General features: G+C 35.0%; 2 protein-coding genes and 1 non-coding gene across 7 annotated transcripts; 2 read left to right on the top strand and 1 right to left on the bottom strand.

Annotated features, from left to right (window-relative positions):
* The first annotated feature begins 28135 nt into the window (after window positions 1–28135).
* Window positions 28136–36963, top strand: LOC131625149 (BTB/POZ domain-containing protein At1g04390-like). 5 transcript variants are annotated; one of them, XM_058896046.1, is made up of 9 exons: window positions 28136–28401; window positions 28514–28652; window positions 29785–30286; window positions 30402–30535; window positions 30616–31064; window positions 31249–32385; window positions 32826–32978; window positions 33523–34008; window positions 36322–36963. In XM_058896046.1, exons 1-8 carry the CDS (start codon window positions 28289–28291, stop codon window positions 33965–33967), a joined length of 3072 nt encoding a protein of 1023 aa, XP_058752029.1. In that variant the 5' UTR covers window positions 28136–28288; the 3' UTR covers window positions 33968–34008; window positions 36322–36963. The 5 variants fall into 5 exon arrangements, with proteins under 5 accessions (XP_058752029.1, XP_058752030.1, XP_058752028.1 ...); XM_058896047.1 differs by lacking the exon at window positions 36322–36963 and adding an exon at window positions 35465–36279; XM_058896045.1 differs by lacking the exon at window positions 36322–36963 and having other exon boundaries at window positions 33523–34312.
* A 12588-nt stretch (window positions 36964–49551) lies between these two features.
* Window positions 49552–56935, bottom strand: LOC131625148 (protein PAT1 homolog). Its single transcript, XM_058896044.1, has 5 exons — window positions 56652–56935; window positions 55953–56095; window positions 55542–55598; window positions 53506–53569; window positions 49552–52173 (listed from the first exon to the last, which is right to left on the bottom strand). The coding sequence occupies exons 1-5, from the start codon at window positions 56725–56727 to the stop codon at window positions 50054–50056; spliced, it is 2460 nt and encodes an 819-aa protein (XP_058752027.1). The 5' UTR covers window positions 56728–56935; the 3' UTR covers window positions 49552–50053.
* A 12767-nt stretch (window positions 56936–69702) lies between these two features.
* Window positions 69703–69775, top strand: TRNAK-UUU (transfer RNA lysine (anticodon UUU)). The gene has a single exon. It is a non-coding gene; the product is annotated as a tRNA-Lys (tRNA).
* Window positions 69776–72089: the final 2314 nt, after the last annotated feature.

The following is a 72089-nucleotide window of genomic DNA, read 5'->3' as shown; positions in this document are numbered from 1 at the left end:
TTAGCCATAAACCTTTACCTTAGATTCAAAGCCAATAGGAAAGGGTTGAGGGTGCCTAACACCTTCCCTCGACCTGATTATAATAACTTACCCTGAATCTCATAACTGCGTAGGGTTTCCTATTCGCCCTTCAGAATAGGTGGCGACTCTAAAACCTTTAATTTTTAGGGCAGGTTGCTACAGCTGGCGACTCTGCTGGGGACAAATCATCAATGGTGAATTATTATGCTCCTAAGGCTTGAGAGGGTTTAGGTTTGGCAAATTATTTAGGTTTGTGGCGAGCGATTAGGGTTTGGCAATTTGCCATTTTTAGGGTTTGGGGGAAGGTTTATTTTTTTTAATAATAAATATTTAATTCTTTATTTATTTATTTATTTATTGTTTTCATTAAATATTTATTTGTCATATCTGTATAAAATGCTTAATTGTTATAATTTGCATTGTTGGGTTTTATCTGTGATTGTTGTTAAACCTAAGCGTGGGAATTATGATAATGACTAGAGGGGAATTACATCGCCTACGAGTCTTATTATAATTCCACTCAGAGTGGGTTAAATATTTGGAAAGGTCTGATACGAGGCTCGACCTTGTTGAGGGCTGGACTGTGTATTTAGCTGATCTCTCTAGGAACCTACCTCTAAAACTCGAACCTCATGGATAAAATGAGTTGTTCTAAAATCCAAAGAGACAAAAAGTCTCGGCGGCTACGAACGACCCCATGAGACCTTCTAGAACATACCAATGGGAAGGGTAGGCACCCTAAGCCGTTACGTCGAACCTATGAACCTAGGGCTTATGTGCTTACGTGCTTATTATGTATGCAATTTATATACTGCGAATGCCCTGCGTTTAATTTTTGCAAGTATACCTACGCGTTCCCTGGCCTGCAGGGACCCTGTAACACCAGAGGCCGAAGAAGGCGAGGGGTGGTTGCACCGCATGGAACACCTGAGGCCAATGGGGGCTAGGGTGGTCGCCACATCGGAATGAGAGGGATCTGGAGGCTGTGCAGGGATGAGACTGCATGGTTGAAAGATGTCTTATAAGGATTGATAGGTACTACCTATACCAACAAGATGCATCTTCTTTTCGGGAGCCCGTTCAATAAGAACTCCACAGTTAAGCGTGCTTGACTAGGAGTAGTACTAGGATGGGTGACCTTCTGGGAAGTTTCCCAGAAAGTGTGCGAGTGAGGTCAAAGCATGCTGAAAAGACCTATGTTGGTTTGTGGGGTCAGTCGATCATCCCGAAAGCAGTCTGGGGCGTTACAAATGGTATCAGAGCCATACCTCTCCCAGTACGATGTGGTTCGAGGATGAACCATGCGGAAGCTGGTGGGCATGTAACACCCGAGGCCGAAGAAGGCGAGGGGTGGTTGCACCGCATGGAACACCTGAGGCCAATGGGGGCTAGGGTGGTCGCCACATCGGAATGAGAGGGATCTGGAGGCTGTGCAGGGATGAGACTGCATGGTTGAAAGATGTCTTATAAGGATTGATAGGTACTACCTATACCAACAAGATGCATCTTCTTTTCGGGAGCCCGTTCAATAAGAACTCCACAGTTAAGCGTGCTTGACTTGGAGTAGTACTAGGATGGGTGACCTTCTGGGAAGTTTCCCAGAAAGCGTGCGAGTGAGGTCAAAGCATGCTGAAAAGACCTATGTTGGTTTGTGGGGTCAGTCGATCATCCCGAAAGCAGTCTGGGGCGTTACAGACCCCATTTCTAAGACCATGTCCTTCCCACGAAGGACACTTCCATTTATGCACGTTGATTGGCCTCTCGATGGCCATGCGATCTAGTGACTGTCTTGAACGGTCACCCTGTGCTTACATCTACGCGCTCCCTAGCCTGTTGGGACTTTCCTTTTACATCTTTGTGTTTTACAACTACGAGTCCTTCCCACGAAGGATATCTTCGTTTACGCACGTCAATTGGCCTCTCGATGGCCATGCGATTCAGTGACTGTCTAGAACGGTCACCCCGTGCTTACTCCTACGCACTCCCTAGCCTGTAGGGATTTTCTTTTACATCCATGTGTTTTCACAACGACGCGTCCTCCCCCGAAGGACAACTTCATTAGCATGCGTTTGATTGGCCTCTCGATGGCTATGAGATCTAGTGACTGTCCTGAACGGTCACTCCATGCTTGTTTCCGTGCATCCTTTAACTTTTAGGGTTTGGATTCCCATCTATACATCTTTCATCCCTAGCCTATAGGGATTTCACCTCATCCGATATTGTCCTTATATAGGTTGTGTTCCGCATAGACAACCTTCCCACCAAGGACAACTTCATTGGTACACGTTGATTGGCCTCTCGATGGCCATGAGACTTGGTGACTATCTTGAACGGTCACCAGCCGCTACCTTCTGCATATTCCCTAATCTAAAGGATTTCCATTGGCGTGTCGTAAACATCTATCTCGCAAGAATTTCAATAGGGTCTAATGTCGCCTCTAAGGCTATCCCTAGGATTACATGTCACCCGTCTGCATTGCATACACGGAGTTATAATACAAGGAGTCTCGCATACCCATGCATTTGCATTTTCATGCATTCACACATTTACATTTGCATCTTCGCCCGTACCCACACTTATCGCGCTAGCCGGTTTCCCGAAACTCCCGAAGAAAAACAAAAGGATCACAATCTATGGAGAAAGGAGAATAAAATACGAACTTGGTCACACAAGGAGAAAAAGGATGCCTTTCGTCATGCTACATGTCCATGCCTTGTCGTAACAGGATCATAAATTCAACAAAGGTTATCATCGAGCAAGGATTAGTTCAACAAAAGAGTTCCCTCATAGATGCACTCAAGGGGTATCTAGTCATAAAGGGGTTCGTCTTAGAACATATCAAATCTACAAGGATGCTCTACGATAACCTGGGGGCAAGGATTAGTCCAATTGGGGCAAAATCCTGAACAAAAATGCATAACTAAGATGAAGAAAAGGCGACGTATGTTAACTCCACACCAAGGGGCAAAAGGGTCATAGGCTATCTTTATCAATCTACAAACCCTAAAGGTTGCAATGGTGTGATACTATCCTTAGGAAAAGCAAAAGAGGTTCAGTCAAGGGAAACTCATGAAGTTCCTGTACGACGAACACCCATTGCTAACAATTTACTCCCAACAAGTTTGACATGTCCAAGGAGAACTCGAGGTTACCCTTCACTTTTACAAGTACATCAAAGAAGGAGTAAAACAAGGTCGATGGATCTACAAAAGAGGTTGTCCCTAGGATCAATAGGTGTTTACCATGCTCAGAATTTCAACCCCTACGATCGCTAAGTGTCACTCAGGATAAAAGTTGTATCTTCGGATTAGCAATTCTAATGGGATGACCATGCAGGTTTTGGAATCAATTCATTCGCTTCATTCGCGCACTTCTATTTTCAATCTCAGATTTAGGATTGTTAACAAACTTAAGGGAGAATGAAGAACACAAATAACTAAGTCCAGCTAAACATATGCTTTCAAGGTAAGACCGAGCCGAGGATGTACAGGCATTGTTTCAATTCCCAAACAGTGGTGGTATAAGGATGTTAATCCCTCGTCACCCCCTCGAGCCAGGAGTTGGAGTTTGTTTATACTTTTTCAATTAAACCTTGATTTCAACCAGGGGCAGGGTAGATTTCGATTAATTCAATGGCGTATTTTGGTTGTCAAGAGAATCAATCAATCCAAGCAAGGATTCAAGCAAAGGTTCAAGCATAAGATTCAAGCACATCTTCTTCCTCAACATATCATTCAAGATCGAGGAAGTATCAAAGTCGAAGCTTACAAATCAAAGTCGACATGGCAGTCACAAATTTCATATCCAAGGATCAAATCTCAAAAGAAGTATTCGAAAAAAAAAGGAGAAAAAGCGCCCGCTAAGTCAAAATGGAAAATTCCATAAAAAGAAAACAAAAAGACTTAGGCAAAAATTAGGGCATCCCGATGGATCAAACTCAAAGGATTTGGTTCATGCAAAATAAGGGATAAAAACAAAGGCGAATCACAAAGGATAATCATGTGACTGCTAAATCATCAAAGCTTCACATCAATGCTTGGATCTTCACAACATTTTCATTAATGCTTGGACCTCTACTAAGGCTTCTGCTCAACATCAAAACTGAAACGATTCTCTGACATACAAAGCACATTCATTGGATTAAGCGAATTTTTAGGATCTGGAGAACATCAAGGAGAAAGGGGTGGGATAAATAAAATCTTTGAGCCTTATATCCATTGTTTCTTAAAACATGAACCAGGCCAAGTTACAACACTTAAAAGTCCTAATTGAGGCAAGCTTAACTACGAAAGCATATTAAGCAGGATTTTGTTATACTGACTCCTATGTTTGTTAAAACTATTTCTAACCATTACGCTTTTTCAAGCATTCATTTCTAAAAACATCCAGTCCTAATTCATAACGGACTTCGATTTCAAAACTTTCATACGCATCGCATTGGGGTTACTTCTCAAAGGGTACAACATCATCTACGAACATACACTTAGCACTCAAGGAGATCTCGAAATTGGTTAATCAAAGGCGATCATTTCGAATAAAGACTCTGGAATGGGGGGAACCACATCTAGGGGGTTCCCCTTAACAGGGGCAAAAACTCAAGGATTGCAGGGGCATACGAGCGAAAATCCTATTAACTGGGGGCATTCTTCCTAAGGTTCAATCGACTTGGGGCACATCTCGAAGCAACAGCAAACAGGGGCATGTCAAACATGGGAAGAATTCAAATACAAAGGATAGCACACTATGGATAACCCTCCATATCCTGGGGATCAAAGGCATACCCCTTCAATCTAAAAAGTCGAAGCATACGACAAAGCCAAACTGGGGCAAGGCGCACAGCAAAAGGAAAAGGGCGTTCTCACACTTTACAAACATTTGAGAAATCTTTTCTCCTAACTACGATTTTCAAAATGCAAAAAAAACAGGGATTGGGAAGTCGCGCTAGCATCACATCCCACCTTATCAAACAAACCTACAACATTAGCAAGCTATATACGCTTTGGTTATCAACAACCTATCATTGGAGCATTATGCAAATACATACAAGTCATACATTACATACAATGGCTGATACGTTACACCACACCTTTTTAGGTAGTCTTCTTTAAGACAAATCCTATCATCATTTTCAATAACCTTTTTAGGTAGTCTTCGTTAAGACATTCTTTCCTAAGAACCTCTTTAGGTAGTCTTCTTTAAGACATTCTAAGAACATTTCTAGGTAGTCTTCTTTAAGACAATCACCGTCATTTCTAAGAACCTTTTCAGGTAGTCTTCTTCAAGACATTTCTTTTTCTAAGTACCTTTTCAGGTAGTCTTCTTCAAGACATTCCTTTTTCTAAGTACCTTTTGAGGTAGTCTTATTCAAGACATTCTTTTCTAAGTACCTTTTCAGGTAGTCTTTTTCAAACAATTTGGCATCCTTTTCAGGAATCCCTTCAGGTAGTCTTCTTCAAGACATTCCTTTTTAGGTAGTCCCTTTTAAGACATCTTTCAGCCTTTCCAGGTGGTCTCCTTTAAAGACAAATTTCTATACTTTCTAAGAACCTTTTTAGGTAGACCTTCTTAAAGACATCTTGCAGCCTTTTCAGGGAGTCTTTTCTAAAGACATTCATCATATCCTTGCTAAAAACCTTTTCAGGTAGTCTTATAGAAGACATTATTTCGTTCCACTCATTACATCAATCATCATATGCATAAGCATTGTCCAATACATCAAAACATCCAAGTCAAAACTCTGGTGTTAAAGCTATACTATCCACCTGCTTCCCGGTAACCCTACCGATGAGAGTAACCGTACTGTTGGTGTACTTCTAATCACCTGATTAATGTTTTCCGGTAACCTTACCGATGACAGTAACCGTACTGTTGGTGTACTTCCAATCACCTGATTGATGTTTTCCGGTAACCTTACCGATGCCAGTAACCTTACTGAGATATTCTTTCCAATCACCTGATCGATGTTTTCCGGTAACCTTACCGATGCCAGTAACCTTACTGAGGTGTTCTTTCCAATCACCTGATTGATGTTTTCCGGTAACCTTACCGATGCCAGTAACCTTACTGAGATGTTCTTTCCAATCACCTGATTGATGTTTTCCGGTAACCTTACCGATGCCAGTAACCTTATTGAGATGTTCTTTCCAATCACCTGATTGATGTTTTCCGGTAACCTTACCGATGCCAGTAACCTTACTGAGATGTTCTTTCCAATCACCTGGTCGATGTTTTCCGGTAACCTTACCGATGCCAGTAACCTTACTGAGGTGTTCTTTCCAATCACCTGATTGATGTTTTTCGGTAACCTTACTGATGCCAGTAACCTTACTGAGATGTTCTTTCCAATCACCTGATTGATGTTTTCCGGTAACCTTACCGATGCCAGTAACCTTACTGAGATGTTCTTTCCAATCACCTGATTGATGTTTTCCGGTAACCTTACCGATGCCAGTAACCTTACTGAGATATTCTTTCCAATCACCTGATTGATGTTTCCCGGTGAAATTTGTCCGAGCCAGGGCAAATGATCCAAATGGTGTAGGGGAAATTTGTCCGAACCAGGGCAGATGATCTAAATGGTGCAGGTGAGCTTGTCAGAACTATGACAAGTAATCCTAATGATGCAGGTGAGTTTGCGATAACCCTCGCAAATGATCCTAATGGTGCAGGTGAGTTTGCAATAACCCTCGCAAATGATCCAAATGGTGCAGGTGAAGTTTGCGATAACCCTCGCAAATGACCCTATTGGTGTAGGAACCTTTCCAGGCAGTCTTCTTTAAGACATATTCCATCCTTTCGAGGAGCTTTTCCAGGCAAACAGGGTTTTATAAAGAATTGTACAACAAGGATCTACAAAAGGGTTTCTCAATTGGGTTTCTTATCACGTTAGTCCCTCGGCAGTGATATCTTTCAAAACATCATCAACAACAATCAAAGGTGTTATCTTTCTTTTCAGAATTACTAACATACTTCAATTAACATAACTAACAATCATGCATCATTCAACTAACATACCTCATTCATACATAGAGCATACACATACATGGCTCTCATTTATTTTGGGAAGCTCACTGCATCATACATCACATGCATCATAACATTGCATAAAACTCAGGTTGCCTTTTTAGGCCGTACTACAATCAAAGCAAGTGGTTCCTTTTGAAAGCATCTGCTTCACATCCTGAGAAATGGTATTTACCTTGGATGGCATCTATAAGCCCATCTTCCACGGAATTTTTTCCAACAAACGCAAATTTCAGGGCATTTCAGTGTTCAATCATCTTCTACCTTTAGATCACGATAGGCAGACGTGCCTATCTGATTCTTCAGGTTCAAGAACATTGAACAGGGGCAGCTGTCATACCCCGAAATTTGCCCATCTCATTTCATTTGAAGGGTACAAGAGATTATAGGTCCTCCAAAAGGTCATCTTTTTTCAAAAGCCCATAAACGTGAGCATGGAAACTCCAATGGAGATGAAACTAAGAGGAGTGTTTCGAGGACTCTTTTAGCTTTCCAAAAAGTCCAAGAACACCTAAAAACGTTGAAAATTGAGCAAGTTATGAATGGTGTAAGTCACTTGATTTTTGAGAAAAATCCATGGGGACCAAATTGAGCAAACTAGGAAATTTGGACTATTGGGCCTAAGTTTTGATGACTAAATGTGTGTATGGCCCCATATGGGCCCTCTAAGTTCACTCATATTTTGTCATGATTTTATTTCCAATTTATTAATTTATTTTTGATTTTTATTCATAAAATTCAAAGATTAATTATATAAAATATGAAATAAACTAGTCAAAGTGCATGGGCTTGGACTTAGGTTGTGTTTGAGGTCCCAACTATGCTGCAAGAAACGTAAAATTGAATCTCTAGCCAATCTTGATAAAATAGGAAAATTTAGGTGTGATTTGCAAAGGAAATCTCCCATGTTAATTTCAAATATTCATGAGAATTTTGTTAACCTAAAAGGAGGCCATACATATATAAGGATTGGAGGTACAGGAAGGGGGATTTTTGGTTTGGGGGGCGGAGAAACAGGCCATAACCGGATCTACTCAAAAATCGAAGCCATCCTTGGAGCTATAGATCGATTTGAACCAAACCAAACATTTAGATCGATTCCCTGGAGTTCTCTGAACGTAAACGAATCACCAGCATCAATCTGAACATATTCATACGTACCTGGATATTCATGGTTTCGCTTCAAAACAATTTTGAATCGAGTTCCATCATATACGCGTCATAAATCAAGTTGTGATACATATTTGTGTTTATAATTATGTTTACAATCTCCCTATGCCATTTGATTGGATTTTTGTTGCAGGTTTCGTGAATTACCATTTCTAGGGTTTATAAGCTCCGATTTGGGGGTTGCTAATTGGAAACCAAATTGGCACGAATCGGTTGCGTTTTCATATTCAGGGGATAAGATTTGGTATATCTGGATAATTCGTTGGGATTTATTTGCATTTTGTGATGAATTTGGCATTTGCAGGTCTATAGCAACATACAAAAACCGTTGCTAAAAGCCTATGCTATTTCCAGAAATTCACGAGGAAGAAGAAGTAGTACTGGGCGCGTCCTTTTCTTTTTTTTCAAATTCTGGATTTATTTTACTTTTAATATATATGCATGGCGTTACATTAACAACACAGGTTAGCTGGCGCGTTGGCAGGAGTTACTTGTGGTAGGCGAAGCGTTCCAGGTTCGATCCCCACCAGGGACGTTTTTTTAATCAAATATCAAGTATTGCTTTCAGGTCCTTTATGCATGCCCCCATAGCCATAGAATGCACCCTCGGCATCTGGCCGTTGGATCTCCAGCAAGTAAGGTCTCACGCACCTGGATCGAAGGTCTACCATGAACACTCAAGAACATGCTGCACAGGATCATGGCCCAGGTTTTTTCATATATTTTTATTTTCTAGTTTTATTATTTAGGTTAAATGTAAATTATGTTTAATTTATTTAATTTAGGATTTGAATAATATAATCAGGGTTAAAATTAGGATTAGGATTATTGAGGTTCATCCCGATTATTCGACTTAATTAATTTAATTACTTATTAACTATTAAATTATAAAAACCCTAGGAAAGTTTATCCAAGGTGTTAGGGTTTGCCCAATCCCATTACCGTTTGGCAAAACAATAATTCTTACTAATTCTCTCCTCGACCCGACTAAATCTATTAGTCGCATTAGACGAGAGATAAAAATATAAAATTTAAATAATTCTTTACTAATTCTCTCCTCGACCCGAGTAAATCTATTGGTCGCATTAGACGAGAGATAAAAAATACATAAAATTCAAAACACATTTAATTTGCTGCCCTCGATGATCAATCTATCGATCTGAGCAATCAGCAATGCCCTTAACCTGTTAGCTATACTGACCAAATCCATTGGTCACCGCATCTAACGGTGTCATATCAAATCAGGGTTGTACGCCCAAACAAACATTCAAAACACACTAAACCACGACACTTCGGATTTTTATCCTAGGCAATTCGAATACATTCAAATCAAATTCAAAGGCGTACAATCATGTGCCCGAACTACGTTGACTCTGATTCTCCCTAAGGAGATACGTAGGCACTTGGATAACCAAGGCGAGTCCCCCTCCCTAAAATCTCAATTTTCCCCTATTCAATTCCTTAGCTATTAAACCTCTAAATTTTAGCCATAAACTTTTACCTTAGATTCAAAGCCAATAGGAAAGGGTTGAGGGTGCCTAACACCTTCCCTCGACCTGATTATAATAACTTACCCTGAATCTCATAACTGCGTAGGGTTTCCTATTCGCCCTTCAGAATAGGTGGCGACTCTAAAACCTTTAATTTTTAGGGCAGGTTGCTACAGTATGCAATGTGAATATGGTATGTGAACATGGGTTTAGACTTGTTTTGGTTGTGATGTGAATTGCATTGGAACTGTTTGTAAGTTGCAGGCCTGTTTGTGCATTTCTGCCCACAACTTGTTATGGCTCTCTTAAATGAAAATGGATAGAAATGCATAGTGGTAATGGCTCTATGGCGGTGCAAATGAAGGTGTTTCCGGCTGCTGAAGGTGTTTTCTTTGGGTTTCTAACTAGGTATGGCTCTGTGGCGGCGTAAATGAAGGCTTTCTTTGATTCTACGGGGATTTTGTGGCAGGGGCAGAAGCTTCCAGGAAAACCGGTTGGGTTTTTTTTTAGTACTGGCACTCAAGGCGGCGGTCAAGAAACCACTGCGTAAGTGTTTCTTCTATAGAATTGGTTTGTTATGTCAATTAACTTGATTTCAATGTGTTTGTTATAATGATGCAATGAAGGTTTGTCAATTTGAATTTTGATGCTTCAATTTTGAATAGTGCAAAGGTGTGACACTTTTGAATTTGATTTTACTTCGATGATAGTTAACCCACTTTTACAGATGAAAGATTGGTTTTGATGTGTAAGATATTGAATGAATAGATAATGATGATAATGATGGAAATTGAAAGTGCATTGTGGAATTGGCGGGACATTTGTAATGAACATAGACTTTAAGGGTATGGGTCAGGTGAGGGCAAATTTTGAGAAAGTTGTTCCATTCTTGCCTTTGTTGTTGTGTTTTGTGTTTGTTTAAGACAATTTGATTAAGATTAGAAAGGTGTCGTGTAATTTGGGTCAGGTTATAAAGTCACTGAAAATGGGGTCCACTTTGAGTATTAATCTTGTGTTGGTCAGAGACGGTGTACAAGTACAAACTTGTGTTTTACATTATTGTTGAGTTTGTGTGTTTTGCACTGTTGGGTGATGTTTTTATTATTGTTGAGTTTTTTTAATTATGTGTATGACTTTGTTTGGTTAGTTTTTTACTCGCACGTTTCTTTTTGTTTGGTTAGTTTTTTACTCACACGTTTCTTTTTGTTTGGTTAAATAATTCGAAGAAGACTTGTTAGACCCACATTAAATGTTTGATTATTTTATATATCTTGAATTGGTTTTTATTGTACAATACATAATTAATATTTCTTCTATGATACAGGAAAACAAGAAGCGGTTATTTTGCCTAGCTAAATGATTGTATCTGTAGGTTCAGCGCTTTTGGTTCGTGAAGTATGGTTGCTACTTGGTGCTGTTTTGTTGTCGTTTCTTGTTTTTTAGGTGTTTTATTTAGAGAATATGACTTTTTGTTTTGGGATTTGGATTAAAGTACTCTTAGATGGAATGCATGCATCTATAAATTTGGCTATGCAAATGCCCTCTTTTTTTTAAGTACACCAAATACCCTCTATATATGTTATGATATTCGTAAACAAGAGGATTTGGTTTAAAATGTTATTTGGTATTGATGGATCATAATATGTATGCAATGAGTAACTTAAAGCATTATTTGGTATTGAATTGAATGTAGCTTTTTGATATTTGCACACCAATAGAATGACTTTGTGCACACAAAAAAAAAAAGAAGTGTACCATATATTAGCGCTTTCTTTGAAAGTGCTATCAAACATGAGTCATATATTAGCGCTTTCTTTGAAAGTGCTATCAAACATGAGTCATATATTAGCGCTTTCTGTAAAAGTGCTATCAAACATGAGTCATATATTAGAGTTTTGTTTGAAAGCGCTATCAAACATGTGTCCTTTAATAGCACTTAATTTGAAAGTGCTGTCAAAATCAAATCAAAACACACGCAAAATGCATACTTCAATAGCGCTTTAGAAAAAACACTATTAAAAACTGGTACTTTAATAGCGTTTTTAAAGTGCTATTAAACAAAAAATGTTTACAATAGCGGCGCGGTTAATAGCGCTTTTAAGCGCTATCAAAAATTAAAAAAAGTGCTATTAAATAGCTTATTTGGCGTAGTGTATTCACATCATTCAACACATCTCATATTGTCACATCTCATCATATATGTCAACAATATATCATCCATCAAACAAACAAAATATTCACATCATACTCATATCATCACATGAAATATCTCATAAGCTCCATCACACAATCAAACAAATCATCATACGAATCATGTTTAAAACATAGCATGTATTGTCACATCTCATCACATATATGTACAATACATCATTCATCAAGCAATAAAATCATGATTCAAAATTAATTGAAGGTTACACTTTATTTCATCATTTAAACACATAGGTTATCTCATAAGGTTCATCATACTCGAAATGGCACTAAAAACGGACATACGGTTTGAAAGTTATGACCTTCGGAAAATTGTAAAAAAAAAAATTGAATGTTGTGAGTCGACTCACAACTTTTACAGGTCGACGCATAGAAATTTCTGTCCCCCTCGGGTTTGCTCAGGTCGACTCATGCTGTCTTTTGGGAACCTATAGGTCGACGCATGAGTTTCATAGGTCGACGCATGCTGCGTTTATGCAGAATTTTTCTGCGATTTTTGTCATCTTTCCTCTCCCAATTTCAATCTAATCGCACCACGACAGTTCCCACATCAAAATATCATCAATTAACATAACATACTACAATCATAACACATTTTAGAGGTCATCTAACACCAAAACCATTCATCAATTCATCAATTCAACAAAAACAACCTAAATCTCCCAAAACCCCAAAACCTAAACATACAATCCAATTGACCTAAATAATATTCCTAATCAGTATTATCATCTAAAATACGATAAGAGATGCTAACCAGAGCAACAAGTTTAGGTCGACTCTTACATTTTTTAGTCATATGACCCGACTTTCCACAATTAAAACAAATGAACATCGAAGCGTCATTTCTTTGAGGTGGTGGCTGCTGCCTAGCAATCAGAGCAGATTGGGCCATAGAGGGTTCCCATTCTTAATTCGGTTTACAACATCACAGTTCTGGTTCTTTAATGATTTTCCAGTAAGCTTCAGAACCACATCGAATTTCTCTTTGTTGTTTGAAACAACTAAAACTTCATCTTTTGTTTTGTAGCAAAGTATAACTTTTAAACACTTTCAAACTAGGGGCAGTTTATCAATAATTAAAGAAATTTGAATTACTCATCTAAACAGATACTTTTAGTAACTATTTCATGCGAAATCTTCTCAATTTTGTAGCAATTGTGTTTCCCCAGATCTTTCATCTACCATCTGATACTTTAAGTAGCGGCTTACAACATACTTCTTTGTTCCAGCTTCTTAAATATCATATTTTCTTTGTAGGGCTTGTAATGCCCCATATTTTCCATTTATTAATTTAATTAGAATTTAAATTAATTATTTGAGTCCCCCCTTACCTTAGCCAAATTTCTTGAAAGCCCTCTTCCTCTTTCCATGCTCTTCCACGTTCTCTGCTTTCTCCTCTTTTGCTTCTCTTCTCCTCTTCTATTTTTCCCAATTTCCTTCTTTTTCCTTATTTCCTTGTTTTTATGAAAAGAAAAAATATAACCTTGGTAAAAGGCCTACACTTAGCACCCCCTCTTTACTAACACCATACTTGGCCCAATAGCTCTATTTCTCAATTTAATCCAATTAAATCCATTAAAATGCCAATAATAAATGAGTTAACCTGACTAATGAGCAACTCATTGCTATGATCATTAAAGTCAACATGGTTGGTGGATAGACACTAGCGTGTCTCGTCATGTCTGTTATGATCGTGTTATGTTCAAAACACATACGAATACTGAAGAAAATGAAGTGTTGTTAGGAGATGCTCACACCACTAATGTTGTTGGAATTGGAGATATGTAGCTGAATTTCACTTCCGGGAAGACTTTAATCTTGAAGGACATCATGCATGTTCTTGAAATTAGGAAGAATCTTGTATCTAGTTTTCTTTTAAATAAGACAAGGTTTAGTCAGTCTATTGGGGAAGATTTTTACACCATCACAAAGAATGATATTTTTGTGAATGAAATTGATATGTTTAAGATTTTGTAAAGAGTTTGAAAATGAGTTGGTAAGAAGATTAAGAGACTTCGTAGTGATAGGGAAATTGTATTATTCTAGTTTACTTAATGAATTTTATAAACAACATAGAATTGTATATGAAACGACTGCACCATACTCTCCTAAAATGAATGGTAAAGCATAAATAAATTAAAGAATAGAACTCTTATTGAACATGTTGTTGCAATTTGTTCAATTATGGTGCGACACCTCACTAGTGGAGGGAAATTTGTTGACTATTTGCTATGTCCTTAATATAGTTCTCAGGTCAAAGAATAAGATCTCTCCTTATGAGATATTAAATAGAAGACAATGGAACTTGTCTTATTTAAGAACTTGGGGCTATCTGGCTTATATCATAATTCTGGATCCGAAGCGAGTTAAACTCGCAAGTAGAGCCTATGAATGTGTATTCATTGGGTATGCAGCAAACAATAAGGCATATAGGTTTTATGACCTAAATGTTAAAGTGATCATAGAATCGAATGATGTTGAATCCTATGAAGTCAAATTTCCTTTCAAATTGAGAAATAGTGGGGGCACTGAATTGAATCACATTCCTGTGATAAGAAATACTGAAAGCAACAACTAAGTAGAAACAGAATTTCGACAAAGTAAAAGAGTAAGAGTTACTAAAGACTCTGGGCCTGATTATATGGCTTATAATTTAGAAGAAGATCCAATAAATCTTCAAGAAGCCTTGTCACCCTTGAATGCATATTTGTGGCAAAAAGCTATTAATGATGAGATAGATTATCTGGAATCTAACATGACTTGGCACTTAGTAAACTTGCCTCCTGGTTGAAAACTAATCGGTTGTAAATGGGTTTTGAAAAAGAAACTAAAACCTGATGGAAAAGTTGATAAATACAAGACACTCTGTGTAGCCAAAGGTTTTAGTCAAAGAAAAAATATAGATTTCTTATATACCTTTTCTCCAGTCACTAAAATTACATCTGTTAGGGTACTTATTTCAATTGCTGCTATGTAGAACTTAATAGTACACCAAATGGATGTTAAAATAGTTTTTTTTTAACAGTGACTTAGAAGAAAAAATATATATGGCTCAACTGGAAGGGTTTGTAATTCATGGGCAAGAAAACAAGGTCTGTAAGTTAGATAAGTCTTTGTATGGTCTAAAACAAACTCCAAAGCAATGGCATGAGAAGTTTAATAACTAATAATATTGAATGGTTACACAGTGAATGAAAGTGAAGAATGCGTTTTTTTACAAATTTGAGAACTCCATTTGCACTATCATATGTCTCTATATAGACGATCTACTCATATTTGGATCACGCGTAGACTGAGTCGTATGTAGACGATTTACTAGTAGACTGAGTAATGAGCATTGACAAGCTATTGAGCGAGGCATGAGGTACCTTAAAAAGACTGTGAATCTCAGTTTGAATTATGAGATATTTCCTGTTGTACTTGAAGGATACAATGGTGTAGATTGGAATATCTTATCAGATGATTCCAAAGCAACTAATGGCTATATGCTCAATGTGGAGGAGTTATATCTTGGAAATTAAAGAAACAGACTATCTTGTCTCAGTCCATGATGGAGTATAAAATGATAGCATTAGCGATTGCTAGTGAAGAAGCAAGTTGGTTAAGATGATTGCTAGCTCAAATCCCTTTATGTGAAAACCTATACCAGTTGTATTGATACATTGCGATAGTATCGCGGCTATTGCAAAAATTGAGAACCATTTTTATAATGGTAAAAGACGTCAAATTTGAAGAAAGCACATCACTGTTAGATATTGTATCTCTAAAGGAGTTGTAAGAGTGGATCATGTACACAATCTTAGAAACGTTTGACGTTACTTCTAAAATCACTTTTTTAAATTTAAGTGGGGGATTGTTGGAAATTTCCGTGTTTCAATATGATGAATTTAAAAAATTCCTCAAGACCCACATTGTTAGGAAATAAACTTGTGGTTGTGTGTCAATTGAATACATTGCTTAGAATACATTCTTTGGCTAGCTTACATCTCTATATAAGGAGTGCACATGTTTCACTCCAAAACACACCAAAAAAGTTTTTGTTGAGTTTTTCCATCTTCTCCCCCTTTCTTTCTCCTCGTTGAATTTTTCAAGTATTTTCTTGAATTCTCTTTAGAGAATTATGTTAGTTTCTCCTCGTTTGAGTTGAGAAATTATGAAGTATAATTTTTGGATCCTCTTTGGAGAACTATTTGAATTTCTCTTGTTTGAGAAATTATTTTTAGTGGTCAAATGACCATTATTTAATTCTTTTTGGAGAATAATTTGAATTTCTCATTGTTATTACGATTAGCATATATACCAGAAACTATGAGTGATTTTTATACTATATTTGACTGATCTTTGTGCCATCAGAGGATGTATTTCTAGAACGATTATCTATTGTGCAAGTAGTAATCATACAATATAAAATTGGGTTGTTTTATCCTGGAGGCATCGTGGTCGAGTGACTGGTTTACGTTATTTTTTACAGTGCAAAATTTATACTACACATTGTTTGAGCAAGAAAAATCTTCTTATTGATGCGACATCTTTTAGGAAAACACCTTGTAACACCCTATCTGGAATCTTTAATGTATAAAATCAAGATACACACTATTTATAATAAGAAAATGCCTATCATTGCTGATAGTTATAAATTTGGGTGTTAGAGTGTTTTCAGGTACCACGAGCATTGGCATCGCCAGTAAGAACATTCATCATTGTTTCAACATATTACTCAACGTCAGAATGGTGAATCCCCAAAGAACCAATCAAAATCCAACACTCCTCGTCGATCCATGGTTAGAAAAAGTTTTAAAGCATCATAATGAATGATTATAGGGAATCGAAATAATCGAATCGAGCCACCTCTCACTACCTAAACTTAGAAGAGAATCGGTTCGAGTCAATGACAGAATAATGACAAGCTACAATGAAGATCATATGGAATCAGCCCAACACTATCGACCACAAGGCCATAGAAGGTGTGGAGGAAGTTTTCTAAATCTATCATTCGAGGCATTGTCATCGTCGTTGCCACACCTCACCTTCATCTTCGTTTGGTGCTTTCGAAGGGGACATATGCATCCCTATCAAAAATACATTTAGCATAATAATAAACGAGTGTCTTATACACAGAGAATTACAAAATATGTTGGGAATGGGAATGTACAATGGGATAACTGAACTAGAGGAATATGTACAAGTCCTCCTAAACTTCAGGGGAGCAAGAGGCTCTGAAAAATAAAAACTATTAGTTCTCACTTTGAAGGCCAAAATCATGGTTTGATTTAAATATTTGAAAAATGAATCCATCAACTCATGGGGAGAACTTCACATATGATTTACCACTAATTTTATAACATCTCGAAAACATTCAAAATCGGATTAAAGTTTGGCCACAATTAGACATGAAAAGGTGAATTTCTGTGGTCTTCCATTTAGTGATATAACAGGAAGGTCTATATGGTTAAAAGAGACGAAATTGAAATGAAAAAAATGTATGTTAAGTATCAGACTCTAATTAAGATCTAAGTTTGCATAAAGCATTGGGATCATGGCCATGAAAACCTTTAACACCCAGCTAGAAAGAGTAGAAAAATACATACAACATGAAGAGAAACTGGCCAATAGCAAGGAAATCTACAAATGAAGTTCCAAAAAGGACGAGACAAGTAAATGAGTAGTTGAATAACTAAGACACACTACAAAGTAGAGGAATGGAGGAAATAAGGATACTTGGTCAGGCAGAGAAAACATATGTTTGTCCCCTTTAAAGTACTGAAACTACATATCTTTAAATAGTTCAAGAGAACGCATTCTACAGGAATGCATCAATGCTGAGTTTTGGGGAAAAAATAGAAACTCTAAAACAAATATGGAAGTTCCACAGTACCAATAAATGCTAGTATTGTCGCTTCCAAAAAAGACTTACCAACTCTCATATCGTCATATGGGAAGAATCTAAAGCATTGTTCACATTGGTAAGAGTGGTTTCTATGTTGAACAACACCTTTCATATTGATGTCAGGGAGGTATCCCTATTTCTTATCCCTGGAATCAACATCTTAAGTTTCTCAGCCAACAAGTAAGGATACTTAAATGCTCGCACTTTGTCGCCCATTTCCCTCAAGATGTTAGCCGACCCTGCAAGCTCATAGAGAAGTCGATCTTTCTCGATAATAAGAACGCCAAGTCGCACCTTGAGCATTTCTCTTTCCTTTCGGAGACTCGGGGAAAATAAGCACTCGTGGAGAGGAAAAACTCACCCCTCATATTTGTTGCACAATATCTTGTTCTTTTTTGGAGAAAGCACCCCCAGTCATATGAGGGGCCCATCTCGGCGAAGGTATTACCCAAGCCACCTTTACCAATGAAAGTGAAAATCCTATCTAATGTCTTCTGATCCACCCATGACGGCGAGTCTTCATTTTTGGACTCCAGGTCGGTTTGGTGGGCAGATCAGTCTGTTTTTGCTTCACTACTGACAAATAAAAAAAGAAGGATCATGAGTATAAGAACGCGATTGAGACTATAACCACCATATTACTTTATTGTTAATTGGGTCAAAGTCAAAAGCACGACGAAGTGCTCCGATGTAAGTTTGGACTTTTTGTTCCCTCTAAAAATCACCTACATACTCTGGATTTGTTAAAGACAAAGCTAGAAAAAAGGAAAGCCCCAAGAAAATAACCCCCAATAATCCTAACAAATGACAAGTAAACGCAATACAAAAAGAGTAAAGATTGTTACATTTGATAATCATAACTTCGGGAACACGAAGATTCAAGTTGTTTGGCCATCGAAAGGGTCATCGGAGTAGACATATAAAAACTTAGGGGAATAGCCAGTAAAGTATGGGATCGAACACAATAGGGGAAACACAAAATTCATCTAGATCAGATGAGCAAGAGAATCAAAAGGATATCAAATTCTCTCTTTCGACCATTATATATTAGTAGCTAACGACCCCACTACCAGCGTTCGAAGATCGAGGGAAATGCACTATAACCACCAACTGACCCAATTTGGCCTCGATCCTCTCATAATATTCGAATACTCTAAGAAGATCACCTTTGCCTCAAAATCTAGGGTCACGTGTAAAGGTTTAACTGCAAAACATTGTCGCTACAAGATACACATTTAATGTGTAACGCCCGTATAATTTTAATATTAATTTAATCAAGGATATTGAATTAATAATTAGAATTATTAAGGATTTTGTGAAAAATAATAAATAAATAATGGTTTATGGCATTTGGGCCATGTGAGAAATAGTAGAAGGGGGGTGTGAGATAAGAAGGCCCTTTACTAATATTATTATTGTTATTTTTCATAAAATAATTGGAATTGGGAAGAAAGAAAGAACGTGAAAGAACAGAAGTCTGAGGAACGAGGAACGTGAAGGAGAACGGTAGAGGGAGAGACCAAGAATCAAGAAATTGTCTAAGGTAAGGGGGGACTTATCTGATTATCATCTATTATCGGGTTAGGGGTTGATAATACTGAATAGATGTGGAATTCGGGTCGATTGAGTCATATGATAGGTTTAGGGATTGAGTCAAATTGTATGATGTTTTGATCTCTATGTGTGAATCTATGATGTCTGTGTTGTTATAGTCTCAATTGATGCGTAATTGATGCATTGTGAGACGTAATTTGTGTTGTTATGGGCAATCTATGTATCTATGTTCGCACTGGTATGTATTGGGTGTGTTTGGAATGCATAGAATGCTGTTTTCTGCAGGTTGGGGTTTCTGAAATTACCGGTTTGCGCCGCGTGCGTAGGGTGGCGCCGCGAACAGGTGGGCAGAATGCCAGGAAGTTGTGATACGCTCAGGTCGCGCCGCGTACCTGTGTTCGCGCCGCGAAGGCGTAACTTTTTTCTCGTTTCGCGCCGCATGTGGATGTTTGCGCCGCGAACAGCTTGGCAGAGAGCCAATGAATTCTGGGACGCTCAGTGCGCGCCGCGAACGGGTGATGGCGCCGCGTGCTGTTGGTGTTTTGAGATGTTTTTAAAAGTTCAAAGATGCATAACTTTTTAACCGTTGGTCCGTTTGATGCGCCGTTTTGAGCTAAACGAACCTTGTAGGATAATCTACGTGATGATGATTGATTGGTTTTTAGAATGATGAAAATACATGTATGCTATTCTTGTTGAGTATGATGATTGAGGCAAATACGTGTATGTTTTGTGTATGATGATTATGGAGTTGTAATTGAATGATGTTAATATATATGAACATACTTGAATGATGATGATGATGTTGATGATTGATGATGATGATAGTAGAAGTATGTTATATATGTTGCATTCATTCATGTTCATTGATGATACTGTATCCATAAGGGTGTGTTGGATCAGTGAAGGGCATGATTCCCATCGTGTGGAATCTGTGCTGGCAGGGCCGTATCTTGGACGATGTTGGATCGGTCATGGGTTATCCCCATTCGATGATGATTGGTATCACATGCATAGTGTCAGTTCATTCATGTGCATAATTTATAACATGATTGGATGTATTCCAGTGTTGTAAATGTTGAATGATGTGTTTGATTGTTGGTTAACTTGTTTTGAATAGCTGTTTATGAAACAATTGGGTGAATGATGCAACTATGACGTGTTATTGCTTTATAACCTTATAACATTTGTTAATTATGATGAGACTCACCCTTACATGTTGTCATTTTCAGATTGAGGATAGCGGCTGTTCGACTCGGTGAGGATTAGCTCATGAGTCAGTGTTAGTTAGCGTCAGGTGTCATGCTCTGGTAGTCGTAACACTGGGAACGTTTGTTTGGAGTTTTGATTGTAACTCTGTATTTTAAATTGTTTTGGTTGAAGTCTGATACATTAGCGACATAATGTTGACTTGATGAAGTATTTCCGCTGCGTAGAACATGAATTTGATTAATGAGTTATGATTTTCAGGTGTTTTCAGTAATGCATGACTTATACTGACGTGTGTTTTCATTAATTATGAATTGTGATGCCTCTCTACGTGTTACTCTGATTTTAAAAATATAGTTATTTGCCGCGGGTTATTAGAGGGGTGTTACAATAGTGGTATCAGAGCATAGTCGGTCGTTATGACCAGAGTCTTAGTGTCAGTTTTACTTTCTTGTGTATGCGACTAGTAAGAGTTAACTGTCGATACTTCCGTTCTGATTAAATTGGTTGTGATTTAAGCAGAACAATGGCTGGCAGAGGAGGAAGAAACGATGATGCTATCGCTGAGGCTCTGGGCATGATTGCGGGTGTGCTGGGAGGAAATGCCAATGGAGCTGCGATCGGTGCTGACAGGCAGCTGAACAGTTTTCAGAGGAACAATCCTCCATTGTTCAAGGGCACGCATGATCCTGAAGGTGCTCAGAAGTGGCTTAAGGAAATCGAGAGAATCTTCAGAGTCATCGATTGTGCTGAGGATCTAAAGGTGAGGTAAGGTACTCACATGTTGTCTGAAGAGGCTGACGACTGGTGGCTTACTACCAGGACTGAACTGGAAGCTGATGGTGTGGCTATCTCTTGGGTTGTGTTCAAGAGAGAGTTTTTGAGAAGGTACTTTCCTGAAGACGTAAGGGGTCGAAAGGAAATTGAATTTCTGGAACTAGTTCAAGGTAGCATGACAGTACCAGAGTACGCTTCAAAGTTTGTTGAGTTGGCAAAGTACTACGTCCACTACAACAATGATGAAGCTAGTGAATTCTCGAAGTGCGTCAAGTTCGAGAACGGTCTCCGTGATGAGATTAAGCAGGGTATCAGATATCAGAGAATCCGAAGATTTGTAGACTTGGTGGACTGTAGTAGGATCTTCGAGGAAGATAATCTCAAGCTGAAGTCATCTCACTCTCGCGAGTTAGTTGATAGGAAGGGGAAGAAGCCTATGGATAAGGGTAAGCCATATGGTAGAGGTAATCCAAAGACTGGTGGTTGGAAGAAACCTAGTGGGGGAGACTCCAGTGCTTTCGTCAGGTGCTATAACTGTGGTGAGGTCGGGCACCGTAGGAATGAGTGCAAGCTGAATCAGAAGAAGTGCTTCAAGTGTGAAGAGGTGGGGCATGTTGCCGCTGATTGTAAGAAGAAGATTGTGACTTGTTACAATTGTGGCGAGGAGGGTCACATTAGCCCACAGTGTCCTAAACCGAAGAAGAACCAAGCTGGAGGGAAGGTCTTTGCTTTATCTGGATCGGAAACCACTCCGGAGGATAGACTAATTAAAGGTACGTGTTTTATTCATGGCACACCTTTAGTTGCGATTATTGATACTGGAGCAACTCATTCTTTTATTTCCTTGGATTGTGCTGAGAGGTTGAATTTGGAAATATCTGAAATAAATGGAAGTATGGTTATTGATACTCCTGCGTCGGGTTCAGTAACTACTTCATCTGCATGCTTGAATTGTCCGGTTGATATTTTTGGTAGGGAATTCGGGATGGACTTAGTGTGCCTTCCGTTGAAACAACTTGATGTAATCCTGGGAATGAACTGGTTAGAATTTAATCGTGTTCACATCAATTGTTTTTCGAAGACAGTAATCTTTCCTGAAGAAGTTCATTCTGATGATCTGGAGATGACGGCTAGACAAGTGGGTGAAGCTATAAAGGATGGTGCAACAGTGTTAATGTTGTTCACATTGATGAATGTGAAAGAAAAGGTGGCGAGTGGCGAATTACCTGTGGTGTGTGAATTTCCAGAAGTTTTTCCCGAAGATGTGAACGAATTACCACCGGAAAGAGAAGTGGAGTTTTCTATTGATTTAATTTCGGGAACTAGTCCAGTGTCGATGGCACCGTACCGTATGTCGCCGTCTGAGTTGGCCGAACTGAAGAAGCAGTTAGAAGAATTGCTGGAGAAGAAATTTATTCGTCCTAGTGTTTCTCCGTGGGGTGCGCCTGTGTTACTAGTAAAGAAGAAAGAGGGTTCGATGAGGCTGTGTGTAGATTACAGACAATTGAACAAGGTTACTATCAAGAATCGGTATCCATTGCCGAGGATTGATGGTTTGATAGATCAGTTGGTTGGAGCGCGAGTATTTAGTAAAATTGATCTGAGGTCTGGGTATCACCAGATACGTGTGAAAGACGATGATATTCAGAAGACCGCTTTCAGGACAAGGTATGGACATTACGAGTATTCGGTAATGCCGTTTGGAGTTACTAATGCACCTGGTGTATTTATGGAGTATATGAATAGGATATTCCATCCTTATCTCAATAAGTTCGTGGTGGTATTTATAGATGATATCCTAATATATTCCAAGAGTAAGGAAGAACATGCCGAACACCTCAGAACTGTGTTAGGACTGTTGAAAGAGAAGCAACTTTTTGCCAAACTGTCGAAGTGTGAATTCTGGTTAGAAGAAGTCAGTTTTCTTGGACATGTGATTTCTAAGAATGGTATTGCTGTTGATCCTACAAAGATAGAAGCTGTGTCTCAATGGGAAGCTCCGAAGTCAGTATCAGCGATTCGTAGTTTTCTTGGTCTTGCAGGTTACTACAGAAAGTTTATTGAAGGATTTGCAAAGTTAGCATTGCCATTGACTAAACTAACCAGAAAGGGACAAGCTTTTATTTGGGATGCAAAATGTGAAGAGGGATTCCAAGAGCTGAAGAGGAGGTTGACTAGTGCCCCTATCTTGATTTTGCCGAATCCGACAGAATCATTTGTGGTTTATTGTGATGCATCGCTGATGGGCTTAGGTGGTGTATTGATGCAAAATCATCAGGTAGTCGCTTATGCGTCGAGACAACTTAAAGTGCATGAGAGGAATTATCCGACTCATGATTTGGAGCTGGCAGCTGTAGTCTTTGTTTTAAAGTTGTGGCGACATTATTTGTATGGTTCGAGATTTGAGGTATTCAGTGATCATAAGAGCCTGAAGTATCTCTTTGACCAGAAAGAGTTGAATATGAGGCAGAGAAGATGGTTAGAATTCCTGAAAGATTATGATTTTGGTTTGAACTACCATCCGGGTAAGGCAAACGTTGTTGCTGATGCATTGAGTAGGAAAACCTTGCATATGTCTATGCTAATGGTGAAGGAATTGGATTTGATTGAACAATTCAGAGACTTGAGTTTGGTATGTGAAGGTACTCCTACTAGTGTTAAATTGGGTATGTTGAAGCTGACTAGTGGCATTCTTGAAGAGATCAGAGAGGGTCAGAAGGATGATGTTGAGTTAATAGGTAAGTTGACTTTGATTAATCAAGGCAAAGGTGGTGAATTTAGAATTGATGAAAATGGTATAATGAGGTTTGGTGACCGAGTTTGTGTCCCTGATATTACTGAACTCCAGAAACGTATTCTAGAGGAAGGACACCGTAGTGGAATTGAGTATTCATCCTGGTGCTACCAAGATGTATCATGATTTGAAAAAGTTGTTTTGGTGGCCGAGAATGAAGAAAGAAATTGCCGAGTTTGTGTACTCTTGTTTAATTTGCCAGAAGTCAAAGATTGAGCATCAGAAACCGTCTGGGTTTATGCAACCGATGTTTATTCCTGAGTGGAAGTGGGATAGCATATCAATGGATTTTGTGTCGGGTTTGCCGAGGAGTGTCAAGAATTGTGAAGCTATCTGAGTCGTGGTGGACAGGTTGACAAAGTCTGCACATTTTATACCGGTGAGAATGGATTATCCGATGGAGAAGCTAGCTCAGTTGTATATCGAGAAGATAGATAGTCTTCATGGTATTCCTTCAAGTATCGTGTCAGACAGAGATCCGAGGTTTACGTCTAAGTTCTGGGAAGGTTTGCAGAAGGCTTTAGGTACTAAACTGAGGTTGAGTTCTGCTTATCATCCGCAGACGGATGGACAGACTGAGAGAACAATTCAGTCGTTAGAAGACTTGTTACGGGCTTGTGTATTAGAAAAAGAAGGTGCTTGGGATAGTTATCTACCTTTGATTGAATTTACCTACAACAACAGCTATCATTCGAGTATAGGTATGGCTCCGTTTGAGGCTTTGTATGGTAGGAGGTGTAGAACTCCGTTGTGTTGGTACGAAGCTGGTGAGAGTGATGTGATTAGTCCGGAAATGATACAAGAGACCACAGAGAAGATTAAGATGATTCAGGAGAAGATGAGAGCTTCTCAGAGTCGTCAGAAAAGTTACTACGATAAAAGAAGGAAGACACTTGAGTTCCAAGAGGGAGATCATGTGTTTATGAGAGTTACTCCTATGACAGGAATTGGTCGGGCATTGAAGTCAAGGAAGTTGACTCCGCGTTTTATTGGACCGTTCCAAATTTCTAAAAAGGTGGGAGAATTGGCATATCGTATCGCTTTGCCGCCGAGGCTTGCAAACTTGCACGATGTGTTCCATGTGTCTCAGTTGAGGAAATACATTTCAGATCCGTCCCATGTGATCCAAGTAGATGATGTACAGGTAAAAGACAACTTAACGGTTGAAACATTGCCTGTGAGGATTGAAGATAGAAGACTGAAACAATTGCGTGGCAAGGAAATAGCGTTAGTCAGGGTAGCTTGGGGAGGACCAGCTGAAGGAAATGTTACCTGGGAGCTAGAGAGCCAGATGAAGGACTCGTATCCAGAGCTCTTTACCTGAGGTATGTTTTCGAGGACGAAAACTCTTTTAGTGGGGGAGAGTTGTAACGCCCGTATAATTTTAATATTAATTTAATCAAGGATATTGAATTAATAATTAGAATTATTAAGGATTTTGTGAAAAATAATAAATAAATAATGGTTTATGGCATTTGGGCCATGTGAGAAATAGTAGAAGGGGGGGTGTGAGATAAGAAGGCCCTTTACTAATATTATTATTGTTATTTTTCATAAAATAATTGGAATTGGGAAGAAAGAAAGAACGTGAAAGAACAGAAGTCTGAGGAACGAGGAACGTGAAGGAGAACGGTAGAGGGAGAGACCAAGAATCAAGAAATTGTCTAAGGTAAGGGGGACTTATATGATTATCATCTATTATCGGGCTAGGGGTTGATAATACTGAATAGATGTGGAATTCGGGTCGATTGAGTCATATGATAGGTTTAGGGATTGAGTCAAATTGTATGATGTTTTGATCTCTATGTGTGAATCTATGATGTCTGTGTTGTTATAGTCTCAATTGATGCGTAATTGATGCATTGTGAGACGTAATTTGTGTTGTTTTGGGCAATCTATGTATCTATGTTCGCACTGGTATGTATTGGGTGTGTTTGGAATGCATAGAATGTTGTTTTCTGCAGGTTGGGGTTTCTGAAATTACCGGTTTGCGCCGCGTGCGTAGGGTGGCGCCGCGAACAGGTGGGCAGAATGCCAGGAAGTTGTGATACGCTCAGGTCGCGCCGCGTACCTGTGTTCGCGCCGCGAAGGCGTAACTTTTTTCTCGTTTCGCGCCGCGTGTGGATGTTTGCGCCGCGAACAGCTTGGCAGAGAGCCAATGAATTCTGGGACGCTCAGTGCGCGCCGCGAACGGGTGATGGCGCCGCGTGCTGTTGGTGTTTTGAGATGTTTTTAAAAGTTCAAAGATGCATAACTTTTTAACCGTTGGTCCGTTTGATGCGCCGTTTTGAGCTAAACGAACCTTGTAGGATAATCTACGTGATGATGAGTGATTGGTTTTTAGAATGATGAAAATACATTTATGCTATTCTTGTTGAGTATGATGATTGAGGCAAATACGTGTATGTTTTGTGTATGATGATTATGGAGTTGTAATTGAATAATGTTAATATATATGAACATACTTGAATGATGATGATGATGTTGATGATTGATGATGATGATAGTAGAAGTATGTTATATATGTTGCATTCATTCATGTTCATTGATGATACTGTATCCATAAGGGTGTGTTGGATCAGTGAAGGGCATGATTCCCATCGTGTGGAAACTGTGCTGGCAGGGCCGTATCTTGGACGATGTTGGATCGGTCATGGGTTATCCCCATTCGATGATGATTGGTACCACATGCATAGTGTCAGTTCATTCATGTGCATAATTTATAACATGATTGGATGTATTCCAGTGTTGTAAATGTTGAATGATGTGTTTGATTGTTGGTTAACTTGTTTTGAATAGCTGTTTATGAAACAATTGGGTGAATGATGCAACTATGACGTGTTATTGCTTTATAACCTTATAACATTTGTTAATTATGATGAGGCTCACCCTTACATGTTGTCATTTTCAGATTGAGGATAGCGGCTGTTCGACTCGGTGAGGATTAGCTCATGAGTCAGTGTTAGTTAGCGTCAGGTGTCATGCTCTGGTAGTTGTAACACTGGGAACGTTTGTTTGGAGTTTTGATTGTAACTCTGTATTTTAAATTGTTTTGGTTGAAGTCTGATACATTAGCGACATAATGTTGACTTGATGAAGTATTTCCGCTGCGTAGAACATGAATTTGATTAATGAGTTATGATTTTCAGGTGTTTTCAGTAATGCATGACTTATACTGACGTGTGTTTTCATTAATTATGAATTGTGATGCCTCTCTACGTGTTACTCTGATTTTAAAAATATAGTTATTTGCCGCGGGTTATTAGAGGGGTGTTACATAATGTGTGTGTTCTCAAGGCCAACGACTTCCACTCTCCACATCTCTAGTCACAAAGTAAAGATATGTTCGCAGCCATCACATGGCCCGTGATGGCGGTCAAAAGTGTCAGCCTTAATTCTCCTTCACAATCTTAACATCATGAATGTGAAAACTATGTTTTTAAAAATAATGTAATTTTAGCTATGTTTTAATATTCTATAATAAATATTTATATAATAGAATGTGAAAACTAGTTTTTTAATTTATAAAAATAAGTATTAGAAAACCTCTAATATTTACTTACAAGATTATAAAAATTATTTGATAAGAAAATTTATTTTAAAAATTAAAACAAACCACTTTATGTTTGACGTAGTCAGGTTAATATTTTTTCATACGTTAAAAAAAATTACGGGTTTAAAATAAACTTTAAAAAAGAATAGATTAAATAATATTAAAGTGTCAAAATTTAATTTGACACCAAATCTCAATTATTAAAAAAATTAATCAAACGGTCTTATTAATAACCTATAAATAAATTATACATATTTTATTATTATTTTATTTCTTTTAATATAATGTTTGATTTTTTTAGCGAATTTGGTATTAATAAAATTTTGACATCTTAATCTTAATGTGATTTGAACATATCCTTTAAATAAAACTAATTTTTAGAATTTATTAAAAGAAAAATGTATAATAGTATTTTTCTCTAAGATAAACAAAAGGGGTTCAAGGTTCAAACCAAAATTCGCGACAATCACCATTTCTGTTTTGACTTCATATCTGGCAAAAAAAAAAAAAAAAAATTGTGGCGGTGTTCAAACCATATAGAGAGTTGAACTTGAATTGAGCTTAGCTCCTCCACAATTTCACATACGAATTTCTTCATAATCATGATTCATTCAACTACGAAATCATCAAAAGAGAAAGAAAACGATCGCGGCATCAGTTCGCACGTCCTCACCCTCCATCGCCGTCTTCTCCACGCCTTAAACCTGGGAACCAGGTCAATTTCCCCTTTTCGATTTCACATTTCCAAAACCTTTCATACTTATCTTGTTTGAATTCTATTGTTTGTTCATTCATGTATTTGTTACTAATTTGTAAAAAGTTGACAGATACTTTGATGACAAGACAAATAGATGGAAGTGGCAGTGTGTTAACATTGAAGTGCAGAAAAATGTACTCCGGTCAATTTCTGCGTTTCTTGATTCTATTGCAGGTGATGCACGTGTCATACGGCATTCCATCGTTAAGGTGCATTTTCTACTTCTTTATAGTAATAGGAAATCTCTACACTACTTGTATTAGCGACTTAATAGATTTATTGATACATGTTTTGTTTGGATTGATGGAATATGATAGAATGCAATGGAATTGAGTGTAATGAGATTATGTTTGATTTGTTTGGATTGATTAAAAGAGGATGGAATGGAGTGGAACGTGACAATTGACAAAATGCATTTCATCTCATTCTATTGGTTATCTTCGTTTTTTATATGCTCAAAAATAGGCGGAATAACATTTTTGTTTCATTCCATCATGAAATGTCCAAACAATAGAGTGACGTTTTTATCATGTTCCGTTCCATTTCGTTCTGTTCCACTGCTCTATCCGTTTGCTTTAAAATATGCAAACATAGACTCCTAAAAAGCAAATGACTATTTTAGTTAGCATACCATTAATATACACTCCCACGTCACTTTTAGAAGGAGTATGTTAGTACCAACATATGGTTGATTTGAATGGGAAGAGACTCGGACACCTTAAGTAGATGAAGATTAGTGTTAGGGACAGACTATACAACGTTAAAGTTAGAGTATATGAAGATAATTAGGATTGATGGTGATAAGTAATTATGCACACTTTATTGATAGATGGCAGTTATTAACTCCAATAGGGCAGTTATGGAAGTTACAACTGTTACAAACTGTCACACAAATATAAAAACTGACATAAATAACCAACCACTCCTCTAGGAATTAGAGAGCCGAGTCTCTCCCAAACCACACCAAGTGACTACCGGATATCCCTTATTTGTCATCCTTATTCTATTTAAATACAATATATACTACTAATTACAATTTTGCCTAATTTAATTTGGGCTTGCGTCTGACATATACGTGTCTAATTGGTGGCCTACTAACAATCAATCTTCGTTAAACGGCTGTAAATACCTTGTACCATAACTTGGTTAACAAAAAGAGTATGTTATTAAGCTACAGTTATGGATAGTGTAGCATCTTCTATTTTCGAAAAAAGTGGGAGTAATCAGCAATCACACATGTACATAGAGGGAGGGAGAAGGGGACATTATAGATGAATTGGCCTTCTTGGCTGATGTATGCTATTATTTAATGAAATTGAAATACGTGCTTTACTTCATCAGGAATCTGCTGCTGATATTTTGGGAGCATTGTTATGGATTCTTCAATGCAAAAGTGAGCCCTTGTTAAGCATGGCATCAAATGTGGCTGTGAAGTTAGTTAGTGTTTTACCGAGCCAACAGTTGCAATTGCGATTGTTGGATCTTGTCTATTGTCTATCATCCTTGCTATCTTCACATCAAGTAGAAGTTGCAATACCTTCTGCTACTGCTTTGAATTTGGTAATCTCAAATCTGAGTGCTACGAGTGAGAAGGCTGTTATTGAAGCACTGAAAGAAACAGAGGTTTCCGTTTGTATTGTTCAAAATATTAAAGACTGTGATGGGAAGAAAGTTGAATATTTTCTGGAGATGGCTTCACTTTTGAGTACAGTACTGTTGAGGTGGTCTTCATCTAGGTTCCCTGTTTGTAATGATGTTGAACTTATGAAAGTTTTAGCAAACATGCATATAAAGACAGATAGTTCCATTAAACTTGTTCTTCTAAAGCTGTACACATCTTTAGGTATTAAAGTACACCCCTCTCTTACCTTACACTCAAGAAAACAAAAAATATTTCCTTGTTATCCTCCTTATATTGTCAAGTATATAGATCAACTGATTAATATTTTTGTTACCAGCTTTATGTGATTCTGTAGTGCAAAAACTCATCGAGGGTGGAAAAGTATTTCTACAAATGATTGTGCAGGCGATGGGAAAATCAAACCCTCATGATGTTCGGATAGAGGGGTTTCGGCTTGCTCAATGTCTATTGGTAAGAGTTAATGTTTTATATGATGAACATTGGAATATAGATAGCATTGTACTTAACATACATTACTTTTTCCTACTTAGAGATCCCAAGAAAATTGTTTAAAAGTGATGGATTTGTGTGGTGAAGCCCTTGTTGATGCCATAATTTGTGGGATGAGAGAGACAGGTCCGTCTTCCAAAAAAATTGAGAACAACTATGGTTCTGTATTAGTGGAAGCATGTAAGCTGGCTCTAATTACTCGTTGGGCTGGCGATCATCATATCAGGTTTTGGAAACAAGGAATTGATAAAGTCCTCCTTAGTCTTCTGATTGAAAATATTCACGATCAATCAACTGAACTTGTGTTGTCATTGGAAAAACAAATATCCATGGTGAAAGAGGGACTGAAAGTCAATTATCACGTTGCTGTGAGGAGTTACGTGTGGAACATTCTTGGGTGGCTTGTAATTCATTGTTCAGAAAATTCAAACCCTTACAGTTATACCCATGAGAGTGAACTCCACATCAACTTACTTATTATGTGTGCATGGTAAGTTGTTTTTCTTCCATTATCATTTTTTTATGACTTCAAATGTATGTATATATTGGTACTATAGTGTATTCTATGGTATAGTTTCTTACTACCACTGATTATATTTCTAAAATTTCATAGCTGAACATTTATTACACCTTCATGGCATTGATGCTGGGCAAATTTCTCCTTTTTTCTGCAGCTTCACTTTTGTGGATGCAATTCAAAAATGGTGCCGGATATGTCAAAATGACGTTGATGATAATTTTCAAAGTGAACCAGTATCAAGGGCTGTTCTAATGATGATTTATTCTCCATGTAATTATATTTCTTCACATGCTAGATTTGTATTATCTGATATACTAAAGGTCAAAGGCGATCCATGCTTGAAAAATTCACTACATACCATAGATTATTTATCATCTTTGAAAAGCTATAGTTCATTTGATAAACTTCAACTTATTATTAACTTAATTGGGTTAACTTGTCTTACAAGTTTACCACAGTATCAAAGATGTATCATAGAAAGCAGAGGGATAAAGGCTGTTGTTCTTCTTGTCCAACGATGCTTAAGTAATGATGTTCATATGGAAAGGTCTGAAGTTGCTCCTCATTTGCATACTGTATTCCATAAAAGGTCTTGTTGCTGGACTGGTAAAGGAGGCTGGGAAGGTTCCAATATCCTTTTATTTTATGGTCTGTGGGGCATAGCTGAATTTCTTCATCAGTGTTGCCTTTTACCAGACAATCCTCAGCAATTTACTAGAGAGGTGACAAACATTAACACTGAATTAGTTAACAAACTTCATGATATCTGTAGTAGCACCTCTTTCAGTCCTGGAGTGAAATGGTATGTTTCTTATATTCTAAGTTATTTTGGATTTTATGGTTTCCCAAATGAATTTTCCAAAAGGATCGGGAAATCTCTTAATAAGGAAGAATATGCAGATTTGCGACTCATTGTAGCAAATGGGGATTCTGTGAGTGTTCATGGTGTTATTCTTGCTGTTCGATGTCCATCACTTCTACCTTCTCAAGTGTTATCTAGTAGTAAGAGTTCTAAAGAAATAACAGATTGTTTTGTTAGAGAGACCGTGAGAGAAGTTCGCTATTCTTCTCATGTTGATTATGAAGCGTTGTTGTTATTGTTGGAATATGTGTATTTGGGACACTTGCATGCAGCAGAAGAAGAAACTGTAAAGAAGCTCAAAGTTCTTGCTAAGCGTTGCAATCTACAACCTCTCTTGCAACTGCTTTGTAGACAATCTCCAAAGTGGGACGCACCTTTCCCCATCTTTAATCTTACTTCATCTCCTGATTCAGCTGGAAGTTATTTTTTGTATGGTTTGCTTCTTGACCAGATTCTTCTAGATATGTAGAGGTTGCATGTGATTCATGACTTTTATGTTTTCTTGTCTGCCCATGTCTATATCTATATTTATTTCCTTTCATATACACTTGAGTAGCTTCCTTGATATTTTACTAGGTTCATTCCGCATTTTTCAAAGAGTTACTTTTCTGAAAGGACTATTAACTGGGAAACTGTTGCTGCGATTTGCTACCTAATGCCACTGTACTACACAGTTTATAGCAAAACAACTGTTGGTTAGATTTAAATCCATATTGATTGGAGTTTCTATATTTATAGAAATTTATCGGCTTGTCATTTTGGGAGAGTAAAAGATTCTTACACAGTGAAAAATGTTAACAGTGATTGTTGCTAACTTTTGTTAAGTAGTTTGGGAGAGAAATTCTGATTTTGTTCATTTCTGTTTTCAGTGATGTCATAATGGAAGCTAAATCGAATGAGTTTGTTGGATGTACATGTAATTTATGTCCTCACCCAGTACGGCATTTGCATGCTCACAAAGTTATATTGCAGTCTGGCTGTGACTATTTACAGGGTTTGTTCAGATCAGGAATGCAAGAGAGGTGATTATTGATTTAGACAATTGATAGTTTTATGTAATTTACAGTTTTTCTGGTATACAAATGATGAAGATGACACCTAGAAGTTCAAATTAAAAGCTTTGTGTATTATTGAAGCTGGAGCACATGAAAATTGAGAAACATGGTCAAAAAGAAGACATGCATGTGTGTTTAGATCTTATACTGCCCAATGTCTGTGCAACATGTTATGTGTGGTTGAATTATGACTAAGGTCCGAGATTCAAATATACTCTTTACAGGCATATTCTGATAAAGTATTGTTTCAAAACTCTTTAGTCCATGTTCTCGAGTCTTAAATTTCAAACTTAATGGTTAAAAGGACCTGGAACCATGAAATGTTAACTGTATTTCAACGCTAGATTTTTTTTAGGACATCCTTGAAACTTTGAAGCAAGGATTTTCCATTTTTCATAAGAAGTTGTCCATCATTTTATTCTTTGTTTGCTTTAAATGTTGAGGCCCTTTGCATTTTGATCTATATCTGTTTCCTTTGAGGGTCTGCCTTAGATGTTATTTACTTTTGCAGTCATTCACAAGTCATAAAGGTTGATATTAGCTGGGAAGCATTGGTTAAACTAGTACATTGGTTTTACTCTGATGAGCTGCCGAATCCTCCTTCTGGTTGTTTGTGGGTTAACATGGATGATCAAGAAAAGCTATTCCATTTGCAGCAATATGTGGAGCTTTGTTGGCTTGGTGAGTTCTGGATTTTGGAAAGTATTCAGGAAGCCTGCTGGAATGCGATTATGTCTTGTCTTGGTTCTTCTAAGCAGTTGTCCATTAAAATAATTAAAATGGCTTATAACCTCTCTTTGTGGAAGTTGGTTGACATTGCCGCAAACCTCATGGCTCCTTCATATAGGCAATTACGGGATTCTGGTGAACTTGAAGAATTTGATGAAGCACTAGTTCACTTCATTTATTCTGCTTCTATTGAACTTAACCATGAAGGTGAAAAACGCTTTAGGTGATGTAATACCCTTCAAGATGAAGCACAGTGCAGGAGATTCAGGTGTGTTGTAAAATTTTGTAGGAGCTGCACATTTTTTTCGTCATGTTAGTTATGCAGATATTTCTAAATTATTTTTTTAGTTTGAAAGTTTAAAGTAGACCTAGAGTATGAAGTGTTTCAAAGCAACCCTTGTTAGGTAACTGTTACAGTTAGTTAAGAGTTATAATGTTGTAGTTCTGCAAAGTCCTGTCAGTTGCCTGCAAGATAAGCTTGGGTTCATGTATAGATACTGTTGTAAACTCAAATCATTATAGAATGAAAAACAATTTTTGAAATGAAACTTATGCTTTGTTGATTATTAGAATGGAGAAGTTTATTTTTCTTGTTTTAAGTAAAAGAAAAAGTATATTTTTCTTGTGCATGAAGTTATGGGTTTCCCAAAAACCTTGAGTGACCACACTCGGCGTCCATCCTGCAATGATAGTAGACACAATCAGAAAAGCACAACTGTTCTCATAAATAGTTGTACTTGAAAGTGTGCCTTTGATATATCTAAATAAATGACATTAAAATCATTGAATAATTGACTGGCACTAATTAAATGCACTTTAACAACTTGATGTACCTTGACAATGTGGTGTAAGATCCATTCTATTCTAGTCACGTGGCTCAAGAACTATTTCTTTTTTCTTTTTTGCTTAAGAGATTTTACACCTAAATTGACTGATAGTCGTCTCTTAGGTTAGACCAATGATACTGAGATTGATGAACCTTTTCCTCACATAAAGGACATCAATCCACTTATTTTTTTTCTTTGATAAAATTGTCTTTATCTGTCATGGGGAACCTCTTATAATAAATTATGGACTACATACTCAATATTGCTGCTGCAATTCTGTCATGGGGAACCTCTTATAATAAATTATGGACTACATACTCAATATTGCTGCTGCAATTCAATAACAGAAAGCATGTAAATCTCTTATTTTAGACATACAAAATATAAGATACGATTTTACTAATTTGTCAAAAAAAATAGAGATGCAATTACTAGCCTATGTATATATCAAATCGGATATGTGGATGTCAATGCGGCAGCCTATTGAGATATTATATGGCACTTCATTTCATCCTAACAATTCGTACTCTGTTTGAATTTAAGAGTTTTAGGTAAAAGAATGAGAGAAATTATAAGAGGATATTAATAACTTGATACAGAAGACAAGATTGAATACTAAACTCTATATGTATAACATAGACTAATAATCCTAAATAAATGGAGGTTTCAAATTGAGTCTATGTAAATTTTGGGTTAAATGATGTAATGTGTGGTCTTTTAGAGCGTTCATCCAATTATACAAAGATCGTTTGTTTCTTTATTTATATTTATTTTGTTAGAGCTTGACTTGATTCTATATAATTATACATATAATTAACTTTTTTGGGCTCGCTATTTAAGATCGTAGAAAAACAAATAAGTTCACTAGTTTTACGATTCTTAGTCTGAACTTCACAGGAGAAGTGATAGGCCTATGAAGTTTGTGTATAGAAGGAGGGGTAAAAAAGGGAATGAGGAGCTGGTGGGGACAGAGAGAATAACTAACTGCACACGTGGCAGTCAAGGAGTGGATGGAAGCGTGGGAATGAGGGAAGGAGAGTTGTTTAAAGGAGGAGGTCACGCATGATGCAAGGGGGGATTGGATTGGAGTGGTAGCAGGACTGGGAGTGAGAACCTTCCTCACACCAGTAGTGGTATTTCATCTTGGGAGTATTGTTTTCATATTTCTTGTAATTGTCCTTACTGCAATGAGTGATTACTCCATCCATTGTCTTAATATTCTATAGCTATTGTAAGAAGTTGATACTCAACATTCTGATATATATAACAGTACTTCAATCTAAGAGTCTATTAAGAAGAAACACCAGCTCTTGTTACAGGTTCCTCTCTTCCTCTCTACTTACAATTTTATTGATGTAGATGACAGAGTGTCTATTTGCTTTTTTTCTTATGCCCTCTTATTTTTCCCAAGATTATAATTGGTATAACAGGATCTTAGTCTTAAATACTCCTTCTAGTCTCAAATACAAACAAAAAAAGTATTCATATTTGGTAGTCTTAAACTTTACTACTTTTACTTTTTTTGAATGATGCATTCCTAAAATACCTCTCATTTAATGGAAATTCACCTTTTTTGAGATTAAGAAAACTAACTGCACTTGAATAAAAGATAACTTCAAAATCCGGTTTTGTGAGGTTATGTCAGACTTTTAATCCAAATTCTAAGAGATATGTTATTTGTATATGAAATGCTTCTCTATTATTATTCAAAAATCCAGTACTAATTCATTGTTAATCAGTTAACATGTTGACAGATTCTTAATATTGGGTATGGCTACATTGTTGATATGGACAGACATACTGATCTGGAAAATTTTCAGAATATCGGAAATTATCTAGTTGAGATCTAGGCGATAACTGATCCGGTTTACTGTTGATTCATGGAAGAAAAATCCTGTTAATGTTACTCTTTGGAAGGTATAATATATTAGTTTTAGAAATGATAATTAAGTTCTATTAAATATGTTGACCACGTTTATATTTCCAACTGATAATTATAAAATGCTTTAAAATCTTAATTTGTACATATTTACTATGGATTATCAATGCTGTTCTGTGGTCTGCAAAGCCAGAAGAGCCATTTTGGGAGGGTCTGGAAGACCTTGATATTGAATGCAGTGTTATAAAATTGCAGCTTATAGGAAATGTTTAAGATAGATAAGAGTAACTCAGCATAGTAGTATCAGAATAAGTAGTTTGTAAGATTCCTTTCTTCTATTTCATTTTTGACTATTGCAGTTATTTTGTTGAAGTTCTGCATTCTGCTATTACTTTGTAAGGATTGTGAGGATCTTGGTAGAAGATCTATAGATTTAAGAAATTTAGTGTCTTTAAATATCATTTGCATGTAATAGATGTAGATATTGAAGATATAAACCTAGTATCTCTTTAAAGAATATCATATGCACTATATTTATCTTCTTTTCTTTTTAAAATTTTGCATTACACATTATATCAGAGGAATTCGAAAACAATGTAGCCTTCTAGTCTTGTGTTTTGAGTTCACACCTTAATTAACAAAGTTTAGCATTGTCATGTTAAAAATAAGTGTGGATTTTATCCCAGAGTTGCCATGAGTTTTTTGCAACCTATGACATGTCTCAACATTTGCTTTTCAAAAAATAATAATAGTAATAAAGAAAAGAAAAAACATGTCTCGACATCTCCTTGGAGATTGTTGATTGAAGCCAGATAAGTAGGAGTTGATTCTGTTGCTCCCAGACTTCAAATTCTTTTGAAATGGAATTGGATTTAGAATTTACAATTGCTGCATATTTAGAACTTAGAAGGAAATTTTGAATTTATCAGATAATAATGAAGTTTGGGAACTTAATGAAGTTTGGGAACTTTGAAGACTGATTCAACTTGTTGAATCTAGATGAGATGATTTTCTGCATTGAGTTTTTTCGAAATTGCAGAAAACAAAGAACGCAAAGATGCAGAAGAGTGTGAGCAGAGTTATTAATATCTGATAGCGGAGCGAAGCGGCCAACCCCAAAAATGGGATAGCGGATGATAGTGGATAGCAGGATATCTTTTGTTGACTTTTTAAAATTGACTATTTTTACACTAAATATATGAATATTTATATAAATTACACAACTCCATAAAATTTTTATAAAAATCTAATTAATAAAATAATAATGAATTAAAGTGATATATGTTATTATTATTTTTATTATTAATGTTATTATTTACAGTTGTATGTGACTTGACAATATTCAATATGTATGTAGCTAGACATAGTTGTTGTGCCTATTCACTAGAGTAATTTACTAGAAGGATATATTTTGACAATATTCCTTCTATTAAAGTGTCTATTTAGCTTTTTTACAGTTGTACATAGCTGTTGTGAATAATTTAATTACTTTTCAAAATCGTTAATGCACAGAAGAAAAAAAATCGTTACAGTTGTATGTAGCTTTTATCCTTTACCTCTTCGTCTTTTTTCTTTTTCGGAAACTGTTACTGTATATCTTCTCCTCTTTCTTATCAAAATTGTTAAGGTGTAGAAGAAGAAAAAATAAAAATCGGAAACCGCTCATCCAGGATTGACCCGCGACCCACGGCTCGATAAAGTGGGAAAAGTACTCGGGGTAGCGGCCATAGCAGTTGCAATTAACAACTCTGAGTGTGAGGGACGGCGCTTGTAGCTTGCATTGCAGTGGCCGACGTTGTGATCACCAAATCAGAGATCGGAGTTGTTTGGCGGTGCGACCAGATCACTACGAAGCTTCATGGATACATGTTAAAATCTCCTGGTATCTCTGGAAAAACTCTGAATTATATTGATTGATTGGAATTACATTACATTATATCATATCTATTTATAGATCTAATCGATGATATGCTATAGTAGGTAAGGCAATGTTTATAGATCTAATAGGTGTCTTGCTATTGCAGGTAAGACAATGTTTCAAAAATCAAACAAAATATAGTTGGTTGAACCGATGGAATTGTGAATCGGGGTCCAGTCAAGTTCAGTCTAACATCTAGGTTAACTATACATCATAGGAGTGTTAAAGAGTCTCATATTATAAAGAATATGGTCTCAATATATTCATAAGAGGGGGGAAATTTTCACCTTAGAAACCAGTTTTGTACGGATGAGTTAGACTCAATCTACACATCATAAGATGGTATCAAAACTTATCCAAGATCTATTGGGCCACCTGCTATCAGGTTTCTGCTATTGGACCACCCACCATTTATATCCACGCTCCAGACGTCCAATCCTGAGCGTGAGAAGGTGTGTTGAAAAGTCCCACATTAAAAAAGTTATGGTCTCAATATATATTTATAAGTGGGGGCAATCCTCACCCTACAAGTTGGTTTCGTAAGAATGAGTTAGGCTCAACACATACATTCTAAAAGGAGAGAACTAGTTTAGACGCGTGTTAAATGGTATCTTAATGAGAAGGTCTCAAAAATGAATTGGAAGTGGAATGTCAATTATTTGTCATATATACAGTTGGAGAATTTGATAAAAATATGAGGGTTATAAGTATATAAAGTGTATGTGGTGCTCAAATCTTAGGTTTAGTTTTCCTCGTGGTCTTAGACCTCTAATTAATGATGTCGATGTTTTTCAATTTTCTGAAGATGTGAATGGGCATGAGTTAGTATATTTATATGTGGAGCATACTATTGATAATCCGGAATGGGCATGAGTTAGTAGATTTATTTGTGGAGCATACTATTGACAATCCTAAAGTAGTAGATGAAACTGAGTTAGAACATGTAATGGAAGTCTTAATGGTGATGATTATGATAATGATGTACAATGCACTAGTTATAAGAGTGTTAATGTTCATGGTGATGATGTACAACTAGGAAAATGTTGGAATCGAAAATTGAAAACACATTAATTTTATTGCTACTAACAACCTTTAAATACAAGAAATTATTAAACATAAATTAATAAAAATAAAACTATCCTTAAATTTGTAATTTGCCAATATATATTTGTAACAATCCACTACCACCTATAATTCTTATAATTAATCTCATAACAGTTATAACCATTGGAATGCTACAATAAATTCTAATAATAGGTATTGATCCATATTTTCCACACTCTTCGGATTGACATCAAGTTTCCTTCTCAAGTTTTCAAACTTTCCTTTTGAAAGAGCCTTTGTAAAGACGCATGTCAATTGATCTTTTGTGCTTAGTCTTTCCATGAAAGACTTAATTGTTACAGATTGCAATTGCTGCTTGATTATCTACAAACACCTTCGTTGATTCTGCTTGCGCCATTTGTAGATTAACTAGAATTTTTCTTAGCCACAAATATTAATTAACTGTTGCACCAATAGAAATGAATTCTACTTCAGAAGTTGACTATGCCATAATATCTTATTTCTTAGAAGACCAAAAAAACATTCAGGAACCAAATGTAAAACAATAGTCTGATGTGCTTTTCATATCATCTAATGATGCTCCCCAATCATAGTTAGAAAATTCATGAAAATTAAATTCTTGATTGGAATTGAACCATACACCATAATCAAGAGTTGCTTTGATATATCTGAGCACACATTTAGCAGCTTAAAGAAGCATTTCTTTTGCACAAGTTTGAATCTTGAGAGAATACTCATAAACATGCAGAATATCAAGTCTTGTTGATGTAAGGTACATAAGGCAGCCAATAAAACTTCTAGAATTAGTCTCATCAACTTTTTCTGCACCATCTTCTTTGCATGACTTCAATTTGCGAACCATTGGAGCATCCACATGTTTACATCTCTTCATCTGAAACTTCTCCGAAATTTCTTTTGCATATTTCTTTTTGCCGATAACAATTCACTTTTCATTTTTTTTTACTTCCATTTCCAGAAATAAAGTCATTTCTCCATAGCTGGCCATTTTAAGGACCTTCATCATATTATTTTTAAACTCCTCATTAAATACAATATTGCTTCTTGTAAGTAAAAGATCATCAATATACAGAGAAACAATTAAAATATTAGAGTTCAAACACTTCACATAAATAGTTGACTCACTAAAACTCTTTGTAAAGCCAATGATCCTCAAGTACTAATCAACCTTACTATACTAGAGCCTTGGAGCTTGCTTCAAATCATACAATACTTTTTTTAGCGAATAAACTTTATCTTTCTATCCTTTAACAATAAATCTTTCTGGTTGGCCAACATTAAAGCTGCATGTCTCTAATATATTTGACCATGAGTTCATCTGGAATCATTTCCCTTTGTTGTTGGTTTTTAGGTGTTTTAGACTCATTATCATTTATCTCTTTTTGATCTTGCCAAGGGGGGAGAAGTTGTAATGTGAGTCTAGATTTGTGTTATGCGTTTATATTATTGTGTGCATGTGCAAGGTTTCCGGTTTATTTGATTTGGCTCAAAGTCTACTCAATTCCAAGTGAAAGCTTGCCAAGCATAAAAAAGGAGGAGATTGAATTTGCATATCTCTAATATATTCAGGGGAGAACCCTAATACAGTTTTGTTGTTAGTCTCCTAAGTTCTTTTTCGTTTATCATTGTTTATTGTGTCTCCTTCACAATTACATATCATTCATTTTAGCATGCATATATTTGTATTTAAGTATGATCATTATGCTTTTAATCAATTTCTTGAGTTAATGGAATAAGAATCATATTGGAGGTTGATTCAAGTTATGTGGGAAGTGAAATCTCAAACTATTTTAAAAATTTTGAAAAAATGAGATTTATTGTGTGTGATTCGAGTCACTCACAACCTATGACTCGAATCAAATCAAACAGAGGATAACATGAAAATTCGAGTGTCTGTGACTTGAATCATAATTTACACATGATTCGAATCATGCAACATTGTGACTTCAATCACAATTTGCATATGATTCGAATCACGCATCTCTTGTTAGCCATGCCTCATTTAATTTAAATCACACATCCTACATGACTTGATTTACAAGCTATTTAACTTTTTCTTGTTTGGTTCTCACCAATTTGACTCAAATCAAGCATAGTACATGACTCGAATCATGTACCTTCTTGACTTGAATCACATATACAACATGGCTCGAATCATAGTAAATTAGTCACTTTTCTATATGTTGATCTTGTTCCACTCTACTTGCTCATTTCACTTAAATTAGAAATGCTCTTGGCTCGAATCTAACAACCATTTTCACCAATTTTATGCATAATCTCCTGCACATAAATTCTTTTGTCATCCCTTTTTCATCAAGCAATCTCATAACCAAAATTGTGATTTTGTGAAAATTAACAACCTCCATATTTTGAAAACTAAAAAATCACTTGCAAACAGAATTTATTTCATCTTCAACCTCTAGTTTGATTTGAGATCTTGATTATGAAGATTTGTGATTGTTAAAGGAGACGTGTCTTGAAACTAACATTTATTGAAGGTTTTGTGAAGATTTTTAGGAAGCTTGCAAGATTGTGGTTTTTCAACTGGTAGTGACAAATTCTAGTGAAAAGAAGGAGATTATTCTCTCGAAGTTTACCTTGATAGTGTTGTGTGGAAGCCTACAAACATGGCAGGAGTTATTCTCAATCTTCGGACAGTTCATCGCTCAATAAATCGATGGGATAAAGGATGATTTTCACATACAAAGACTTGAAGCATATTGGTGAAGCTGGAAGATTCAAGAAGTGAAAATTGAGTATAGATTTCGCCGGGGGTTCTGCATCTAAGTTGTATACAAGTCAAGATCCAAATAGGAGATATATTTTTATTAGTATTATTATAGATTAGTGATTGTATGAACTCATGTAATATTTTTCAAAACATATTGAAAGATCTACTTTCAATGGGAAACCATTGGAGAGCGGGGTAGGATCCTGTGAGGACGATAGAGCTGAAACACCATACATCCCAGTGTATTCCCTCTCTCTCTCTCTCTCTCACTCTTACTCTCTCGTATTTTAATTTTCGTAGGTTATTGAATGTTTAGGTAATCGTTTCTTAGTGTAGTTTATCGTTAATTCCTGTTGGTAACGATTTATTACATAAGTTTAGGTTTTGTTAGAATTGGAACCTATTTGTGTATTAGTGATGATTAAAATATACAGACTAGTGGTGTTAGAATCTTGTAGCAATTGTTGATTTGTAAATCACACATCTCGTGTAATTTACGGATTATCAATTCATTGTAGTTTGTAACTCTTTGTACATAATCTCTTATCAATCCGAGTAATATTTGTGAATTGTGTATTTGTCTTCGTGATTGATTTCCAATTAAAGAATAAGGTATCTATTTTCACTTTAAAATTTTTGCATTTGAAAAGCTCTGATATTTCTTTTTGAATAGTTGACAAATTTTTAAAAGAGTCTACTCTACCTAGACTATTTTTCTACTCCATATTCCAAACCAACAATTCCCCTTAGAGTTTGTCTTTTGATCAGGTCTAAGCGACTCAAATGTTTGAAAATATGGGTGACGATGATGATCCAAAGGGAGCGTATAATAGAGCGCCAGTTTTTTAAAGCCAAGAATTATGATTATTGGGAAGAACACAATAAAAGATGCGATAACATCACATGTTATGAGTGTGGAAAATCAGAACATTATAGAACTACTTGTCCAAGTCTTACTAAGCATCATAAAAAAAAAGGATAAGGAATTCTACAAGACAAAAGGAAAAAGCGCCAAAGGTCGTATAGCCTATGTTTAATGGCACAAAAAAAGGTGAAGACTCACATGTATACAATTCTGATCCTGGGGATGAACTTTCATATAGAGAATTGCTGGAAAGCTTTTAATGATATGTATGTAGATTCGATAAACGCTTTTAAGAAAATTTCTCTCCAAAAAGAAATAATTTTGAAACTTGAAAAGGAGATTAATGATCTTAAAGAAAGCACATACATCTCTAGTTGATAAGCGTTTAATGTTTAAGACACTTTAGTTGAAAAGGTAGAAAGAGTAAAGTGTGTTACTTGTCCAGCTTTAAAACTTGAAATTGAAAATCTCAAAAGACAATTGACTCATGATATTTCATTATCTTCTACTAGTTCTACTTCTTCAAGTGATAAAGGGATAGTTTTTAAGAAAAACTCTCGCATTGCTAGAAGAAATAGAAAAATTATTTCATCTAAAGCTATATGTCATTATTGTGGTGATAAGGATCACATTATACCTCTTTGTCATATTAGAAATGCCCAAGTTCCTAATGGTAAAATGACATGGATACCTAAGTGTTCCTTAACTAACCCTAAAGGACCCAACTAATATTGGGCATCTAGTTTTATCTATTGATATTTTGTGCGAGAGTGTCTGGGAATATTAACGGATTCTCAAGACAAGTTAAGGAATGTGTATCCAATCATATTGTTGATCGTATTGTATTCCTTTTTTGTCCAACAAGATTAGTCGTAGATCATTGTAATTGGTATTGTTATTCCTTTCTTCTCTATCTCATGTAGCTGAACTAATTTACCTTAATTATTTTCATTGCATCATGATCATTCAACTATTTTTCATTCGCATCAAAATAATGTTTTAGTTGCATTAATTTTTTTAATTCGCCTTCCATTAAAAAAAATTATGCATAAGTTGTATATTCATTTTAGTTCAAATTTATGTCGATGATATTATATTTGGCGCCAACGATGATTTTCTTTGCAAGATGATTGCTAGTATCATGTATCGAATTTGAAATGTCTCTCGTGAGAGAGCTCTCATATTTATTAGGATTGCAAATCAAGCAAGCCGAAGAATGAAATTTCATAAGTCAAATTAAGTTTTTACTTGGATCTTTTCAAGAAGTTCAATATGCAAAATTTAAAGAGCATTTCAACCCCCATGGCGTGAAACGTGTTAATTGACAAATATGAGAATGGAGTGGAGATCGAAATCACCAAATATAGAGGTATTATAGGATCCTTACTCTATTTAACAGCAAGTAGGCCAGATATTATGTTTAGTGTGTGTATGTCAGATATTAGGTGTCACCTAGGGAATCTCACTTTAAGATCAACAACAACTAAGCCTTATCCCACTAGGTGGAGTCGGTTACATGGATCAACCTTTGCCATAATATTCTGTCAAGGACTATGCTTCTATCCAAATCATTAATCTTAAGATATTTCTTAATAACTTCTCTTATAGTTTTCTGGGTTTTCCTCTTCCTCGGATTGTTTTCCTTCTCTCCATCTGGTCTACTCTCCTTACTACATTATCTACAAGTCTCCTCTCCTTACTACATAATCTACAAGTTTTCTTGCCATCATCTTCTCTACTATAGGCGCTACCCTGACACTATCTCTAATAATTTCATTTCTAATTTTATCACGTTGAGTTTTACCACACATCCACCGTAACATTCATCTCTGGTACACTTATTTTATTCTTGTGTTGTTTCTTAACTGCCCAACATTCTCTCCTGAACAAAAATTGCAGGTCTTATCGCAGTATGATAAAACTTTCCCTTCTACTTGATCAGTACTTTTGCATCACATAAAACACCTTATGCCTTTCTCCATTTCAACCATCAAGCTTGAATTTGATGGTTTACATCTCCTTCTATTTCTCCATCATTCTGTATTACAGACCCAAGATATTTAAACCTTGTGACATGAGGGATAATATGGTCTCCAACTTTCACCTCTAAGTTAGAAACACTTCTTCTTTTGTTGAACTTACATTCCATATACTTTGTCTTACTTCTGCTTAGGCGAAGATCATGTGTTTCTAAAGTTTGTCTCCAAGTTTCCAATCTCTCATTTAACTCCTCATTCGACTCTTCAAGAAGGACTGTATCATATACAAAAAGCATGCATTTCGGTGCTAGCTCTTGGATATGTTATGTGAGTACAATCAAATTAAGGTAAAAAGATAGGGGCTTAGTGTTGACCCTTGATGAAAACTAATTGTAAAGAGAAAATCGTTTGTCTCCCCACCCGTGTCCGAACACTAGTCGATACTCCTTCTTACATATTTTGGATAGCTCAAATATATACAATCCTAATCTCTTTATTATCTAGATATTTCCACAAAATCTCTCTAGGAACTATATCATACGCATTTTCCAAGTCAATAAAAATTAAGTGTGACTCTTATAAGTCCATCTAATACTGCTCCATCATACACCGTAATAGATAAACCGCTTCCTTGGTCAACCTTCTCGGTATAAAACCAAATTAATTATGGATGACTTGAGTCTCTTTTCTTAATCTTTGTTCAATCACTCTTTCCTGTAACTTCATGGTATGACCCATAAGCTTAATCACCCTATAATTTGCACAATTTTTTATATCCCCCTTGTTCTTATAGATTGGAACTAAAATATGCTTCTTCTCCATTCATCCAACATGTGTTTTGACCTGATAACTTCATTAAAGAGTTTGGTGAGCCACTCAATATCTCTATCTACAAGAATTTTCCACAAAATGGTAGGGTGGAGAAGAAGCATCAACATCTTTGAAATATAAGAATGGCTTTTCTTTTTCAATCAAAACTTCCTAAGAAATTTTGGTCCTATGTCATTTTGCATGTTCCGTTCATAATGAATAAAATCCCTAGACTTATTCTTCAAAATCATTCTCCACGTTTTATTTTGCATTATGAAATTTCTAATATTCATACACTTAAGGTTTTTGTCTCATTAACATATGCTTCTACACTTCAAATTCACATAACAAAACTTGAACCTAGGGGTAGAAAGAGTGTTTCCTTGGGGTACACGAATGGTGGGAAAGGTGTTATTTTATATATGATATTAACACTAAGAAAGTTTTCAAATCTAAAATGAGAACAATTTCATCATGAGCACATTTTTCCCTATCAAACAAATGAGAACAATCCACTTAGGAATATCATGTTAATCCATACACTATTCCTCAACCACAATCATCTTTAGATAAGTCTACGTCTATTAGCCCTAACCCTAATACTGATATCACACATGACCAAGGTCCATCCATTGATCAAACCATAGATCAACCTGATTCTAATACTAATGTCACACGTGGCATTGACTCATCCATTAATCAAACCTTAGATTAAATTGATTGTGAAAATGACAGAAACCAGACTTGTTAGAATGAAGCATGCACCAAATTATCTCTTAAATTATGTGTGCAATTTCTCATCCACTTCAACAGACGGGTCATCCTCAAGTAAACTATCTACTCTTTATCTCATTTCTTCTTTTGATTCCTTATTAAATTTGTCAAAATCTCATCGTACTTTTACCACTTACATCACATACAACACTAAACCTAAATTTTATAAAGAATCTTGCTTGTCTGATCATTTGATCAACGCCATGTCATCTGAATTTGAAGCACTTAACAATAATGGAACCTGAAGTATAGTTGATCTATCACCTCATGTGAAACCTATAAGAAGCAAGTAGGTCTACAAGGTGAAACACAAAGCTGATGGCACTATAGAAAGATACAAATTTAGGTTGACGACAAAAGATACAATCAAATTAAGGGTTTAGATTTCTTTGGCACATTTTCACCTATGGCAAAACTCACTATTGTCAGGACTCTTATTGACACTGCTGCAATTTATAACTGGTTCTTACATCAACTGGATATAAACAATGCATTCTTGCATGGAGAATTGCAAGAATTTGTGTACATGATTATTCTTGAAGGTGTTTCTTGTTACAAGTCTAACCAGGTTTGCAAACTCTTGAAGAGCCTTTACAGGTTGAAGGAAGCTAGCAGAAAAAGGTATGAGAAATTGACTACTTTACTTATTGAGCAAGGTTATACTAAGTCAACATCATATTATTCCTTATTTACTCTCAAGATCATTGATAATTTCACAGTTATTCTAATATATGTTGATGACATTATACTAAATGAAAATTCAATGAAAAATTTGATAAAATTAAGGTCATACTTAATACAAATTTCAGCATCAAGGATTTAGGATTACAAAGCATTATTATCTACTAATGAATTACTCTTATTAATGTTTCTAATGAAGGATTTAGGATTACAAAGCATTATTACCTACTACTATATTAAGCCCCCAAGTCATATATTGTGGCAACCAAAGTGCGATGTAAATTGCTTCTAACTCAATTTCCCATGAGCGAATGAAACACCTCAAAATTGATTGTCATCTTGTGTGTGATCTTGTGCGTGAAAAGGCTAAACAAAATTCGGAGCGCCTTCTTCTAATTTTATCACAAGAACATATTGTAGATTTCTTGACAGAGACTTTACCTCCATCTAAGTTAAATAATTTTGTTTCCAAATTTGACATGATTAACATTCACTATCCTCGATGGGTTGTTAAGAGTATTTTTTGAAATGGGCCGTTAATAGTATTGGTTTTAATCAAATTAAGTTAATTAAATAGTAGTTAGTTATAACTACTTCTCATACTTTTTTATTTTATAAGGTTTTCCCCCTTTTCTTATCTAAATTTCCTTGTACAAATTGGAGTTTCCCTCCATTGTATTATTCATTTGCTGTTAATAAAACTCAACTCTCCCATTGCTTCCATTAATTTTGCTATTAGCATTACTCCCAACACTCAACATATTATTAAACATTAATCATCTAACTGGCTGTCTAATTTGTGTTACAATAACATAAAATCCAACTCTCCCATTGCTTCCATTAATTTTGCTATTAGCATTACTCCCAACACTGAACATATTGTTAAACATTAATCATCTAATTGGCTGTCCAATTTGTGTCGCAAAAAATATAACTTTTTCTAAAATTATTATCTGCTATAAAAGAAACTGCACTGCACTATATCTTCTAAATATGGGAATACGGACGACGTGCGTCCAAATTCATGGAAGTGGTGGAATCATCAAACAATCGTAAAAATACAATCATGTCCCCAAATTTTGGAGAAATATCTATAAACGTACTAAAATTCAACACACTTCTAAATCAAGCCGTAAATCAATAGAAAGAATGTGTTACAAAAATATATCTCCAAAACAATATAACATTTAACAATCAAAAAAAATATGTCCAGCGATAAATCTCCCAAAACTAATGGACATTTTTGAAATTGCATAAATTGCTTTTCAGGTAAATAGGGTGGATTAAAAAATTCCCTCTAACAAACCTTTTGAAAACTACACTATAACTGCTAGAATTATGAATATTGTGCATTGTGAAATATTAACAATACAATATAGGTCCCTTGTATATTGCATGATTTGAGCCCAAAATAATACCAATAACATCAGGAAAAACTCAACAATAAACAAGTAATTTCTCTACTCATGGGAGCTTTAACACATCCTACAAATAAGAAAAACTTGCGAGAAATAGACATCCATAAATATTTTATAATACTTCACCATTTTCATTCATTAAAACCTTATTACTAGTCAAAGAAAAGAACCAATAGAGTCAAAAAAAAAAAAAACAATGAGAAAAAACTCGGGTGAGAGGAAAAAATGCAGAGCTGTTACGGAATAACAAAAGTATCCTAAGGCCATCTCCAACGCATGTAACGTACCATTCCGTCCGCCAGCTGTCCATTTTTTTTCAAACATGCAGTCCGCCACATATGCAGCAGGTGAAGTGCAATGCAACGGTCCTTTGCATTAAAATATTAATAAAAATGTAGCTTCAAGATGATGTTCTTTTAAATTGTGGGACCTAATATGAGTTCTTTTAAATTACACCATTGGAGTGAAAATGGAATGAGTTGCTTCAAGATGATGTGGACTAATGGGTCCCACAAAGAACCAAATAATAGATTGCACCATTGGAGATGCTCTAAACAATTGGATTGAACACAAATAAATGGGTAAAAATAAACTTGTATTCTTCATAACAAAATTTTCAATATTGTCAGTGAATGCAAAATTCCCTATATTGCTTATATAACTAAAATTAACAAATGCATCAAAATGCCAAATTATTTGTTAAACATGAAATATTAGAAAAAACTTGAGCAAAGACAAGAAAGATAGACCAATTATACTCCAATTGACCGAGAACGATAGACGATACAAAACTATAACACCTACAGCACAGCAACTTAGTAAATAGAGAAGATGAAACTAAAACCATTAACACCAAGAAAAAAGGTTGACAGAACTTATTATTAAACATGCCAATACCACCTTTGTCCAATGATCAAATTGGCCAACCCCACAATGCTGCTTCAATTTTGACATGTGAAACCTATTAAGGTAAGGACCATGAGGATCAAGCTTAAACCTAATCCTGGATATACTACCCCACTACTGTTCCCTAGAAACAACAAACTGAGTAACAAAAAGCTCCCCTGTCAAAAGAAAATAAAAGACAAGAGGAACAAATCAAGCCAAGACTATCATAATACACAATGGGCCTGATTGCAAATTTATCACAGTGCTACATGGCATTAACAAGTAAAAGATATGAATGTGGATGCTAAAACACTTTCAAGGTAAGATGCACCTGATACTTCCACATCAAACTGCTCCAAAGTAACTAGAAACACAAGGTTGTAATGAAATTTACTGCCATTCTACATAAACAGCTCCTTAGATGAATGTCTCTTTGTCTAATTTACTCGCTCGCCACAGATTATGAGTTTACATGGTGACCATTACCCCCGGAATTACTATTATATCCAACTACAGAGCGCTGAGCAAAATCAAGTAATATTTTTTTCTGGCGATCATCAGTGTGAGGTAGACTTGCACGCAAGAGCTCAACGGGCATTTCCCTACTTATAGCTCTAGCAACATCAGGCCCAATGATCGCCATATTCGGTGTTCCTTGAGTAAGAAATGAATGCATGATGCTGTCATACTTATTGACACAATACTTGGTGAGAAGGCCAAAGAATTCATCAAATGAAGCCTGCCAAAGTGAACGATTTCTTATGTTATAGTTGCTAGCAGCATGAGGATCTGTTAAAAGTTCAGTAGCTCTCTCCAGCACTGATGCTAAAATAAGGGAAGTCCCATCTCCAGCAGGGCTTCCAAGGGGGCGTAGAGGCGGAGGCTCAGAAGAACAAACAACTGAAGCTAGGCAAACACTAAGTGATACAAGATCCATTTCGCGGATGCATTTTGAGACCACCTTTGCAAGGTTAATTACAGTTTCTGCTGCAGCTGGATCGGAGGGAAGACCGCCAAATAAGAATCTTAAATGACGAAAGATGGTCATGCAGACTATTCGCATTAGCTCCCCGCCTGGAAAAAGTACTTGGAGGTACCTAGCAAGTAGTTTTCGACCTTTGGGTAGAGAAACTATCCTGAGAAAAACAAAGTCATCTTTTGCAGCAAGTTCAACTGCATGTCCATTCTTTCCAAGTGGATCAACTAGTTGAAGTGAGGCTGAAAGTCCTTCCAAAAGACCCTTCCTTTTTCGTTTTAAATGATCTCCATTATCTTGAAGCTGCTTATTAAACTGTAGGAAACGGTCAATATCATCTACATCAAGAAGAACACAAAGACCGTCTTCAATTAAGACCCTTGCTGCCAACATTGGCTCCTGTTCAAGAGGCTTTTCTGATATGTTTTGATCGGGACCAACAGCACGTGAAGAATTTGGTGGATCAACTTCCAGTAGAGGACGGGGCCTGCGAATTGATGAGAATGGAACCCTCCCTAGAGCATCAACCTGAAGAAAAGCATGTGGCTCATTAGCAGAAGCTCGTAAAGGGATTTCCCTTATTTGAGCTGGTGAAAAGTGACGCCTCAATTTAGCACCTGAAGATTTTTTCGCAAGACAACCTTGATTGTAATAATCATCTACATATGGATCATTACTATGTGTTGCTGCAAGCTGCAACCTAAATATATTCTCAAGTTCCTCAGTCGTCATATACCTAGACCTAAATCGGGGCCATCCGTTATTGAATTTATTATGGTTACTCGCATCAAAACCCTGAGGAGAAAATCGGAGATTCTGCCTACCCATTGGAGCGGGTTTTGGCATTTGATCCCTCAGTTCCATCATCCCTAGCATCTGATCATATTTGTTGACCATTGGTAAACCAGAAGAAATATTGGGATGAACTCCATTATATGGCCCTGCCTGGTTGACCAAGTGATTCGGCATTCGCTGATTAAGAGGGGAACCCATAGGAAACTGACGAATGTTCCCACCAAAAGGTGCCCCATGGTTTAATCCACCTAACTGTAGTGCAGAATTGGATAAATGAGAACGATTTTGAGGAGATAGAGCCATCTGAGCTCCTACAGCATGATATGGAATGTTTAAGGGGCCTGTATTATGACTTGGAGAAGCCTGCTGAGATCTACCACCGGGTGGAGGATAAGATGTAAAAGAAGAATTTGGTGCCAACATAGAATCATTAGAAAAATGAAGGTCCTGTTGTTTGTCGGGATATAAAGATGTACTGTACAAGGACTTTGATTCTTCTATGTGTGCAATGGAGGAATGTGGCTGTGACGACCATCGTTTGCTGTCCTGTGTTTCAGAATCACGAAAAGACTGATCAAACCAATTAGGAACTGATTCATTTGAGCCATGTTGAAGGTAGGGTTGTTGCGGCCTTTGCTGCTCAGGATATGAAGAAGTTCTATACAGGGAATTAGATTCCTGCAAAGGGGCAAGAGAAGAATAAGGCTGTGGTGGCAGTCTTCTTCCATCCAAAGAACCTTCACTATCATAAGGATTCTGGTCAAACCAGTTAAGATCATTATTCCTTCGTGTCCATTCAGCCGTAGAATCTGAGTTATAACAACATAAATAATTCAGTCATGTGGAAAAAAATTGTAAACAGTAAAAAAGAAGGAATGCTGGAATAAAGCCTACTAAAATGCAAAGAATACAGTCACTTTGAATACAAAACATATATCTCAAACCTCACCTTAATTCATTAAACTTCAGAAGTGAATTAATTATACACACGCAAACAGACAGCCCATTGTTATTAAATTGTAGCCATGACATGGAGGAATTTCATTCACCTGCCATAAACTCTGCACGGTGTTCCAGTTTCTATGGCGGGCCATATTAGCCCTGAGGGTAAAAAATAACCTAAAATGCTGTAGAACAATATCTTTATCAGCAGCCTCATATGCTGCATTCTTCATTGCTCTCTTCTCTCCACCTTCTACCATTGGCAATTGTCATCTGCCCTTCTTTCATTATCAACTTACTCAGACAATATCTATTTACTAGCAAGCTTCACTTTCCAGTGAACACTCTTATTTTCTTTCTCATAATTTTTATATTTGTTTTGCTTCCTCTCCTCTTTGTTCTCTAATTTTCATCGTTCTACTATGTCCTATTTCGAACTATCGTCTCTTTTTATCATCTCCAAATCACTTTTTTCTATTTCTATTCTATTTCTTGTTATCAACTAACTTTTGTTATCATCCTTTGTTTCCTTTTGGTCATTACTCATTTTGATATATTCATCTTATTCTCTGTTTTCATTCTACTTTTACCTCCATATCTCCAGTTCAAAAACGTTAGATTTCCTATTTACACTCGGCAGTTTTATGGATATTAGTTCGAGTGTCTGTGTGTAACTGATAGAAACTGGTACCGAACAATAAAATTTGAGAGTAATTACAACGACTATCCAAGAAATTCAAGAGTCTGGGTTCTCTCCCTTCCAAGAATTCGAGAGCTTGGTCACTCCCTCCCAAATATAACCTCTTTCTAATCTTAAGCATAATTCATCTAATCTGCGGTTTCCTCCTTTTATCACACAAGCCCAAATAATTGCTTCCAAATGTTAATATTGAAAATAGTAAATGCTAATGAAAAGTAACTGTCTGGCCACTTTCAGTTTTGGTTCCTAGTAATTCCTAAGATCTAACAGTAACCATCACATTTCCACCATAGACCGTAATGTCATCTTTTCCATATTTATACAGATTCAGAAAATTCATCCCTTTCTAAAGCATTAATGCATAATACAAACTGCTACCTTATATTGAATAAAAAATATATTGAATAAATAATAAAATAAAAGGCAGAAAGGGAACACCGTTTTATTTTGATAAAAGGAAAATGAAAGTTGGTGAAATATTTAAAATTATTATACTCACTTTCTCTTGATCCCCGTGCACCAATAATTGTTGTGCTTTGTGGTCCAATTTCAACTTTGTTCAACTGAAATTAAATGAGAAAAAAATATCAATCCATGTATTTTTATGCATAGGAGAAAACTTTCACAGAGAAGAGCATTATCAAAATAAAAAGTGAATCATAAAAGGGAGCATACATATAGAGAAAGAGAGAGAGATCAAAGAACTAGCTACTGTGTCTGATTATAAACATTGAAATAATTCGGAAATGCCAATGGAACAAGCTTTGAATATGAACTAGCTTTTCAACTTTTCCCTTTAACTTTAATTTTAACTTCCGTTATCTCTTTCCATTACAGAAGAGATTATGGAAGAGATTGCTTTTAAAAAATAATGGACCAACTATAGAAATAAGTAATGCTAAAAAGAAAACATGAAAAACAGCATGCTGCAACTAGGAAAAAAAATAATGGAATTAACAACCACCATTAATGCAGTTTCAATAGAAAGAATCGCTGATAAATAGCGGATCACAGAAAATTGCGGATATCATTGCAGGCAAATAGCAGTTGGAAGAAAACAAGTATACAAGACAAATAAAAAACAGCATACTTTTTTTCTTTTAAATATGAATCGAATAGATTATCGTCCTTGCTGGAAATGGAGGACGGCGTGTTGAAAGGCAATGAAGGCAAATCACAGCTTATATATTGAGGGGTTTACGCATTAGGTTGATAATAGGAATAACTGTAATTCTTTTTTATATTTTAAAAACAAGTCACGTGAAACTCACATGATGCCTCTTCAGTTTTATTTAAAAGAAAAAACTAAAGTCTATTTTCTATGCTATTACCACAACAGCCACGCTATGGCTGAAACTGGAATAACGGCTGCTATTGCCCTAATAGAGAAGAAACTGGGATAGCATCACAGTTTTCATAAAAAATTCCTCAAAATCCACTATGCAGGTGCTGCTATAGCCAGTATTTGATAATACTGCCAAGAACCCTTGGAAACTATACAAGTCTAAATTCCCACTACATGTGGTCATGTCATGTGCATTGGGATTCAATGAATGATGATTAGGTCATGTTGATTAAAAATTTGCCAATAATTAGTTAGATAGGAAAACTCGTGTGCTAAATCTTAACATACTCCATCCAATTGAGCAGACTATGGATCTTATGGATAGTGGTGATCAAGGCATTGAAGATCTAGGTGTAGACAACTTGGATTGGGATACTCCATATAAAGAATAGGATGTTATTGGCCTTTATTTGACTATAACTTGATCTCAATAACCGAAAGCTCGTTTTTAACTCTTTCGCAAACACGTCATAACACATATAATTGAATCATTATACAACAAAATCATTTTTTACAGGAATACGACAAGTAAGGAATACGACAAGGAAGGAATACGACAAGGAAGGAATACGACAAGGAAGGAATACGACAAGGAAGGAATACGACAAAATCATTAATTTTTCGGAAACAAAAATTTTAAAAAGTGTAGATTTTACATACATAACTTATTAATCTTTATACTAAAGCAAGCAAATGAAGATATTGTAATAATCACGAGACTCGGCCACTTATTATCTTTTATGTATTTGTTTAAAATTTGACCACTAATGATAAGTAAGCTCAAAAAACTTGTGAGCTAAATCTTAATGATATCCAATGATGAGCTGATTATGGATAGTGAGGTGAGGAAACATTAAAAATCTACATGTAGACAACTTGGATTTGGATATTACAAATTAATAAAAGGATATTATTGGGCTCTATTTGACTGCAAATATCCAAAACTGAAAATTCATTTATACCTCTTTCTTAAACACGTCTTAACTCACATTTGATATTTAATACATTAATTTTACAGTTACTTATAATTTTAATCAAATATATAAATTTAAGTACATAAATATTAATTTTAAAACTAATATATAAATTAAGATAGTGTCATGATCACAATATTCAGTCTCTTATCCAAATTCCAAATAAAAGTCCAAGTATTCAAGAAAGTATAATATATCTTAATTTTACAGGCTTACCTTCCATAAAGCAGAGCTGAGATCATCAATATCAGAAAGAGATTTAACATCCTCAACCTGAAATTTTAAAATAAGAATTTATCAATAAATTATATTAATAGAGAATTAAACTGTTTGATTTACAATAAAACATCACAATAAAAATTTAACTAATGAAAATTGTGTCAGGTTATCATAAATAACAAATAAACTAAAATACTATTTTCTCATATATTAATACATGGGAAAATCATAAATTTCACTCGAAACAAAATAATGAAAATAATATAAGCACCACGAGTCCGGAACGTGTACCCGGCACTGGTACGTCGTCCTTTTAGAAGAATCGTATATATTTATAAAAAAATGCGCACAGAAAACTCAAATGAAAAGGAAAAAAAACACAAGTACGGTAAGAAAAGTGAATTCAACCTCTTCTCTATTATTAAGAAGGAACTCCTCCTCATTAGACTCCGGCAAACAGTCATCATCTTCTAACCCTCCCAATTCAACTTCTTCTACGCGTGCATTTTGACCGAAAAATGCATACTGCGTCGCATCAAAAACTGCACCTTCTGCAAAAACAAAAACAAAAAAATCTTCAGTCAAACACCTAGCACCAATTTCTCAAAACTAATTCACATGGAAAACATTACTTCGTAAATAACAAACCAAAACAGTAGATGCATTTTCAATTCGTAAAAATACAGAATTATCATCTGAAGCCTAGTATGAAGCACGGAGACCCGAACACAACACCGACACTGACAAGGCGACAACGGTAATAATTTGAAAAAAATAAATAAATTAAAGGCGGTGTAGCCGACGCGCCTTTTTTCAAAGTTGTCCGTGCTACAGCTAGTAACAAGTCTAATAACTAAAAAATACAATTCCTAATCCTAAGTAATAATCAACATGGAAAATTTGAAAATTATACAAAACTATCAACTCTAGCTAACGATTATACTAAAAGTAAATCACTATAAGAAACACACCAGATCTAATTAAACAATCTGAATCAAATAACACACAATCAAACACCAAATTATATAAATAAAATAAAAACTAACAAAATCAAAAATCGAAAATCGAAAATCAAAAATCAAAAACAGTTGAAGCGAGAAAGTAAACCTTTGGGAACATCCCCAAATTGATGAAGATCTCCACCAACATCATCCCCGCCACCAAATCCATCCATCTCTACCATAAAAACGCAAAACCCCAAAAAACACGAAAACGAAAACGATTGAAGAAAATTGAAAAGCGAAGAAGAAAAAGAAAAATTGAATAATAATAATAATAATTGAAGAAGAGTAAATGGGATTTGGATCGGGGGAAAATGGAAAGGGCGTAGGTATTTAAGAAAAGTTGAGAAGAACCCTAACACGAAAATGACTCGTCGATTATTCTACCTCTATAGATAACACATTTATACATAAATAAATAAATAAAAATTAGATATAAATAAATAAATACAACGTGGTTTTCTGAATTTTAAAAATTAATTAACAATCATGTTTTTTGTTAAAACAGAAAATTAACAATCATGGTTTAGCTGAAATTTGAACTATAAAGAGTGTTATTTTGTTATTTATTTTTGGTTTTGAACTCCCACACTTTCAATCATAAAATAAAAATTAATAATATATAAAGTAAACGATTTTTTTTATTTTAAAAAATTTATCTTGTCTTTTTCTAGAAACATGATTACTATATAAATTTTGATTATTAAATTCACAAATGTTTATTTAAGATTTTAAGTTGGCCTTTAGTTATATTTAAAATATTTAAAATATTAGCTTTAAATATAAAACTTGTGTTTCGTAAATAATAGAAATTAAGAAACTTTATTATTATATTGAATTTGTTAATATTTGATATAGTTTTTATAGTGTTGTATTTTATAAGAAAAATATTTAATATTTTTATAGAGTATTTATTATAAATTGTAGAAAATAGTTAATATTATTAAGAGTATTGTTGATAGAGAAATAAATTTTATAAATAAATATATTATATTCAAAAAATATATTTAAAGATAAAGATGATAAATAAATAATAAAAAAAGATTTTATTTGAAAAAGAATTGATTAGAGAAAATCAAAATGTAAGAATGATGTTCTCTTTGTACAAATTATGTGTACTTTAATTGTCAAGAAAATAAAGTTGAACTTTTTTTTATATAAGAATATTATGTGTTTCGGTGTTATTTATTTAAAATTAAAAAAAATATATTCTTTGTAATAATTTATAAAAATAATATTAAGCTAGTTGTTTTGATGAAAGAGTGAAAAACTAGTTTATTCTTTTGAAAAAGATTATGATTTTGATATTATATGAAATCAATTATTTCCCATCCATTTTAAAGTAGTTTTACTTAAATATATTTATACGTATTTAAAAATATAATAAAACTATTAAATTTTTATTAAATTAACTATTTATGTGTTCTTAGTATCATAATTGTGAAATATAATGTTTTAAAATAATATTGTTAATAATAACTATAGGTATTTTTATTAAACTTGAATATATGTGTCAGAGAATAGGACATAAATGCAAGCAAGGGCCCGCAAAACACGTGTATGAAAAGAAGTGGATTGAAAAATTGAGCTAGAGGATAATATTCAAAAATCATAGGGATCCCTACTGATGATGAAAATGATGTGCCCAAGGAACAAGACAATGACTGCTGGAAATTGGCAAGGAAAACCATAAGTGAAAAAGGTAAAATGCAAATTGCTGACAAACTTGGAAACCTTATCAAATGTCAGAATGGATTCTCCCCACTTAGGATTTCGAATGATCCTATAGTGTACTTAAACAGCACATGATTATTTCTTGGAACGTGAGAGGTATTAATAAAGCAAGCAGAAATAAGAAGATTAGAAATATACTCCAAAGATTAAAGTCTCATATTGCAATTATGGTTGAAATAAGAGTAAAAGGTACCAAAGCTAACTCCATTAGAAATAAAATTGGCCACCATTGGTCTTACATTGATAACTACAATAAACATGGGAATGGAAGGATATGGATTATGTGGGATGCAACAAAAGTATGAGTTCATAAAATTATTGATACTAACTAGTTTATACATTATGGAGTATTTTCCTTAGAGGGCCATTTCAAGCATTAGTTAACAGATATATATGGCCATAGTCAATTACAATAAAGAAGGGAGTTATGGGCTGATACTGAAGCTTATAGGGGACACAAGTAGTATTGGTCCTTGGTGTCTTATAGGGGACTACAACAATATCAGGGAAACTAAGGATAAAATAGGTGGCAGCAATGTACAAGAAGTTGAGTACATTAATATGGTTACCATGATGAACAATGTAGGATTGTTTGAGATGGAGAGCAAAGGGGGTTATTTTATTTTGTCCAATAGACACAACATAGGGGCTATCTATTCAAGAATTTACAGGGTCCTTGGAAATGTTGAGTGGTTCTTGCAGCAGAGGGATACCACTTTATACAATATAGAAGTTGGGATATATGATCATGCCTTTTTTTGTCACAGGGAAAATGAGAATACTGATATCAAGAAGTCCCATATCAAATTCCTTAAGCAATGACTGACATGGAAAAAAACTACAAAGACTTGAACCCACCATATAACAAAAAAGTAGGCCTCTTTCAGACATTAAGGTGAAGCTGGATCAAGCTAAGAATGATTTAGATACATCTAAGAAGAACTTGATGAATGACATAATGAACTACCATAAAATAGATAGGGCTAAGGAGTGCACTGAAACAACCATTGGAATGATTTAAAGGGTCAAGTGCTTAGACAAAATACCAAAATAGAATGGATAAATAATAGGGATGGGAATAACTCTTATTTCCATGCCTCCATCAGAAGCAAGAACCAACAAATTGGGATTTATATGCTTTGTGGGAATGATGGCACTACAATTACTGAGAAGCATGAAATTGAGGAGGAGATTATTGAGTTCTTCAGGAATTTGTTAGGAACTGCAAATACCAATTTGAAAGAAAATTGATATTCAAGATATGATGAATAATAATCGGTTGACAAATGACCAGGGGATGAGTTGATAAGGCATGTAACTGACATGGAGATAAAGGTAGCCCTGAAGAGCATAAGGGGCTTAAAAGCCCCTGGCATTGATGAATGTGAGTCTAAGTTCTTCAAAAGAGCTTGGAACATTGTAAGGGAGGATGACATAAGGGCAGTCTAGGAGTTCTTTGTGAAGGAAAAATTATACAAAGTTGTTAATTGTACCTTGGTGGTGTTAATACCCAAATCCAATGAAGCAAAGTATATCAAAGAGTGCAGACATATTTCATGTTGTACAACCATCTATAAAACCATATCAAAGGTCATGGCTAATAAGTTCAACAAGGTTCTTAGCAGAATCATTCATATGATTCAGGCTCCATATTTCCCAGAGCAGCACATACATGATCATATCATGTTGGCTTTTGAGCTCATTAAAGGCTATTATAGGAAAGAAGCCCCCCCCCCCAATGTATGTATCAGTTATACATTAAAAAGGCATATGACATGGTAGACAAGAGTACTTTGGAGAATATTATGAAGGAACTTAGTTTCCCACCAAAATTCATCAGATGGGCTATGGTATGTGTCTCAACTGTTTCCTATCAATTTAACAATGATGGTGTTTACTCTAAAAAAATTGATAGTTATAAGGGGCCTCAGACAAGGTGACCCTTTGTCCCATCTACTTTTTGTCATTGTGATGGATTACTTACAAAGATCTTTGAATAAGCTTAATAAAATCCTTGATTTTAATTATCATTCAGAGTGTGAGAGACTCCAGGTGAACCTGAGCTATGCGGATGACCTATTCCTCTTTACTAGAGGACGGTGACACCACCTCAATGAAGCTTCTCATGAGAATGTTCAATCAATTTTCGGACTTTACATGTTTGGCTGTTAACCCCGGTAAGTGTAAAGCTTACTATGAGGGTGTGGATGATGCTACTAAGAATGAGATAAAAACAATTACTTCTTTTATAGAAGGTACTTTCCCCTTTGGATACTTGGGAATCCCTCTCTCAAGTAAGAAGTTGAGTGTCCAAATAGTGCATGATTTTGGCATATAAGCTAATGGCTAGGATTAGACATAAGAGCTCGAGGAATGATAAGTTTTGTTGGCAGACTCCAATTGATAAAGAGTGTGATTTTTTCCATTAACAACTATTGGTTATAGTGCCTCCCTATGCCTAAGAAGGTTTTGCAAAAAATTGACTCGATTTGTAGAACTTTTTGATGGACACGTAAGGATGTCATCATAAGAAAATCCCATGTTTCTTGGAAAATTAAGTGTTCCCCCTAAAATAATGGTGGTATGGGTTTGATTCATCTTCTGGACTGTAATCGAGCTAATTTAATAAAGCTTTTATGGAATCTAAGTGGAAAGTTTGACATTTGTGGATAAGGTGGATTCATGCTTATTACATTAAGAACAAAGATATCATGAGCGTGCCTATGAAATAAAAAGGGTTCTTGGGTTATGAGAGCTATCCTTAAGCAAATGATGGTTATATTGCAAAAGAATATGTGAACCAATGTGCTTAGTAAAAGTCCTGTCAAAACTAGAGAAGTCTACCTTGAACTGTTAGAGGGGCAAGTGAAAGTACCTTGGAGAAAATTCCTTTACAATAATATTGCAAGACCACGGGCCAAATTTATTACTACCTCCGTTCCTTTATATAAGAGACAATTCACTTTTCTAAATTCATTGAATAATTAATGTATCTAGTCAATATAGATACCAGATACATTGATTATTCAGTGAACCTATAAAGTGAAATGTCTCTTATATAAAATAACGAAGGTAGTATATGCCTTGCTTGCCATGGAAGGATAGCAACCAAAGAGAGATTGAAGTAGTTTGGAATGATGTATAATGATGTGTGCTGTTTTTGTGACAAACAAGAGACTTTGGCTCACTTATTTTTTATCATGGTGAGATGAAAAGGATTTGGCGTTATGTCCTTGAGTGGTTGCAGATTCGTCACTCCCCTTAAGATTGGTAACATGAGATTATCTAGCTTGTGGAGAAAAGCAGTGGTAAAGATTGGCGGGCCAAGATGATCAAGCTAGCAATTACGAAGACTTTATGCAAATGTTGGAAGCATATAAATGATATATGTTTTGGGAACAATGTATGTAATACGGGTATATGGTATGGATGGCAAGCATACCCAAACCCATGGGACCCACCTGCACCTGAACCCGAGTGAATGGGTGAAAACCCTAGTTGACTGGCTTCGGGTGCCACCCGATATTTCGGGTGCGGGTTTGGGTAGTGTGAAACTCGCGCCCGAAACTCGAAATCACACCCGCTTATATATATATATATATATATATATATATATATATATATATATATATATATATATATATATATATATATATATATATATATATATATATATATATAGTGAAAATTTATAGGAAAATTGAAGGAATATTTATTTTATGTATTTTGTCGCGGGTTCGGGTTTGGGTGAAAAAACCTGAACCCAATGGGTGTGGGCGTGAGTGTTATTTTGCCACCCGAATAACCTTTGGGTTCAGGTGCAGGTTTGGATAGTGTGAAACCCGCACCCGACCCTACTCGTTGCCATCCTTAGTATAGGGAAAGAATCATAGATATTATGATTTACCGAGCTTGTATGAATCTCAAGTTGAGATTTCATATACACCACTTGATGATGCTTTAGGATAGTCTTCCTTTAGTGTTTTAGTTTTCTTCTTGGCGGGATCCTTAGGATCGCCTTGTGATTAACTGTTTTTTGGTTAATGAAAGTATTTTGTTTTCATTAATCTAACGGTTTTAATTGATTTTTTATATTTTCAAAAATAATTAGATTAAATAATGAATTAAAACTGGTTAGATTAATAAAGATCAAAGGTTAAGATTTGGAGTAACTCTTTTAAACTTACTCTTGGAGTAAGAATATCCCCTATCTCTCACTCTCTCTCTCTCTCTCTCTCTCTCTCTCTCTATCTATATATATATATATATATATATATATATATATATATATATATATATATATATAGATAGATAGATAGAATATCTATATATATATATATTGAGAAGTAAAGATAGCATTTACTTTGAAATAAGTCTGTTATGCTAAAAATATTGATGTCTAAGTCTAGCCTGTAGCAGGTCATAGACTTATTTTTAGGCTTGAGTAAGGTCTTTTTGAATGTCTGATTAATCTGTTAGTATACTTAAAAGTCTATTTTATTTTATTTGGTGCCAAAGTCTCGAACTAAGTACCCCAAGGTTGAAGGGTAAGCTTACAACTAAGGGACCTCTCAGGAAACTGGCAAAGTCTATTTTTTTTTTGAACATATGTAAATAAGCCATTTAATTAGTATTTATTTAGACTAAAAAACTAAAATATCAATGATTGTGATACTAAAAATTTGTTTGTGATTAGTTATTTGAATTTTTCTAGTAAAGTAAGTTTTGTGAGACTGTTTGTTTCGGAAGACTTATGAAAAGAGCTTATGACATTGTTCATAAGTTGTTTTCATCCTATTGGAATAAGTTTTATTTTTGTATTTTAATTCAAAATACAATACACAATATAATAATATAAATAAAAATAAAAATATTTATTTAAGTAGGTTGTCGTGATAGGATTGAAAGGCTTTTTATGGTCGGAGGCCTAATCTTTTTAACTAAATAAACTTTTATAAAAGCTAGGCCTTTTATATTTAAAAAAAAATTGGTATGGTCTGAAGCTGTGTAAGTTAGGTCGTAGGTCTCTGTTAGTTGGTCTGACTTATTTTCACCCCTAACTATTTATAAATAAAAATAATACTCACTATATTTAAGATGTTCAAATAATTTTGGTAAATATAATGTAAAATTAAAGTCAAGTTATTATTATTATTATTATTATTATTATTATTATTATTATATATATATATATATATATATATATATATATATATATATATATTGCAAAATTGCAACCAACTACTTGTATTAAATATTTTAGAATAATTATTTTAATCAAACAATTTAAACTATATTTTTTAACATTAAAATTCTTTATTGTTTAACAATATATAAAAACAATAAAGAATTATATCAAGTATCAACAACACTCTGGTGACTCTCATTCCAAAAAGCCCATAGGTCAAAGCTATAAAGAACTAGAGGTTCACATCTTGTTACACTACCATCTACAAAGTCATTTTTAAGATCCTAACTACTAGGCTATGGAAAGTTATTGGCAACAATGTTAATCAAAGCCAGGAAACTTTTGTGTCAGGATAACACATTCATGATCACGTCTTGCTTGCATATGAACTGATCATATTAGGCCTGCTCTCTTTAATGTGCCTGCCCCGCTCCGCCCCATTTTTTCCGGGCTTGAGCTTTTTCATACAATTATACTATTTTTAAGCCTAAAAAGTTCAATGCCCGCAGGCCTTCCCTGCCCCACCCTCACTTTTTTGCGGGGCGGGGCAAGGTTTAGACCCGCACCCTCAAATATGCCTGCCTCGCACCGTCCCATTTTTTCGTGGATTTTTGCGGGGCGGGCCTAACAGGGTGGGCATGCCCGTTTTCCCCCCTTAGGAAAACATATTAAAAGAAATTGGGTTTCCTAGACAATTCATTAGATGGATTTTGTTGGTCGTTACCACTATGTCTTACAGGTTCAGTATTAATGGGGAATACACCAATTTTATGAAGGAAAAAAATGGACTGAGGCAGGGAGACCCCGTCTCTCCCCTGATATTTGTGATTGTTATAGAGTACCTGAATAGATTCCTACAGAAGATGAGGAAGGTACTTAATTTTAACTTTCATTCAAAGTGTGAGAAACTTCACATAATTAATATCAGCTTTGCAGATGACCTTCTAATGTTTGCTATAGGAGATACAATGCCTATTGAGTCATGATGAACGCATTTAATGAGTTATCAAGATCCACAAGCCTTAGAGGGAATCCAAGCAAATGTAGAGTATATTTTAAAGGGGTGACATACCACACTAAAAAAAGAAATTAAGTAACTAACATTTCTCAAAGAAGGTCTTATCCCTTTCAAGTATCTTGGTGTGCCTTTAACTAATAGAAAATTATTTATTCACCATTATTTAAGCTTGATTGACAATTTTGTAGTAAGGACAGAACCCTATAGTGTTAAACTACCTAGCTATGCTACAAGAATCCAACTCATCAAAAGTATGATTTTTGCTATCACAAATTATTGGATGCAATGCTTACCTATTCCAAAGCAGGTAAAGGTAATCCATAAACTTGATGACGTCTGTAGGTCTTTCTTGTAAATTGAATGAAATGAAATAAGTAGGAAATACTCAATTGCTTATAAAGAAATATGTGCCTAAAAAACTCAAGGAGGAATGAACATTATATTGCTTTAAGAGTGGAACAAAGCAAACATGATGACGTTGTTGTGGAACTTAAGCGATAAGGTTGATAGCCTACAGATAAAATGTATTAATAGTTATTATATCAAGGGTGAGTAACCGATGTTAGTGCAAATTAAAAACAACTGCACATGGATCCTTAAGGCGATTTTCAATCAAAGGGATATGGTCTAATAGATGCAAGGTTGTAGCAGTATGCAACATAGAGGAAAATTTAACACAAAGAAAATGTATAGGGCACTGAAAGTAGAGTATCAGACTTGAATTAGAGGAAGATCTTCTATAGTAATCTAGAATTTCTAAGAGCTTTGTTTTTATTGTGGTTAGCTTGTCATGATAGGCTACCTACTAAAGAAGGGCTTCATCGATTTGCTATGATTGACAATGATAGATGTTGCTTTTGTTTGAAAGTAGAAACGATACACCATATTATTTTTGGGTGCGTTGAGCTAAAGAAAATATCAAAACAAGTATTAACGTGGTTGTAGGTTAAGCATGAACAGGTGAATGAAATGAAGAATTGAATTGGATTACAAGAAATAGCAAAGGCAAAGGTTGAAAAGCCTAATTACTCAATTTTGCTTCAGCCAGGATGGTATACGGGACGTGGAAATATATAAATGACAAAAGTTATGGGAACAATGTACTTAATACAAAGATATAGGAGAAAATTATAAATATATTAGTTTATAGGGGTGGAACAATCCTAAGATGAGACAGTACATTGCTAAGTTGATGATGACCTAATATAAAATTCCCATTAGTTTATAGTTTGATTGTCTATTTGTTGTGATTGGATCCTTAAAGATCGACATGTATATATTGTGTTTGGATTAATCTCATTATTTATTATTTTGATTCAAAAAATATTGAAAACGGGCTAATGGGTATTCAAAAACTTTTTAGAATTGATTATATTAGGCTTGTGCTTCTAGAGAAGAAACTCCAAAATGATATGGATCAACTCTTCCATAAAGAATAAGTTATTTGGTACCATAAATCTAGAGAATGGTATATTAAATTTGATGATAAAACACTAAATATTCCCATGATTAAATTATAGATGGAAGGGAAAAAAAACATTTGATGTCCTTCACATTTTAGAATATGCTTGATGCATCGGTAATGAAATTCTACATACTAGGGTCGATACTTTTTTCAAAAAGCTATTCAACTATTTTGTGGAAACATATCAAGTTAACTGTGTAATCAACCATGTTCATATAACTAATGACGCACAAAGTGCCAACTTGACTAACAATGTGACTAATGAGAATGTGAATCTTACTTTTAATCAAATGCATCTTAACAAATCACCTAGATCACATGGATTTCAAGGCATACTTTCATAGAGTCTCGACACATAATTGAACACATGTTCCCTTATGAAAAAGTATTCTTAAATAGTATCAACAATTTCTCTATGCAAAAAACTCATGCGCCTTTAATTCCTCAAATATATTGCCCTAACTAACATTACAAAGAATTTATGCCTATTAGCTTCTGCAATACAATGTGTCACTAAGAATCTTTTTTATTATTAAATTCACAACTATTTATATTTATGGTTTTAAGTTCGCAATTGTTTATATTAATTATTTTGGTGATTTGATTGTTTAAAAAAACAGAAATAACATTTGAAGCGTAGTAGAGAGTCTAACACTAAAATAGGGAATAAATTAACGCAAATAAAAACAACATTTTGCTGTCTGCGGAGTGATCTTAAAGTTTCTAACAGAAATTCACGCAAACTTCTGAGTGCTTAACTTAAAAAATGGTTGTCCATAGAAAAGGTTTAATAGAGAGCTACAAAATGATGTTTGTGGAAAATCTTTTGACCTCGAGGTCACCGACAAAGCTTCAATTCATAGGTCACAAACACATGCTTTAGATGCAACGGAAAGACAACTTAAGGAAGGAAAAGGCAAACCAAAAATTGATCATGCTATTGTCTTTGAACGCCATCAGTTGAAGGAAAAGTTATATGTTGGACCTTAACTAAAGGATCATTGCCACCCATGAGACAATTAAATGCTGGAACTTCAATAAAGTATTCTAGTCTCATATAAGGCTATTAAATTTTGGAGCTTCAATGAAGTATCCTTGTTACTCATTAGGCTATTGAATGTTGGAACTTCAACTCAGTATCCTTCACGATCACGAGCCTATTGAATGTTAGATCCTCAAAGAGGAATCCTTGTTGTCCACGAGGCTATTGAAAGTTAAAACTTTAATGAAATATCCTTTCCACACACGAGCCTAATGAATGATGGAACTTCAATAAAGTATCCTTACCACCCACGAGGCTATTTAATGTTGGAACTTCTATGAAGTATCATTGTCACTCATAAGGATATTGAAAAATGGAACTCCAATGATGTATCCTATCCACCTGTGAGGCTATTGAATGTTAGATCCTCAAAGAGGAATCTTTGTTGCCCACGAGGATGTTAAATTTGGGAATTTAATGAAGTATCCTTGTCGCCCACGAGACTCTTAAATGCTGGAAATTCAATGAAGTATCATTGCCGCCCACAAGACTGTTTTGTGTTATAACTTCAATGAAGTGTCATTTCCGCCCACGAGGTTATTGAATGTTGGAACTCCAATTAAGTATCTTTGTCGCCCCCTCCCCCCGAGGCTATTGAAAGTTAGATTCTTAAAGAGGAAACATTCTCGCCCACGAGGCTATCGAATAATGAAACTTCAACGAAGTATCCTTGTCGGCCACGAGGATGTTGAATGTTGAAACTCCAATGAATTATCCTTGTCGCCCGTGAGGCTATTGAATGATGGAACTTCAATATAGTATCTTTGTCCACCATGATGTTATTGAATATTGGATTCTCAAATAGGAGTCCCTATCGCCCACAAGGCTATTGAACATTAGAATTTCAACGAAGTATCATTGCTCCCCAAGAGGATATTGAATGGTGGAAATTCAATGAAGTATCCTTGCCGCCCATGAGACCGTTGAATACTAGAACTTCAATGAAGTATCCTTTATGCCCACAAGTGTATTAAATGTTGGGCCCTCAAAGGCAAATCCTTTCTGCCCATGAGGCTATTGAATGTTGGAACTTCAATAATGTATCATTGCTACCTTATCATCATGGGACCGCCACCTAAGGATCCTTATTAATGTCAACTCTAAGCAACAGTTGTGGGAATCGCCCCAAACAACTCTTGAGGGACTCGTCTCAAACAATAAATTTGTGTCGCCAAAGCATCATAAACTTTGAAATTAATGGACAAACTACAATGGAAATCAAATATCCTAAAGGGAATCACCATAGATTCTAAACGTTTTTTTTAATAAGCCTCTAAAGGCGTAAAAGGTCTACAAAAGGTGGTAGTATAATTGTTAAGAAATAAACTAAAAATACCAAAGTGACCATGTTCATGGCATGGTTAATTTCTTTTCCTTTTGAACTAGTCCAAATCTTACCCGAAGGACTCGTCCCAAGCTTACTTGAGGTGCTCTCCCTAAACTTATTGAAGGAACTCGCCCCAAGTTTTGCTTAAGAGACTCATAAAATCTTTAAAATAGTATCTATATTCGGGATAAATCACTTCTCCCTTTCCAATGCCTTGTGCTTGAAAGACTATGGACTAGGATAATTTTGTTGGACCTTAATAAGGGTATCATGTGAGAAAGCGAATGAACCAGATATATATATATATATATCCCTCACTTTTTTTAGCAAGTATAACAATATTGTTATATGATGATTATTTTATAAGTTGAGTACGTTGGGCAAACTTTGTTCTTGGGTTCACCAATACAAAGGCAGATCTCAAGTAATTCAATAATAAGAGCATAAGGATGTCATGGGCAACCTCTACAATTTAAAGGGTTTAGGGTAAAGGTAAATCTCAAACATTTAGGTATCTTAGGGAAAACCTAAATGGGCTTTGTCATTCAATATAAGTGAATCATAAGTGCCAAATGAAATGTTTATATTACATCTTATATGTTACTACCTATGTCCGTAATTATAAGACCCTCTTGAGTTTTTTTCTTGTCCCTTTTTAAAAGACCCTCTTCAACTTTCAAAGTGCATTACTTATTTTTTTCTAAACACACCCTTAATTATATCACATCTTTTTCTGAATCAATAATAAATACACATGTATGAAAATGAATCATTTCTCACTCTCCTAAGGATAAATTTGTAAAAATGTACAAATAGTCAATATATTTAATACTCTAACCAACTTTCTTAATTAGCATAATTTTGTCTACATGGTCTTATATTTAGGGATGAATGTAGTATTATTTATGATGTTAATTAGTTATATAAATGATATCTAAGTATGTATACCATGATCTCAAGTAATAATAATGAAGTATAAGACATGAATGGTTTTAGTTGGAGAATTCAGTAAGATATAATTCTCACTCTAGGTCATTTATTTTCTTTACGAATAAATATGTATTGGATAAGGATAAACAAAAGGAGACTTAGTACTTGTTTAAAATATTTAATATATTTTGTGTATAATCATATTTGTTTTATTATGTAATAAAGTGAATTAATGCTAAAATTTAACTTTAAACAAGTACATATTTTTTGAGTTTGCGAGAATATAAATATTCTCAACGTATCTAGTATAAATGTTTCATATGTGTGTGTTACATGGTGTGTTGTTATCAATATATTTTTGTGTTAATTATGAGTTGAAGATCCTATTAGTACTAAAATTTTGGTAACATAATATTTATATTGTATATTATTATATTTTAAAATTGATAGCAAGCCGTCTTAGCTCAGCTGGTAGAGCGCGTGGCTTTTAACCACGTGGTCGTGGGTTTGATTCCCACAGACGGCGCATAATAACCTTTTTTAATTATACGGTCTGACCCTTTTTAGTTTCTAAAATAATATCCTTCCTTACAACAATGTTATCCTTTTTAGTTCCAAATTTTATCCTTCCTTGCAGTTATTTATCCTTTAAATAACATAGCATTCCATAAGCATCGGTTACTATCTGACAAAAAAACTTCTCTGGCCTTTTCCCCAAATAGAAGAGAGAAAAAACTACCATGTCAGGTTTGGTTCACAAGTGATCTTTCTTAATGGTTTGCTTCTACTATGAATTATAATTGAAAAAGTGATAATCTTTTCGATAAGGCTTATTTACATCACCTGATAGCAAGTAACATACCATAACATTTTCCATTTACATTGCAGAGTAGTTTTTTTTTTTGTTTAGTTCTTTCCTCAACTTTTCTGTACTTTCTCCATTTTAACTCTTAAGTAAAGTTTATTTTGCTATTCATGGTTACTTTCCTCTACCATTTTATCCTTTCAGTTCATATTTAATTTTCATTTTAAATGATTACTTTATAAGAATTGCTGTAGAGAGAGAAACACTGATCTATTTCTTCACATTTCATATAGATATGTTTTAAAAAAATGAAGCAATTACAAATCTAAGGAGAAAAGAATTGGATGGCGTTTTTTGTTAAGAAAATCTTTATCTAACATGATGTGTGCAATGCTCTCTATTATTTCTCATTTCAAATTCTAGTGGCACGGGAACTTCCTTAATGCATTTTTCTTTTTATTTGATAGTTTTATTTTGATTCTTTTGTTCTTACATTTATAGTTAAAGGGACAATAAAGAACATAAATCAGCAAAGGAAAAATATCACATGACCAACTTAATTAATAAAACGGCTAGAGGAGAATCGTCCAAAATAATTAATGGATCCAACATAATTAATGGAGAAGTAAAAAAAATATAATTTTTGTGTTCATATAAATTTGATTCATCAATATTACTTTTGAGGTTCCATAACTACTTTTGTATTGATCTTTATAATTTTTCTTTTTCATTTTGTAGAATATATATATTTTTTAAATTATAACTGCGTTTGAATTTGTTCCTATAACTTTTCTCTATTTTTTTGCAGAATTATTCCTTTCATTGTTAATAATTTTAAAACATTTATGATTCATCCCCCCTCTCTATATGCTATTGGTACTTGAAGGCCTCTTTCGTAATTGCAATTGTACTTTAAATTACAAGACCATCTCTTAATTAATTGTATATGTTTGCTCTTATAGAGTCCCTCCAAGAATGTAAAATGGGAAATAACCATGTGAATAAAAATAATTTCCTCGCGCATTGGTTTTATCTTTTGAACAGAAGAATTGAATAATTATTACAACAACGTTGGAAGGTGAGTGAAGAGAAATAAGTGTCCTAAAAATAAGTTGATTTTGTGAGGGGTAACATTTATATGTGACCTTATTGTTAATTTTTTTTTTAAATTTCTCTGTGTTTGATTATAAGTAAATTGAGTGTAATTTATCTTTACATATAATTTCGTTTTTGTTATTTAGTTTGTTTGCCAGTATTGTAATTGAAACGGTCAACATAGAGAGAGACAAAAAATAAAACAAAATAAACAAGAGATTATATATAATAAATTAAAGTAACAATTAATTATATATAGATATAGATAATTTAAAGTAAGGCCAAAATTAATTAAAAATACGTTTAAATTTTGATGCACGACGCAGATAAAACACTTTTATCATTGACTACAATCTCTAGTAACTTCAGAGACTCAAAAATAAAAACAAAAACAAAAACAAGATTCCTAACTAATAATCTAATTATCAGGAATTTTTTTAAAATTCTACAAAACTATCAACTCTAGCTAACAATTATAATAAAAGTAAATCCATCCATCTCTACCATAAAAATGCAAAACCCAAGAAAACAGGAAGAGAAAACGAAAACGATTGAAGAAAATTGAATAGCGTGGGGTAAAAAGAAGAAGAATAATAGTTGAAGAGTAAATGGGATTTGGATAAGGAAAGTTGGAAAGGGCATAGATATTTAAGACAAGTTTAGAAGAACCCCTAACACGAAAAAGACTTCTCAATTATTCTACCTCTAGATAATACATATATAGATAAATAAATAAATAAAAATTAAATATAAATAAATAAATGTGTTTTTCTGAATTTTAAAAATTAATTAACTATCATTTGAGTAAAATAGAATCAAATTAATGATGATGTTTTTTTTAAACAAATAATGATGTTAATAATGTCATTGTTAAAATAAAAAAAAAAGAACTATAATGTGAGTTAGATCTTATTTTCAAAATGTTTTCAATATTTAATTC

This window comes from Vicia villosa, unplaced genomic scaffold, assembly GCF_029867415.1.
Source record: "Vicia villosa cultivar HV-30 ecotype Madison, WI unplaced genomic scaffold, Vvil1.0 ctg.000189F_1_1, whole genome shotgun sequence".
Lineage (NCBI taxonomy): Eukaryota > Viridiplantae > Streptophyta > Magnoliopsida > Fabales > Fabaceae > Vicia > Vicia villosa.
This window is presented reverse-complemented; position numbering and strand designations above follow the sequence as displayed.

Bases quoted from the DNA above. Each gene is read 5' to 3' on its own strand.
- LOC131625149 (XM_058896046.1), top strand. From the start codon at position 28,289: ATGATTCATTCAACTACGAAATCATCAAAAGAGAAAGAAAACGATCGC. The intron at 28,402-28,513 runs GTCAATTTCCCC...AAAAGTTGACAG, and splicing joins GCCTTAAACCTGGGAACCAG to ATACTTTGATGACAAGACAA. The intron at 31,065-31,248 runs GTAAGTTGTTTT...TTTTTTCTGCAG, and splicing joins TTACTTATTATGTGTGCATG to CTTCACTTTTGTGGATGCAA.
- LOC131625148 (XM_058896044.1), bottom strand. From the start codon at position 56,727: ATGGTAGAGATGGATGGATTTGGTGGCGGGGATGATGTTGGTGGAGAT. The intron at 53,570-55,541 runs GTAAGCCTGTAA...ATTTAATTTCAG, and splicing joins TCAGCTCTGCTTTATGGAAG to TTGAACAAAGTTGAAATTGG. The intron at 52,174-53,505 runs GTGAGTATAATA...GTTATAACTCAG, and splicing joins TGCACGGGGATCAAGAGAAA to ATTCTACGGCTGAATGGACA.